Here is a 72,089-nt window from a genome sequence, read left to right as displayed (position 1 = left end):
TATAACATCAAAGCATTAATGACTAACATTAAAGTTACTCCATATAAAGGTAGTACATTCAGTATTTACAGTGCTCTTGTTGTGAAGGAGAGGAAGGGTAAGGTCAATGGTAGTGAATTGGTGAGTGGGGAACAGGATAAAGGTATAGTGACATATATACATTTGTAGTCGCAAGGAGCTGAACCTTTCCGGCCAAGTATCGGTCAGTTGTTCCCCTGTTTACACATAGCTCAAAAAATACAATTTACTACAATTATTCTGTTCTTTGAGCTTGTAGAGAGATTGTGGATGGTCTACGTTTCGACCCCTATTCTAAGATGGTGATTTTCTTCTCATAGTGGGGTCTTCGTCAGGAATATGCTATGAAGAGCACCTAGAAATAATTAGAATGGGTGGAATCAGTGTGATGACAATTCAATGGAAGGAAGGTGAATACTAGTATAGGTGGGGAAGCTTGCACCTACTGGTGTGGGGGAAGGACGGTCAACGTTCGTTCCCTCGTGGGCTGTGGATGGCTCCAATGTTTTGACAAAAACGGCTAGCGGGGTAATGATTCTCCCACTGTAACGGATTAATCGGTATCAGGGTCTAATGTAGGAAGGAGGAAAGGTCGAGGAATGAAGAATCAGGTGTGACTGGACGCATTATCTCAAAAAGAACATGGAAAAACGATGACTAACATTTACAACAGCGCAATCTGTGCGTGATCGCTAATTAGGTGTGATAGCGGGAGAGGCAGAGCGCTCGATTGAAAGGTTTCTGAAAAGAGGCATGTGCAGTGATGGCACACACGGCCGCTGTATGTGCTTGACCGCTCCAATAATGTGGCGTGGTAGTGAGAGAAGCGAATCGTTCGAATCATGGGACCCAAGCGGTTTAATAAATTCACAAAAACGCAGTGATCAGCTAATTAATTGTGGCGCGGTGACGGGAAAGCTCGAGTGAGTGGTATTAAAGAGCCTGTTGTCTTTAAAAGAGACAAAGGGATGAATGTGCCATGATGGGATCGCCAGGTGGGTGTGGCGCGGTAGTGGTAAAGGATGATCACTCGGTTCGATGGTATTAAAAACAAGCATATGACACAAGCAAGGTTGTTAAATAGTGTCATGGTTCGTGAATAAATCAGGCAATGAGCTAGTTCGTTATAGTGCTCGCTACGGACAAAGCCGTCGGTGACCAAAAAGGCTTGGAAGACGCGGTCGCTCGCATAAGATGCGGCCACGAAATTGCATGATATCCGGGTCGGTTGTGAGGGTGCGCTGCATGTGCATGCGGGATGAGCATCTAGAATGCTGATCTTGTGCGTATATACACGCTGGGGGAAAGAACATTGATCGTCGTGGCCGGATGGCGCTTACCTCTTTCTATATACATTTGATGGAATTAAATTTTCCACCTCATTTTTGACTTGTTACCAATTTTTAAGCGGTGAATGCTTTCTATCCAGCACAAACGCCATACGAATAATACTACCACGACCAACTTCATAATATACTGCATTATTGACCCCCGGTCGGGTAGGTTTTTTTGGGCTAACCCCTATAAAACTCAACACTGAGCAAGTGCACACTTGCGAGGGTTTTTCTTTTTTATGTTCACATCTCCAGTGTCCTATCATGACAGAGCGGGACACTCTTTCTTACACAGAGGAATATATCAGGAGTCTGATAGGAGATTCAGGGTCGACTTTTCTATCATCTAACACTCCAAATATAGACTTCTCACTTAATGAGAAAATAAATAAACTGGAACGTTTTGAAAAGAAACTTATATGCACTTGGCTGCATGGACACGTACTAACAAAATATCTTCAAGCGAACATTATTTGAGCGGTCAAGCGCATACAGCGGCCGTGTGTGCCATCACTGCACATGCCTCTTTTCAGAAACCTTTCAATCCGAACGTTCTGCCTCTCCCGCTATCACACCTAATTAGCGAACACACAGATTGCGCTGTTGTAAATGTTAGTCATCGTTTTTCCATGTTCTTTTTGAGATAATGCGCCCAGTCACACATGATTCTTCATTCCTCGACCTTTCCTCCTTCCTACATTAGACCCAGATACCAATTAATCCGTCACAGTGGGAGAATCATTACCCCACTAGCCGTTTTTGTCAAAACATTGGAGCCATCCACAGCCCACGAGGGAATGAACGTTGACCGTCCTTCCCCACACCAGTAGGTGCAAGCTTCCCCACCTATACTAGTATTCACCGTCCTTCCATTGAATTGTCATCACACTGATTCCACCCAGTCTAATTATTTCTAGGTGCTCTTCATAGCATATTCCTGACGAAGACCCCACTATGAGAAGAAAATCACCATCTTAGAATAGGGGTCGAAACGTAGACCATCCACAATCTCTACAAGCTCAAAGAACAGAATAATTGTAGTAAATTGTATTTTTTGAGCTATGTGTAAACAGGGGAACAACTGACCGATACTAGGCCGGAAAGGTTCAGCTCCTTGCAACTACAAATGTATATGTGTCACTATACCTTTACCCTGTCCCCCACTCACCAATTCACTACCATGGACCTTACCGTTCCTCTCCTTCACGACAAGAGCACTGTAAATACTGAATGTACTGTGTTTATATGGAGTAACTTTAATGTTAGTCATTAATGCTTTGACGTTATATTGCATTTAATGCTTATATATTTGATGGAATTACATTTTCCACCTCATTTTTGACTTGTTACCAATTTGTAAGCGGTGAATGCTTTCTATCCAGCACAAACGCCATACGAATAATACTACCACGACCAACTTCATAATATACTGTATGTATCTGGTTCGGCAAAGGTGTCTACCAGTTCATTCTAAAGATCAGTTACAGGGTGCTTATGTAACCCCCGTTGTCCATCAAAGTGAAATTGTGCCCTCTATTACTCCCCATGTTTTCACCTTTTCCTTCCATCAGCACCGGGAGGGTTGGGGGGTGCCAGATGACTGGAGATCTCCAAGGCACTGCTATGACACAACTGGCCAGGTCCATAAACCATACAGTCTTTGGAGTTGTGCAGGTATACAGGCCCAGCAAAGACATCTACTGTAAATAGGTATGTCCCTCTTCGTGTTCTCCCTAGGCTTGTAGTATTTGCCAAAATCCCGTTATCAATGGGCATGTCTGTGTCGAGTAGGAAGTCTCAACCCTGGCACACCTTGGGCACAGTTTGTCTTTTGGCAGATGTCATTCAACTTGTGGGCTGTAATGTAGGGGGTTAGTCAATCTTTAAACTGTACACCTGAATCTGGTGTTCCTAGATATGGTTCAGGGTGAACTACAATGGATTGTCATTCCTGGTTACTCCGTTCCAGCCCTGTCCCACCGTCACAGTATGCCCTCAGTAGCATCAGAATGCGGCTAGACATTGCCGGGATAGCTCTATTAGGGCCATGGGAATACTTTTTACACTCTCCCAAATGTAAGCAAGAGCTGCTATACTTTGTGCGTCATAGGTTCACTAGTACTTGGGTCGTTAATCGGAGGTTGAGTACAAGTCTGTCTTCTAGATTTAGACCTTTCTTTCGAACCAGACAGAAGAATTTACTTCTTTTTTGGTGACTAGGAACAACTTCCTATGCATACTTTTGAAGCAAAGGTGGATATTTGAACCTTAAAAGTATCCATTCTGAACTATATTACAAATATGCTTTTGTTACTTGTTGCCACTGTGGCAAAAACAGACAATATTCCCCCAGCACCAGTGGGAGAGAAGCAAACACTTTTTTGTCAGATGCTGATCTTGCAGCTGCAAATGGCTGCTTTCCACCAGATGGTCTTCTGTGTTGAGAAGTCAGTTAGGCTGAATTTGTTGATACAACAGCTGCTGTTGTGACTAGAGGGGTTAAAACTCTGATGGAAGCAGCATCTTCTATATTCCATTTTTTATGTCTCGCCCAAGCAGCGCTTGCGCTGTCTCTTCGAGACATGCTGTACTCAGAATATCGGCTTTAAGCACCACCCATGTTTTTAATTGGCTCCTTTGACTCTTTTGTAAATGCTTCTTTTTCATTGATTTGTTAATAGTCCCTCACTTTCTACTGTTATAACTTCCCGTAAAGACTGCCCCCGTTACATGTAATGTACTCAGTAGGTTTTATTTACAGCTCTCAGCACTCTGTTAAGGACTTTTTCGTAGATAGTGTTGCTGGCAGGACAACTACGCACTTCCCAGACTTCACCACTGACAAGTTGTTAAAGTAATTTTAGTAGTTCTTTAGGTCTCGCCTGACCCAGCGCATGCGCCGGTCTGGCGAGACTTTGTCAGGGCTCAAAAAAGTGCTACTATGGCCATCCTAGAGCTACAGTGCAGGTACGCGGGTGCGGGCTTAGGAGCAGAGGCACCATATGGCAAACCTGGTCATGTTGATTAAGCACCCGCGATCACTTTCACTTTCGCCCGCGATGTACTCAGTCAATAGAAGACACAAGACTCTGATTACGTAGACTTCCAGTATGTATGATGTTCCGAATTCAACCTCAAAGTCTAATTTACTTTGTATCCGCTCACTCGCACACATGCCGCTTAACCTCTACCCTATCATTCAGATGACACTCACGCTTGCAGGACCAAGCCATGCATCTTGAAGGCAGAAGTCGCTTTGCTCTTCAATTTGTCTGTTGCCATCTTCCCGTCAGACTTTCGCGCCACTTCAGAAACTAGCCCGCATCGTCTACATATGGTAGAAATAAAAAAGGCACTAGTTATTCTGCCTCACTAGCTATTAGAAAACGGGCAATACTTGAAGCAGAAGCGGAAAGCCTTTTTCAAACACCAGGTAATATACTTTTACGGCATATAACCATTGAAATTGGCAAAATATCAATGAGCATAAGCTTCCGATTTACTATAAACTTTCTTTTAACGTGAACATAATACAAATAGTAAATAAAATAATGACATTGAACTTTTTCTACGACGCAGTACATGTATTTTAATGTTTCTCTATGACTTTTCGGTCATTTGTAGTAACTTAAAGCCAAAAAAATGCATTCACCTTGAATAAAACGGTCCTTAAACGCATTATGCATATATATTGCACACTGCTACTGCCGCGACAAGATGGCGGCCTAATTTATAATAAGTGACGGACATCAAGCAGACGTGCTTGACACTGCACATAGGTGTTTTTGTGCTATTTTATATAGCGCTTCATCAGCCCAAGGGCATTGAAGCGCTTTATATGAGCACCAGTTACCACATTGCACAAGGTTAGATTTACATATTCCATTTAAGTCCTCTGCGCAATACATACACTAAGCGTTAAATGAACAGTTATATGAAATTCAAAAGTTGAGTCCGTGGACTATGCCTTCCTGAGCAGAACGATGTTCTAGAGTTTCACGCGGATCTCCTAAAACATATGATAAAATACGAATTGTATTGTATTTTTGTAAGTTGCTTACAAACCCCTTCAATTCAGAACAAAATTCTAGGTTGTATGCAGTATCTGGTGCATTGATGATTATTTCCTGCGATTAGAAGTGGCAGTAAAACGGTGTGAAGCACGCCGCCCCCCCACAACCACACCAAGCATTGGCATAGCCAATAGGTCTCACCTTTGGGACCTTATAAGTGTTTAGCCATGCAACAGTTGATGTGGTTGCACCAAGGATATTGTGCTGCATAACTAAATACTTAGAAGGTCCCAAAAGCGAGACCTATTGGCTATGCCAGTGCTTGTTTTTATTGTTTTGGTTGTATTACCATGCTTTGCTCCATAAAGGTGCATGCAAGGCACCATTGTATTTTTTTTGCAGTGCGCCGCGCTTCATCTTGAACAATGGCGGCCACGTGACTTGTTTTGTTCTGCACGTCTCGCCCAATTAGATTATTCAAATATTGTAGGTCACTTACAAACCACCATAGGCCCCTGTCTTATGCACTGTTGATGCTGTTCATACCTTGGCAGTGCCCTTTGTTGGAAGCCTGCTATGTCCAAGAGATGGGCAAGGCACGAGCAAAGTAAACGCAACCACCCATCTCCTGGCCAACTGCCAGACCATGTCTTCCCTGAACTGGCTGATTAAGGGTGTTACAGAGAACCCGGTCCTAGGATGCTCGTTTACAGTTCAGAGAAAGCCTTGCTTGGCAGTTCGGGCTGGAATGAGGGACAGGGTCAAGACTGATTTGCATACAGTTGGGTCTGAACTGAAGTGGCGAAGTGAGCTAAAGAATGATGATGGATTCAACCCAGATCTGTGACTGGGGGGGGAGTCTGAAAAGTTTCAGCACTCCATCCATTATCTCATGTTTACAGAAAAGAGAATTGCCTGGGAATGGGAAGTTTAAAATTCTGCGTGGGGCCTCCGATTTTAGACCTGCGAATCTTAGACAAACTCCATGACCGTAACCATAGTCAGCCAATAGAGTACGCAGCACCAATCATCTGGTACAACAATAGCATTCCATCTCGAATTATTTTATGAATGTCTTGCCTGTCCTCTCCAGAAAGCTTTTCTGTAAACCTCTGCAAGGAATGGCACTTGCAGTCTTCATGCCAGTTGCTGCAGTGCACACCTGCTGAATCTAGATGCCTAATCTCCTTGTCAGAAGGAACGAATAGTTTACCTGTCGGTGTAGTTTTGCAGCTTGAAGATCTTTCTGGATTCACTATGCTGTGCATTATTCCGCGATCTGGTGGTTGGGTCCGGATTCGTAGTCTTTTTTTTTTGTAGCCCAGGTGGGCGTCGGCGTCCCACCATTTGGTGCACCTCTCGTGACGTCGCCGTGCTTCCTGCGGAAGTCCCACCTTTGGGGCGCCATCTTCGGGTTCTTTTTTACTCTTTTTTTTTTTTTTAACCCTAGGCGAATGATTAAATTATATGTCCACTTTTCTGAAGTATTTCATGCCTTCTGTACTTCTCTGTTTTTCCCCCTCTTCCTCCAGCCTCATCTTCCTGGCGGAGGTGGGTGGGTTCGCTAGTGAATCCAGAAAGATCTTCAAGCTGCAAAACTACACCGACAGGTAAGAAACAATTCGTTTTTCAGCGTGAATCTTTCTGGATTCACTATGCTGTGCATAGACTTTGTAGCTGTGTGTTATCTTTGTGGCGGCTGGGTGGTAGATGAGCGTTGGTCGTTGAATATGTGTTGAAGCACCTTCTGTCCTACATGTGTTCCTTCTTGTTCATCTGTATGTCCACGCAGTAGTGCTTGGTGAACGTGTGCACCGAAGCCCATGTTGCCGCCAGGCATATGTCCTGAATGGGCGTGTTTGCCAGAAAGGCAATGGTTGCCCCTTTCTTCCTTGTGGAGTGAGCTTGAGGCCCCTCCGTTAGCTCCTGTCCTGCCTGTTTGTGGCAAAACTGTATAGTTAGTGCAATCCATCTAGCAATGGTGCCCTTTGTCACTGGTCTCCCCATGAAGCTTGATGCAAAGGACACAAAGAGCTGCTGAGTTTTTCTGTGCTCCTTGGTCCTCTCAATGTAGTGCATCACCGCTCTCCTAGCGTCTAGAGTGTGTAGAGCCTTTTCTGCGTTCGAAGTTGGGTTTTGAAAGAAACTCGGTATCTGAATACTCTGGTTCAAATGGAATGCCGACACGACTTTAGAAATGAAGTGCGGGTCCGTTCTCAGGACAACCCTGTCCTTGTGTATCTGTATGTAGGGCTCTTGTAGCGTTAGTGCTTGCAGCTCGCTCACCCTGCGTAGCGAGGTTATGGCTACCAGAAAAGCCGTTTTCATAGTCAACATTTGCATTGATGCCTTGTGTATGGGTTCAAATGGTGCTTTCATAAGCTCCGTCAGGACCACGTTGAGGTTCCATGCCGGCGGCGGCGGCAACCTTTTCGGTGGCGCGATTAGTTTCGCTCCTTCCATGAATCTCTTTACTACCTGCGACGTAAAGAAACTTCCACCCTTCTCCCCTCTTGTGTAGGCTACTATCGCCGCTAGGTGTACCCTTAGGGAGGTGGAGCATAGGTTGCTTTTCAGAAGGTGCGTGAGGTATCTCAGCACTGTTGAGTTCTTTGTCATTTTATTCTGCAGGCCTTTTTTGCCACACCATATTGTAAATCTTTTCCATTTTGCACTATAGCATTTGCGTGTAGTTTGTCTCCTTGCCTCTCGCAGCACTCGCATAGTGCTTGGAGGCAATCTAAGGTCCGCAAACTAACTCTTCAGGAGCCATGCCGCCAGGCTGAGGCTTTCTGGCTCTGGATGCAGAACCTCTCCGTTCTGCATGGAGAGCAGGTCCTTTCTTCTTGTGAATCTGTGGAGATTCCCTTGAGCCATTTCTAGAATTTGGGAGAACCAAGTCTGCCTTGCCCACTGTGGTGCCACCAGGATCAGTGTCATGTTGCTGGTTCTGCATTTCTCGAGCACCCTGTGTAACAGTGGTATCGGCGGAAAAGCGTAGGCAAAAGTCCTTGACCAGCTTATCCATAGGGCATTCCCTTGGGATTGCTGATCTGGTTGCCTGGACGCGAAGCTTTGGCATTTTGCATTCTGGCGTGTTGCAAACAGGTCTATTGTGGGAGTTCCCCATTTCTGGAAAAGCTTCTGCGTTTCGTGCCCATTGAGCTCCCACTCGTGTGAAGCCGAGGTCTGACTGCTTAGCCAGTCTGCCTCCACATTGTCCTTCCCTGGTAGGTGAATCGCTAGCAGGTCTATCTTGAGAGGTATGGCCCATCTCCAAATCTCCTGCGCCAGAGTGGAAAGGGGGAACGACTGTGTCCCACCCTGTTTGTTGATATAAAACATGGTTGTGGTGTTGTCCGTTTGAATCAACACTCTGGTTGTACAGGTGCTTCTGGAATGCCTTCAGGGCTAGCAGGACAGTCTTCAATTCCAGGTAATTGATATGTCTGACCGCATCTGCCGGAGCCCACAGACCCCTCACTCTGAGTTGGTCCATGTGTGCTTCCCATCCCCTTTGAGATGCGTCCTTGGTGATGGTCACAGTTGGGCTTGGTGGTGCCAGGCTTTTCCCTGTAGTTATGTTGTTTCTGTTCCACCAAGTTATCTCTTCCTGCACTGCGTGCGTAACAACCACTAGGTCTTCCCAACTTCCGCTTGCCTGTGACGATTGCTGTTGTAGCCATTCTTGGAATGGTCTCATGTGAAGTCGAACATTTGGGACCAGGTGGATACATGACGCCATCATCCCCATGATCTTGCTCACTGTTCTCATTGTCAGAACTCGCCCCTTCTGGTAGAGGCTCGTCTCCCTCAGTAGGGCTTCTGCTCTCCTGTCGCTGGGCACGACCGTCCTGTTTATGGTGTTGATTTTTGCTCCCAGGAAAATCTTCACCTGTTCTGGCTTCATTGAGGACTTCCCCCAGTGTATGGAGAACCCCAGGTTCGTCAGTGTCTGTCACCTGTGCTGCGTGTCTTTCGCACTTTTCGTGGGTGTTTGCTTTGATCAGCCAGTCGTCTAGGTAAGGGTACACATGAATCCCCTTCCTTCGTAAGTATGCTGCGACTGCCGACAGGCATTTCGTGAATACCCTTGGCGCTGGATTTCAGCCCGAAGGCCAGGGTCGTGAATTGGTAATGGTCCTGGTTGATGCTGAATCTTAAAAGTCTTTTGTGCCTTCTGTTTATTGGGATGTGCAGGTAGGCATTCTTGAGGTCCACGGTGGACATGAAGTCTCCGTCCCTTATTTGGGGCAGCACCTCCTGTAGTGATGTCATTTTGAACTTTTGTGTTCTGATGCATTTGTTTAGGTATCGCAGATCTAGGATGGGTCTGAGATTTCCGTCTACTTTTGGTACCATGAAGTAGTTCGAGTAGACCCCTTTGTTCCTTTCCTTGTAAGGCACTGGCTCGATGGCTCTCTTTTCGAGCAGCTTCAGTGTTTCTTCTCGGAGTTGAGCAAGCTCCTGACCAGAGCGTTGCCTTCGTTTTGGTTTTCTGTTTGGAGGCGTCCCCTCCAAGTCCACGCAGTAACCGTGTTGTATGACGTTCAGTATCCACTTGTCCGTGGTTATACGTTGCCATTCCTGTAGGAAGAGGCCCAGCCTTCCGCCTACGGGTGTTGTATGTTCGTAGGCGATTGGGTCTCTCCCCCCCCCCTCGTTGTTTTTGCATTGCGCCTCACCCCTGGGGGTATTTTGGGGGTGAGCGTCACCATGCGTGCCGAGTCACTTCGATGAGGGTTGGTCACTCCCTCGTCTCCTTTGGCCACGTCAGTTTCCCCTCCCGCGAAAGGACTGGCCCCTTGGCTGGTACTGCCAGTTTTGTTTTTGCTGACCTTGCTGGCCGTGACTTTCACCCTGCTGTCCTTGCTGGATCGTCTGGTGCGATGCTCCCCGCTGGTTACCCCCTCTACTGTAGGGTCTTCTAGTTGGAGTGCCTCTTCTCATCCCCCTGAACTGTAGGGCCCCATGGATCTTGCCGTCTCGTTCTCTTTCTTCAGCTGGGTGAGCTTTTCGTCTGTCGCCCCGAACAGTGTTTCCCCGTTGAAAGGGGTGTTTAATATGTTGCTCTGCACCTCCTGTTTGAATCCAGAGATTCTCAGCCAGGCCTGTCTTCGTTCGGTGACCCCTATGGCCATTAGTCTGCTGGAAGTTTCCGCCCCGTCCAATGCAGTTTTAATGCATGAGTTGGCTATGTTTTTACCTTCTTCCACAAGGTGGGATGCTCTTTGGCGGTACTCTTCAGGGAGGTGTTGGACTAATTCCCCCATCTCGTCCCAGTGCTGGTACTGGTGTCGATGGAGAAGCGCATTGGAGTTCGCCATGCGCCAGTGCATTGCAGCGTTCCTTTTGACCTTCCTTCCAGTGAGGTCCATTCTCCTGCTTTCCTTATCGGGGGGGTGGCCCCGAGGTCGCTGGCACGTTGGCCCTTCTCCTGGCCGTGGAAGCGATGATGGAGTCGGCAGTGACCGCTCCCTTGATGTAAGGCGGGTCCAGGGAGGAGTGCTTGTATTTCTTCTCCGTCCTGGGCGTGATGGACCGGCATGTTGCTGGCTCCTTAAAGGCCTCCTTCCCCTGGTTCATTACGCTTTGGAGCATGGGAAGGAACTGGCTCCTCGTCTGAATGGGGAGCAGGGTCTAGAAGGAAGTCAGCTTTCGGCTTCTCCTCGTCCAGTTTTACCCCAAAGGCTGCTGCAGCACTCCTGACGACCATATTGTACACCCCGATGTAGTCTGGCGGCGAAGGCCTCGAAGGATACGTGTCCACTGGCTCCTCGGGATTTTCGGCGTCGATATCTTGCCAATCCAGTTCGTGAGTGGTTGATGGCGCCGAGCCGTAGAACGACTGCTGGTCGGCCTCCTAGTCTTCGCCTTCATAGTAGGTGCCTTCTTCCTTCTCCTCAGGATCTCTCGGCAGCCCTTCGGCGTAGAATTCGTCCTGTTCCTCGATCTCGACGACGTCCATCGACGGAGTCGTTGGAATTCTGAATTGTTACAATTTGGCGTCGAACTCCTTCTTCCTCTGAAGGATGCTCTCCATCTCCGCCTCGAGCCTTTTCTTCTTCTCCATTTCAGAGATGCTTTCGACGTCGACCGCGGCTCTTTGACGGAGCTTGTGTCAACACTGGCTTCTCTTTCTGCGTCGAACGCCCCGCTTCGTGGGCTGTTTGACGAACTCAGCCTTTCGGCTTCCTTCGGCACCAGGGAGTCCTCCTCGCAGGATCCGCTCTGCCTTTTGTCCATGGATCCACCCTTGGTCGTCGAAATTTTCGGCGCCGGTGCTCCTTTTGAGGACTTCGACTCAGATTTTCGAGAGTCTGTCTCAGGTTCGAGGCCCTTTCGGGGTTTTGAACGCGACGATTCTCTTACCTCATCAGGCGTTTACGTATCGGTCTCTGCGACCGTGAAGACGTCGGGTCCTTCGGCGATGTTGTCCTCATCGTCGGTGGAGAGGCCCAGATCGCAAAGCGACGGGGCCTTACCCTTGCCTTCCATGCTGAAGTTAGCTCTTCTCTGGCGTTCTCTCACCCGGAGCATCTTCGGCGCGAAAGCTGAACAGGCGTTGCAGTCCTTGCTCGGGTGGTCGATCGGTAGGCACAGGTTGCAGACCGGATGCTGGTCCTTCTGCGCGAACTTGTGGTGGCAGTTAGGGCAGAATTTGAATGGTGTCTTGTCCATTGCGCTCAGAGCCTCTGAGTGCGCATCTTCGAAGGGCGTCGAAGAAAATTCCTGGGGATTCTTCCTTCTTCGCGTCCCAGATGGAATTTATTCCTCTCTGTTATCTCAGCTGTTCTTTCTCGACGAAAGTCGCGTTTTCTCCTTCCTTCGATTGAAATCCTGGAGCTTCTCGATGACGATCCAGACCCAACGGCAGAAAAAAGAATCTGAAGATAGGCGCCCCAAAGACCTCACGAGAGGTGCACCAAATGGTGGGACGTCGACGCCCACCTGGGCTACAAAAAAAAAAAAAGGAAAGACTACGAATCCGGACCCAACCACCAGATCGCGGAATAATGCACAGCATAGTGAATCCAGAAAGATTCACGCTGCAAAACAGTAGAACACGATAGAGCATGTGTTTTTCTGGTCACAGAGAACATGACTGAGCCTGATAGAGTGTCTTCCTACAATAGTGAGCCCTGGTCTGGAGCTTGTGTGTTTTTTTTTTTTTTTTTTTTTTACAAGTCTAGGTACAGTAGACTTTACTGATGCAGGGTTAAAAATAACATTTACGGTTCCAGTAGGCTAGGGACAAAATGTTTGTACAAAAAGTGCAGTTTCAAATATCACTGCTGTCTTGGTAGTCTTTGTTGGTTTAGGTAAATTTAAATTGGCCCCACCACAAACAAGGCAAGAAAGACTCCAGCAGGAGGAGAATCAGCAAGCATTGGTGAGTAATCTCTGATGGAGGAATGCAATGTCCAGGATGGAGAGAGGATGAAGAGAGTCTATGCCTGCAATAGCTGCTATTCTTCTGGATCCCTGTGAACATCTGGATTGCAAACAAGATCTTCTGCAAAACAGTATTCTGAAGCATGATTTACTGCTCCTATGTGGAGATCTTAGTTTGTAATGCTTGGCAGAAGCAGGTGGAAGTTGAAGCAGCACTGATGTCTCTGGGAGATGTGGAGATGCTAAAGAAATTGGTGAACTAAGATGCTGATCAAAATCGAAGTGAGACTGATGTATGAAGAGACTGAGTAGGTGAAAGTCTTACCACCGTAGTCAGAGCTCTGGCTGGAGAGTATATCGTTCAAAATACAGTCAAAGGACCTCCGCACCATTCTCATGAAATGGCGGAGGCATTCTAAAGATAGTGGCAGTGTTGCCCTCTATGCTGAAGCAGGCTCAAAGAATGACTAGTCTCTGGACCAAAACAGTGCGATACCCTCGAGTGTCAATTTCAAGGATATTGACCTACCCCACTCCCCCAGGTGTCTTCAGTGCAGAATAGCAGCTTGAAGGTGACCCAGCCTCTGACTGCTAACAAGTCGGAATTGTACCAGCCCTCAATGTAGCACTCCACATCGACTGGGAATACAATCTTTTCTGCTGAGGATGCCTCTCTCTGGATCCACCTCTAAGAGTTACTTAAGAGTCAAAACTGACGTAAAGCACCTTCTCATTGCTCTTCTGGCCTTCCAGAAGCAGTGTCTCGAAGCCTCTCCTGCAGGCAGTGCAGCCTGATACTTACACAAAACAAGGATGGACTAGAGAATGAACCTTCTCTCGCTCTCCCAGACTATAGACAGACATGTTTCAGCCACTTACAAAAACCCTACTGGGCCACTGGCCTTCCTCAGGCTACTGATCCCTCATTACAATCCTAATCCAACAGAGTTTAACTAAATTGTAAGGATAGGTATATGGCTTTACTTGCCTTGGAGTAGACACTCTCAAGAGGAGTATCTGAGTCTCATTACTTCTCCAAACTTGAGCCAGAGTGGGAACACCGCCCTATAGTCTCACTTTCCGCAAGGTGTGGAGTCTCCCAATAGCCCGCTCTGCGCCCTCCGACGAAGGATAGTAACGAGGGATCAGTATCTTGGGGAAGGCCAGTGATCAGTAGGGCGTTTAAAACTGGCTTAAACATGTTGGTACAGGCAGATGGGGTAATGCAGTAGTAGCTCCTCCTATATACCAGCTTTAAATAATTTAACCCCGTCAAGGGGGGGCCCCAACAAAAAATATATAGTCACCCACTTAGACAGTCTTAAACACTAGTCTTTCTGCAACAGGGGATCCCTCAATGAAAATATTTTCTTCAATACATTTTTTTTTTTATTTTTTAAAGTGCTCCACTCTGTGTTGGTCTGCACTAGGGTGTGTTAGCAGACCTACGCGGAAGCATGCCACTAAGGGCGAGGGCCTTCTAAAAACCTTTTGGGTTTCCCAGTAGGTTTCTTCCTTTTATCACCCCGTCAAGCATTTCATGAATAGCATTTTCCCAGCTCCTTATTTCAGGAGTCTTCTCGTGTATTGAGGTCTACAGAGCAGCCTGATAGTCTGCCTGTCCTTCCAGGTTCTCCTGAACATATAGCAACATTAGCGGGTTTCAGGACGAATGTCTTTTGGAAGGCACACTATACAGAGCCAATGAGGATCCAACTGCTGTGCCTTTTCTTGCCACAGCACTTTACAAATAGAATCCTGCCAAAACAATTATGAAAACACTCAGTCCTCAAGGACGTCAAGAAAAGATGTTGGAGTGGTTTTGGAAATGTTTAGCATGGAAAAATAAGTTAAAATGTTGACCTCAGAGCTCCAGGAACCTGTACCTAGGAGCCTGAAAAAAAATAACCAGCGTGTCAGCTGTGAGGCATGATGGGACAAAGGAGGTAGTGGGAGTCTCCTGAAGTCACAATGCCAGCATTCACTTTATATTCTATGGAAGCATATCAGCTAACACTGCCATTCATTTCCTTACTTTTGTCTTTTTAAAAAGGTCTGTGAAAGAGGTTTCTAGTTACCTATTGTTAATGCAGTGACTAAGTGGTTTAACTATTTTTTGAATGAAAAATACAGTCTGGTTATTTTGACCTATTAATCTGTTCCCAAGGCAGTTTCTCTACTTAAGCACACTTTTTTTACTAAAACGTGTGCGTATTAACATAGTACACTTTTGTTAAGTGCTCGGAGATCCTGCCTGTGGCTGAGCAATTCAGTGCCTATGACTATTGCAGAGGATCCCCTGGAAGAGAAGTGCTCCTTGTACATAAATATATTTGCTCCTGATCTGACCTCTTTTTTTGTCCTATTAAATTTCAGTGTTTAGATTTTTAGACCTTTATAAGCTTCATAAAAAAAAGATAAAATACATAACTATTACCTCAAAATATATACAATTTCTCAAAACTACCGAGTCATATCTATTTTACAGGAGTCCTAAATTTTACTTACTGACATTGCTATTTCAAGGGTAAACAAAAAGACTGGGAGCATTGGGCATGTCCGACACCCATTTAAAGTAGAGCCGGTAGCAAGTACAATTTTCTCACATTTCCGTATAGGGGTATGCAAGCAGCAAGTGAGACACATTATAAGCTACACCAAGATAAGAGCTACTTTTCCATAGTCTTGTTCCCTTGCAAATGCAAAACTGCCCTTTCCAGCACAAGGCCCAACCACTCCTTCAGAATCAAGCACTGCAAAGTAGGATCTGCAGTAAATACCAGATAGCTGAACTTCCTTCTCTGGAGCAAAACGACTGTCAGCAAATCAATACATATTAGATCAAAGTCCAACTTATTTATCATCCAATTATTAGATGCAATGCCACAGTTTGAGCTTATATTTCATAGTCAGACTTTTAAGGCTCTCTAGTGTGGAGTCATTTTGATTACCCATCCAATAATTCACTCTTGCACAAAGCAATGATTGATGTACAAGAAATCTGAACTTTGAGCAATCGAACGAATTACTCCATTTACATTGTTGGGGTATTTTCCAGCACCAGCAAATAGAGTGGCTGTATTCGCATTGGTTAGGAACTTGAAGTTTAGTTTTGAATGGAACCAAGAAGAAGTTAGTGAATGCAACCATCGCAGAACTTCAAGCTCCTGTGAAGGATGACAAGGAGCACGTATAGGTTCATGCACAGTAGGGATAAAAGTATAACTAACAATGAAAAGGACTCCTACATCCCTCTAGTAACCATGAAGTGAGTTTCATTATCAATGTCTGTTGCTTTACAATTCTCTAATTTAATTGTTCGGAATAAAAAAAGGAGTGCATGATCTATGGCAAACAAAAGTGTACTGCACTACTGTTGCTCTAGAATGCATATGAACAATGCTTTTAGGGATTATATGTGGAAGATACAGCTCTGTAATCTGTAGAGATTTTGAATTAATTTGCAGTATGGTGGAAAAATAACAGGCTTTTATAACATTGCTGATAGACAAATAATTGTACGCATGCAAGAATTAGATGGATTCAAGGATTTATTAATTCAAACATGCATGTAAAACACTAAATGCATTAGCAAAAGATCAATTTAAAAACACTGTTCACAATGTTGAAACTTTCTCAAACATTCTTAAATTTTGTTCTAGTGGTTGAAAGTTCGCGACGTAATTTCCGCCAGTGTTCAGGACAACAGAACATTGTTATCACTAGCACTAATTTACAAAACCTCACAGATCCAATATAACAGTACTTAAAAGCAATTATGGTATTCACTTGGGTGAGGTAAAATACAGTATTGGTAGCTAATTATGTAAACCTGGCAGTATGATGATATTTAATAAAGGTTTGTCGCTTAAAATAATGACGAAAGTATAAAAAAAGATTACATTTGTAAAGCTCAGTCACATGATTTTTACATCCGATATAGGACTAAAGAAAGTTCCTTGGAAAGCGCATTAGTTTACATAACCAAAGTTAGCTCAAAAAAAGGCAATGGTTTAACATTCTATTCTGAGAAAAAGCAGTATTAAATTGTGAAACACAAGAGATACATATTGCACAGTCAGAAAAGGTTCTACAAGAAAAGCAATTACCTTGAACAACATCAATGGGAATGACCAGTTAAGAACTGTAATAATCGAATGCCCTGCCTTGAAGGAAAACAAATTTATACTTACCTATAACAACTCTTCCATCCACTTTATTTAGGACACGGGAGTTTGCTGACACCACTTGTACCAGTGGCAGACAACCCATCACGTTTGCCTAATTCGTGTCACTTTTGTAGATGTTCAGAATGCTACAATACTGTCACTTTATAGAACTTGACAAATGCAAATTTGCTTTACATATGCATTCCAAAAAGTCTTCCTTAAGACCAAGGTAATACCCTATTTAAAATAAAACTATAGTTTTAAGTCACAGCAGGAAAGCTAAACTGGTGTACAACAGATCATTGCAGTATTTAGCTGTGAATCAAAATTTCAAAGATCACAATTCTAAACCATCACGTTCCGATTCACAAGCTATACAGCGAACATGGGTAATTAGAATGTTTCACAACTGCATTGAATTGCAACATCTATTACTATGGATAATTAAATGCTCCACACCTGCGAAAAAAATGTTACAAATTAAACTAGTTAAAACGAGAAAGTAACCATTCTGGAGGACAATTGTCTTTTTTAGTGCTTAGTGTACATAGCACAAACAGTTTATTGGATAGTTTGGCAACACGTGATTAGTCGGAGCAATAACAAAACTGGTTTAAAAATAAGGCCATCTAAATGTTTTTCTATCATGGTTGATTTCATTTTAGTACCAGAAAATGTGTTTTCTTTTATACTTAAAACAAATGAAACCGTGAAATTGGTGGTAAATCTCGAAAAATTATTACAAGTAGAGGAAAAATGGCATTGCGAGTCTGTGCACCAATATTTTGGGCAAAGCTTACAAGGGTTTAGAGTTGATGCGAGTTTACGGTGTCAATTTTTATAAGATCCTGCATTTTCTCTTCCTCTTCTTGACTGGTGGTGGGCAGAGAACAGCTCGAATAGCTTCATCAAACACTGTTTTAAGACCACGCTGTGTAAGTGCAGAGCATTCCAAGTATTTCACAGCACCTGGAGGAAAAATAAAAAAAGCTTATGGCTCTACAAATAGCAGAGAAAACAGCTTCACACTGGCAATTACACAACGTATCAGTCTAGAAAAATGTAATGCAGGAGTAGAAACAAGTCATTTTACAAGTATTTGAGTCCAAAACATAAAATTGACAAGTCAACGTAACGTCTATGGCGTTTGCCAAACGAAGTTACCAAAAACCCACTACATATTTCACTGTAACCGGACTATCAAATAAATCCCAATAAACAGCAAGTGCAATGGTGTGGCATTATGAAACAGTGGTTGACATCATCAAGCAGTCCACCATAGACATTCTTTGTTGCCAACTACACTAGGAAACTATGAAACACACATTGATCCTTTCTGGCTCCACCACATGATGGTTAGAAAAGCACAGCATACGATACAACATTTAGCCTAGAAACCCCCAAAAAGTATTTTACTCCATAGCAACAGTACTGAAGCAATGAAAACAGGTACGAGTCCTCCCATAAAAAAATATCTTGCAGAAATAGTGTTAAAAAATTCTACACTTTTGCTTATTAGCTTGCCAAAAAAAAAAAAAAAAAAAAACAGGGCAAATTGAATATAAATCTATACACAGTGAATGGTCCAGAAGGGATGGAAAAAAATAAATTTAAAAACAGGACAGTCTAATGGCATGCATGATGGGTAGAGTAATTAAAGTGGGATGAAAATGAATAGTAAGGAGTTAATCAAATGTCAGTAAAAAGACATTTGTGTGGGACATAAAATCTGCTCGGCTCCATGTTCTGATCAGTAGATTATTGCTGACAAGTCATACAAGGCCTCGAGCATCAGAAACCAAACCTCAATATAATGTACTTGACCAACTGCCAACTCTTACCCTCTCTCCTACCCGTTACACACTGTCTCATAGAAAGTTAATTCAAGCATGTTCAATCCTGTAACTACGCAACACTAAAATTCACGATGGGGCCTTTTGACAGGAATTTCATCCTATGGTGCTAGCTAAATGGCAGTACTGTGCCATATCAAGAGCCCCCTCAGGGGGGGTGGTCATGGCTAGCAAGCCAACATAGCGGACACGAGCGGCTAGAGCTCTGCCGATGATACCTGTTTTCCTACAAGGCTCCTGAGTCCCAGGTCATCTGCACTCGAAAAACAAGGCGCTGTGCTGGTCAATAGCTGGGGGTGCTGCAAACGACCTATAAAACCCGCGTGAGGAGGGATTGACTCTGGAACGGACATCTGGGACCTCAGGCCTGCACACGCAGCGGCCGGCAGCATCCCCAGCTGTGGCAGGCCTGATCTGCACGTCGGTGTTAATTTGGGGGTAAACGTGTAGTACACCTAGTGGAGCCAGCCTGCGCTGCAAGATGACCCCTAGCTGAGGGAACCCAGTGGGTGGCTTCCGTCTGCGCTCCCCACCGGGAGCACGCACATGTGGAAGCTCGGAGCCGAGACCCGTACATCGGGAAAGCTAGAAGGCCCTGGAGGGCAGCGTGCATCAGGAGGTAAGACACTGCAGGGGAAGCGCCCAGGACCTCTTCCCCCCCCCCCCCCAACCGTGGATGGGAAGAGCGGCCCCATAGCCCCCAAAGTGACTTGGGAAGTGTGTCGGGAGACACCTCAGACGCTCCGAGTGGGGAGGACCACTCTCAATGCGGCAGGGCCCCCCGCTTGCAGAGCACTAGCAGTGCACGCGATACGTACTCAGTGGTGTGAAAGGAGGAAGGTGGGGCATACCAGAACACTGGACTTGCTGCACACGGCCGTGGGGACACAGCAAGGCCCCAACTTGGGCAAAATTCGTGAGCTGGGGAACCGCAAGAGCATGGGCCGACAGATTGTTTCACAGTAAAGGTCACGCGAATCGCAGCAGTGGAGAGCATGGGTAGCGAGTAAAGAGGGGAAAGACTGGTGACGTCAAGTAGTAGCGACAGTTATACCCCACACTTGAGAAGTTCCGTGGGCCCGGAGGTCTGTTCGGGCTCTGGCCATGGTAACAGGGCGCAGATGCGCAACTCTGAGCCACAGCAAGCAGTAACTGAAGCCTCACATTTGCCCCTGGGGGAACTAATAGGACACACAGAGTCCATATGCAGTGACAAGGACACAGCAAGAGCGCCCCCCTGAAAGAGAAGCATTCTCTTGGATGGGGTGAATCCTGTTGGTGTTGTACTCCCTGGGTAACTGACAGCATAACACCTGGGTGAAGCCTTGAATGGGCCATTGGACAACGGAGACTTGAGGATCAACACCTGGCATGAAGAGGGGCACTTATACTGAACATAACTGCCGATCTCCCTGCAGGCCCCACTATGGCCCTGGCATGCTGCGATACAAGACACACGCACGGTGCCCATGGATAAGTTTGGTGGACGGGATCCTTGTTTACCACACATTACGACCCGGCCAGACCGTGTGATCGTACAAGGCGTGGCCTGCATAGCCGCCACCTACTTGCGGTGAATGCCTTCAGTACAGCAATTAACAATGGCCAGATTGTGCACGAATACGCAACAGACCACCATGCGCACGAGTAGGTCGGTACCAGTGCGCATGGAAGGAAAAAACACCAGTAGTATGCCATACTCAGCGCTATCTACTAAGCTTGATTCCGTATTAGTGGTAGTGGAAAAGATTGGGGCTGCTTTGGACCAGACTAGGTCCTCATTGGATTCCAAAATTGATAAAGTCACCTCTGCGTGCCGATCATCAGAAACTGGCAGAAAAAGTGCACTCGCAGGATCAATCCCTAACAGAACTAAAGCCTGTCACCCAAAGCCACACTGCGGCCCTACAAGATCTGCTAGACAGCATGCACGCACAAGAGGATAGAGTTGATGCAGAAGGGAGCTTCAGTCGCAACAATGTCCAAGTGGTGGGCCTCGCGAAAGGCGCAACCCAGAGGAATACGTTGAGCACTTACCGGCCGGGGCCCTGTCGGCACACTTTGCGGTTGAGAGCACACCTGGGACCAGCCCACAAGCCTCCCCAGGTGCCCGCCCACACCCATTCCTTTTCAGACTGCTCAACTATAGGGATGTGGTCCTGCGAGAATTACAGACCGCAAATTCCAGGGGAACCTGGTTATGATGTTCTCAGATTACACAGCACAGGTGCGGGGACGCAGGAACAGTTACACTGCAATAAAGCGCAAACTACGCGAACTGGAGCTCAGCTATTCACTGTTATTCTAGGCTAGACAGAGTGGTTGCGAAGGGCGTGGCACGCTTCTATGATTCGCCTGATGAAACATGGGATTGGCTTGAGGAGTCGGGACTGTGGGCAGGGCCCAGACCATGCACAGATGAGAACCCATAGACACCTGGCAGAAGAAACCGGTGCCGCAGAGGCCCCGAAACTGCAAACTGCCTCCGTGGTCCCTGATCCAGAGCAGAATGGAACGGCAGGGAGCAATACAAGTGGCTGCGGCAATCAGGACTGCGATGCACCGTGGAGGCAGAGACTGGAGTCCTTCTGGGTCAACAACCGCCAGTGGCTCGACATCCCCCAGGCTTGATGACCTGGACGATTCGCAGCTGCCTGGTGTCACACCGCAGACAGCGAACGCCATCGGATCGGAACCAAGCCCCACGAACTGAGAAAGAACCTGTAGACGCAAATAGTGCAACTATTGATATGCCTTGCCAAGTCAGTTGTTTGCTTGCATGAACCATGTTAACTGATAATGTTTTGGGCCCACACAGACACAATGAACATAATCAACACCAATAGCACGTGCCGTACGTACACCGGACAATACACACTGGTCGGGACGACTATTACTGTGTTACAGAGGGACAACTACACCCTAGTCCGCCACTCACCACACATACCCCTATCAGGAATCCATACTGAAGGTATGGGGAGCAGGCTCTGCTCCCCCTCGTTTGAAAGATAGAATATCTAGGTCGGACACATTCCGATCAGAATCACCAGCTGCTTCAACTCACTTCGGAGACGGATCGGCCCCAGGTTCCTACATGGAGACTCCAGCCGGCCATGCTGGAGGATCCAGCTTTTCGATCATCACTAGGGACGGCACTTCTAGAATACTTTGAAAATAATGAGGGCACGGCAAGCAATGCATTAATGGATTGGGAAGCATTCAAGGTCAAAATGAGGGGGCATTGCATGGGGGCCACCTGGAACACACGCAAGCAGTTGTTGGACTCCCTTAGGAGAATAGAATTGAAACTACTACGACATGAACAAACAGAGGAAGGGGTGGGCAGGGACCCGCGACGTCTGGTGGCGCTACACATAGAACACGCTGAAAAGCTGGAGCGCCTTCGGTTCCACAATTATGCAGCACACACGGCTCAAACGCATGCCACTGCCGACCGGGCAGGTCGGATGCTTGCCTGGCTGATAAGGCAAGAGCCCACTCGCACCGATAGGTGCGTTGAGGACAGTCGAGGGACACATACTCTACACAGCGTAAAATATATTCAGCCATGGTACAGCACTACACCCAGCTCTATTAGTCTAAGGGACATTGTAGTGAACGGAGCCTAGAGGTGTTTTTAGACCTTCTACACTTGCCTGCAGTGACTAAGGTGAAAAGGGATACGCTCAACGAATAGATCTCGTTGGAAGAGATCAGTGACGCCATCAGGTCCTTGGCCACGGGAAAACGCTGGGACCGGACAGACTGCCGGCGGAATACTACAAGGCATATCAGGTGTCAATTACGCAGCACCTCCATGCCCTCTATAGAGCCACTGCAGTGAAACGACAAATCCCTCCATCCCTGCTGGAGGCACATTTAGTGTGCTTGTTGAAACCTGAAAAGGACCCCGTGGATGTAGGCTCATATAGCCCCCTTGCTCTGCTCAACACAGATTATAAGGTATTAGCAAAGATATTGGCGGGCAGAATAGCGCAGGTGGTCCCCACATTGATTCACGCAGACCAAAATAGCTTTGTGCCACCCCGCAGTACCTACCTCAATATACGCCGCTTTTTGACGATAGCAACCAACTCTGTACATACCTGGCCGAGGGCCGGCTGTCTAATACTGGACCGCGAGAAGGCATTCAACTCCTTAGAATAGGACTATTTATTTGCAGAGCTTGAGAAATACAAACTAGGCCCAGTCTTCCAGCAGCTAACCCGCCTGCTCTAAACTTACCCGGTTGTCAGGGTCAAAATGGGACCCTACAGGCACAATACCAGTACGGAGAGGAACAAGACAGGGATGTCCTTTATCCCGCCTCCTGTTTGTGTTGGCCATAGAGCCATTTGCTGAAACAATACGCACACCGCTGGGTGGGGAGTATTCCTTTGAGGGACGGCACACACTAGGTTTCGCTCTACGTAGACTATCTTATTTTATCCGAGGAACATTGGAAATGTCCCCGGACAGCTAGCACAGATATTGCACAACTTCGCAGCGCTCTCGGGGTGGAGGGTAAACATTTTGCATATATTAATTTGGGGTGGGGAATAAAGACCCTGGTCTCACCCTTAACGGCAAGAGGGTATAGTGGAGGGCAGACACATTCCGCTGTTTAGATATATGAATATATCGTCAGCCAAAAGATCTTTGATGGAAACCTGGGCAGAGCACGAACAGCTATCAGATCTCAGATGCAGTTCTGGAGCACACTTCCACTTACGGTATTAGGCAGGGTGGCGCTCACAATAATGGTAATCCTCCCGAGACTGTGGTACTATTTCACAAACCTACCTCTGTATATCCCCACTTCTTTTTTTTACCATTCTGGAGAGGTCGGTCAGAGATTTTATATTGGGTAGTGCCAGGCATAGAGTGACATTAAAAAAAAAAAAGTTGTATTTGTCTACGAACCAGGGAGGTCTAGCGGGCCCATGCTTTGAGCACTACTACCTGGCTGCCCAGTTGCAATGGACTGCGAGATAGCTGGCCGATCGGCAGCGGGAAGACACAGCAACTGCGCAGCCACCATACTCAATGTCACAGATCACGAAGCGCTTCTATCCTGGTGCGAGGCCGCCGGAACCTCCATTACTTTGGGTGGCATATAAATGCTTTAGCAGAAGCCTCTATATAACCGGACATATCACACCCTATGTGCCTGTGATACCCTTAGAGGGGTCCATCAGAGGCCTGACAATACTCTCAGCTGCCAAACTGTGGGATTGGCAGGGGTTCATTCACTCGGAGATTTGTACCGCGATGGGGCGCTCATACCAAATAAGTCATTGGTAGAAGGTGAGGGGCTTCCGTTGGGTCAATTCCTGCTACACTGCTCGTTAGTAACCACACACAGCCAAATGGGGCGACCTTACCACAGGTGCACCTCACTATGCAATACTTACACATCATGGGAGAGGGTAGACACCTCACGCAGTGGTTCGCGGCCTCTAACAGCCAGCACGCAGGAGTTGGCCTGGACTCGCTCCGACACAGCTGGGAACAAAACCTAGGACACCAATTCTCAGATGCAGAATGGGCTCAAGTACTAGAGAGTCCAGTGCTTATCCCCAAAAACATGTGGTTCCAGAAAATGCAGTTCTACATACTCGAGAGCATACCCCACACCCGCCAAAATCAATTGGTACTTTAACTGAGCAAACGTTGCATGCCTGAGATGTGGCGATCTAAATGCCGGCCTAATACACATGTTCCGGAGCTGCACTCTTATTCACACATACTGGCGAGGTGTGGCAATTATGCTACACATCTGTACAGAGCGTGAGATACCTTTTGAATGGCCCACATACCTCCTGCACAAATTCCGTAGAACCCCCAACACTAAGGTGACCTCTAGATTCCTGGATCAAGGTATCGTTGCAGACAAGAGGCTGATTATTAAGATGTGGAAATCACCGGACCCACCATATTTGCAAGCACGGCGCCACTCAGTGCTACCATTGGCCAAGGCGCAAAGCTTTGCTATTAGGCGAGAGGAGACAATCGGCTTACAGCAAGTCCCCATTGCCACAAGCTGGGATGCAATCTTGGTGGAGCTACAACATAACGTGTGACACAGGTGAAGACTTCACTGGGGAATAATACTGTAGACAGAAAATGCATGCGTACACCACAGTTCCAGACCGACCACAACAACCCGACAGTAATTATGTAAGTGGTGCAAATGCACATATAACCACACGTTGCTATAGGGAAAGAGCACATGGCAGCGGGCATACATGAAACAAATAAGATTCAGAAGGGGAGGTGGGTTTGGTGCTCCGGGTTAGTTTGGTTTACAGTTTACCTTCTTTGTTTTCCCTTTCCATTTTTTTACTTCGCAGTTACAGACAAACTAATAAGCCACTCTCCTCAATGCGTTACTGGACATTAAATACTAGAAGCAATGTATGATTAATGTGGCATGGTCAACAATCTGACTTAACTCATAAGAGATCGCGTGGAGATATATATATATATATATATGTGTGTGTGTGTGTGTGTGTGTGTGTACATCACACTTGAATAAACGGTTCTGTGAACCTTAAGACATGCAAGTTGTAACAAATGTCTCCCCAATATATGGTGATGTAAAAACGACAAACTTGATAAAAATTAAGAAAGTTTAATAAAAATATATATTTTTAAAAATCAAGAGCCTATCAATAGAACAGCATGGATACAAGTTGTCACTATCCAAACAGCCCTGTGGAACTAAAAATAAATACAAGAAGAAAAAAACCCTTTGAAGCTACAGGACCGTATCTTACCAGCAAAATATAAGGTGGCTTGAATTTAATACATTTTAAAAATAACGGCTGAGACTAGAGTGGACTTCTTAACTGGCGGAAGATAAATGGAATCAAAAGTCACTTTGTTAGCAGAGGTGATGTCCCATAATCAACAACATGCTTTCAGAGGTGGTCACTTTGAGAAACAGTGCATCCGAAGCAAATGGTTACACATGCTCTGAAATGGCGTTAGCAAGAAATTAAAGTAAAAAGTCATACCTATTTCTTTGGCCATGGCTAGGCCCTGCGGGTAGGTAATTGGAGTTAACTTCTTTTCTTTGAGTTTTTCAATAGTGTCCTTGTCGTCTCTCAGATCAAGCTTGGTACCAACCAAAATGATGGGAGTGTTGGGACAATGATGTCTCACTTCAGGATACCACTGTAGAGAGGGGGAAATACACTATTACGTGTGTGGATTGTTTAACCGTGCTCATGAAAGCTGCACCCAGTTAGAGACACCCATAACTATCCACCCAGCACCAGAGGAAAAATGCCCACTGAATACCCTTCTGTATTAATTCTCAGACCCTAATAATCTTCAGACAAATTACAGAGCCTCAGCTCACAAACAAATACCTTCCTACCCCAAAACCACTATGTAGTTGCTGTACTCTATCTTCCCCCAGCTTCTGACTTCTAGCCACTAGTTGATGAATGGAATTCAGCAGCAGCAAACCCTACCACTTAGGTAACATTCCTGTACTACTAACAAAATCCTTGTACCTGGTCCATTTCTAATTGAAGACCTCTTAAACACAAGTGACTAAGTGGCAAGATCTGTAAACTTACTCCTAACCAGTAAGACCAGGTGCCATTAGAAGCCAGGGCATAAGTGCAATTAAGCTGAAACTGTTCACTGAAAACATGCAGCAAATTCTTTCCATGAAATATCTGCTGTAATACATGACCCATCCAATCACCAACCTCAACCAGCCAGTAGCTGATGTCATCCTCTTTGATTTCGAAGCAGCACTTGACATGCAAGACCACAATCTGTTATGAGGTCTCACAGAAACTGAACTAGACCCATAACCCTTTGCTTGTGCTAATCAGATGCACTCCCCTGAATTGTTAAGTAATATACCACCCCCTCGGTTGTGATCCAACACACTGCCTCCAAATCAAGGGTGCCCCCCCCCGAAAATCAAGCCACTAATCACCGCAATCCAAAACATGGACATAATACCTACAACCAAAGTCATTTTACCACCGCATCAGCCATATTCTGTCACCCATAAAATAAACATAAGAATTAAAATTAGATTATAAAACGAATCACTCCGAAGTCCAGTTGACTTACCAGGAAAAAATAGCTTGACAATTGACAGTCAGATATTTGTTCAAAATGCCCACCCAACCATTGTACACTGACTCAAACAGACATGTAAGCCCTGAAACTAGTCCAATATGCAACAGCTCGACTAGTTCCTTGCCTTCCACCGGGTAAATCAACCCTATCCTACTAGCGATTAAACTGCTTTATCCAATTCAAACTTGTACACAGCGCAACACACACTTGAAAGCTTACACACTCCTCCAGGTCGATTCGTCATGGGATCAAAAACTCAATTATGGACAATTCTAAAAGGAGATGACTGCTTTTTACGGAGGACAACCATGCAGGAGTAGCCGCTCCATAGGCTCATTCAGTAGCAAAAGCAGCATCTCCCTGCCGACAGGTTTACACTTCTGCACAACTACCAGAGTTGTCAGCTTGCTCAGCAAGCACTGAACTAGCCCAACTCATCCTCACCCAAAAACAAAAAAACATCTTAACCTAGGAGAAAACAGAGTATGCCTCCCAACATTTGTATGGCCTTAAGTCTCCATAATAGACAAGAATCACTCTACACACCATATGGCGGGACCTTAGAATAGTCAATGTGAAGCACATGAACAATGTTCATTCATGAACCTGAAGGAGAGACTATTACGTTGAAACCCCCCCCCCCCCCCCCCCCCCCTTCCTGACAATCTGATCCACAGCAATACATTTGAAAATATGGTGCTACAATGTCAGAAATAATCAATCAGGGAATTGTAAAAGCGTGCTACTCACCTGTGAGGGTCTCAAGGCACGGGGGAGGGGAGGTAAGCAGCTCCGTTCAGTCGAAGAGCCGGGTCTTGAGGGTCTTCCTGAAGATGTTTAGAGGAGGGTGGGGTGCAGTTGATCGGGAGCTCGTTCTAGGTCTTAGCCGCGATGTAGGAGACTGCTCTTTCACCAGTTCTGGCTCTGCAGATGCATGGGATTTCGGTGAGGGAGAGGTCTGCAGATCAGAGATGAGGTTTCCCTTGGGGACTTGGAGGGTGGTTCTCTCGTCGAGGTATTGGGGCCCGGTGTTATGGAGGCATTTTGTAGGACGTGGGTGAGTATCTTGAAGGTTACTCTCTTTTCGACGGGGTGCCAGTGGAGGTCTTGCAGGTGTTGGGTGATGTGCTCATGTTGAGGGATGCAGAGGACGAGTCTGGCTGCGGTGTTCTGTATGGTTTGAAGTCTGCAGAACAGAGACTTGTTGATTCCGGTGTAGAGGGCGTTTCTGTAGTCTAGTCTGCTGATTATGAGTGCGTGAGTGACGGTCCTTCTTGACTTAGGGTGGGGGAGGGGATTCATTTGAAGGTCTTATGAAGGATGCAAAGGGTGTTGAAGCAGGTGGAGGCGACGACATTGACCTATCAGGTCACGGAGAGGGAGTCGAGTACGGTGCCGAGGTTCAGGACGTGGTCTTTTGGGGCGGGGTGGGAGGGTTCAGAGGGTGGTGAGCCATCAGATGTTGTCCTATGCGGTGGGAGAGGGTCTGAGGAGGAGGACCGCTGTCTTCTCCGAGTTGAGCTTCAGGCAGCTGCTGCTCATCCAGGATGCAACATCCTTCATTCATTCCTGGTAGTTCAGTCTGGTGGTGACGGGGTCTTTGGTGAGGAAGAGAATGAGCTGGATGTCGTCAGCGTAGGACACTATGTTGAGTCTGTGCTGTCTGAGGATGGTGGCCAGGGGGGCCGTGTTGATGTTGGAGCATTGGGCTGAGTGATGATCCTTGAGGTACTCCGCAGTTGATCTCTATGGGTTCGGAAAGGAAGGGTGGCAGTCAGATTCTTTGGGTCCTGTTGGTGAGGAAGGAGTGGAGCCATTCGAGGGCGGTTCCCAGTATGCCGGCGTTGGAATCTGGTGGCGAGTGTGCGGTGGAAGACTGGCTCGAAGGCCGTAGAGGGCTGCGGTGTGGCCTTCGTCGAGGAGGGTGCGGATGTCATCGGTGGCGGTGAGTAGGGCAGTCACGGTGCTGTGGAATCACAGATTGGGACGGGTAGAGTTCTCTTCAATAAATGTCATTAGTTCGGCATCGACAGTCCTCAGTGAACTTGACCGCAAAGGGGAGGAGGGAGATGAGCTGCCAACTCTTGAGGTTCGAACGGTCTGCCGAGGGCTTCTTGAGCACGGGCTGGACTTCAGCACGTTTCCAGTCGTACGAGAAGGTGCCGGATTCGAAGGTGAGGTTGATAGTGCGTCCTAGTTCTGGTGCGATGGCGGTAGCGGCCCTGTGGAAGATGTGGAGGACAAGGGTCTGTGGGTGCTCCCTAGTGGATGCTTTTCAAGGTTGATTCGGTGACTTTGGTCGTGGCTGGGGTCCAGGCAGAGATGGTAGGTTGGCTGGTGTTGCTGGAGGAGGGAGTTGTGTCGGAGTCTGTTCGTTGAAGTTGTCGTAGAGGGACTTTATTTTCAGGTGGAAGTAGGAGCTGAGCTTGTTGCAGAGGTCCCGAGAAGGGCTGATGTTGTAGCCTTGCTGGGGGGTTTTGTGAACTCTTGGATGATGCTGAAGAGTTAGAGTTGCTGGCGTTGATCTTGTTCTTGTATATGGTGCTGTCTTTGACGTTTTGCTGTTTCGACAATTTCTCATGCATCTGCGGGTGGGTCTGGATTCTTGGAGAACGCCGTGAACCAGGTGGCCTTTCCGGGGAATTGTCTGTCGGGGTTGTGAGTTAGTCTGCGCAGTTGAAGATCCATCTGTGAAGTTCTTTGGCAGCGAGATTGTTAGTCGACCGGGAAAGAGGGGGGGGGGGGGGGGGGGGGAATGGGGGTTTTCAGATTTCGTTATTAAATTTGTTTTTGGAACAAGTCTCCTGTTTTTTTCTTCTTCCCACCAGCCGATGTACCATTGACCAAAACTACTTTCACTAACTGGGTCAGCAACAGAAGCAGTGATGTGATATGGCTGGAGCCTATTTCGGCATAAGAGGAAGGATACTAAGCAGGGAAATTTGGAGTCATTAAATTAATCTAGCTTTTGGGTGGGGTTATATATATATATATATATATATATATATATATATATATATATATATATATTACACACACACACACATTTATTTCTTATGCTGAACATGGTTTAGACACAACAAGTTTTCCACTTGCAGTCAATAACCAACATCTGTTATTAATACACAAAACGGATGGAGACTTCACCTTTTTCTGTAGCAGTGTTTCTATAAAAAAAATTGAAGGTTACTTCACATATTCGAGTCAATTGTCACTAAAAAGAGAACTGAGCGTATGCTCCATTTTGCAAGTTAATAATAAAAAGGTGCAGGGCGCTAGCTAAGCTAGAATCAGTTGACAATAAGAATAGGGTGAACTCGTTACATGCAGATCAACCATGAAGGGAAAAAGGAGTCATTTTGGTGCAGGTAAATAAGAGCAAGTCATGGTTAAGCTCATGAGTGATATAAACGTTCCCAACCATTACAGTGAACAACGTCGCACCTGCCCTGTTTAAACCCCATCCCCCCCCCCCCCCATCCTGACAGAGCTAGTGCAATCTGCGGTGGATTACCACAGGTATGTTACGTTTCCACGCAGTGTTACCAGGTAAAGCAGAATGTAATGCACATCAATTTGAGTAGTAGCACAATAAATACTTGAGCAAGTATAAAGTTAAAAAAAAACTTTAACTACCAAAAAGTAAGCTCAAAATGTGAGCAACACAAACTTGAGATTTCCTCTTGGTAAACATGTACATTTTTTTTTTTTTTTTACACACTCGTTTACGAATGTCTTAAGAACCTGTCTTGAGTAGAAGCAGTCCATCAGCACCTCCGGGTTCCCCATTCAGCCCTGCCAGTAAAGCCAACTTCCCAGAATCAGATAAAGAGCAACGAAACACGCCCAGTGATCCTCCGCACTGCGTGACGTTTGTGTTTGTGTAACTGTGTACCCAAGGAGCGGCCTGAATGATAAGATATTAATAAGTATACTTCACTTGGCCTGGGAAGTCCCCACGTACATTATAATAAATCTACTAGCAAAACTGACCATATTACCCGCAGAAGTTCAGACCTCTGCAAGTGATCAGTGGTCAGATTACCTTTGTAAATGCCTTGACCAACTGACCTATTGTATGGTCTGCCAGCACACAACCGGACTCTTATGCTTTATTTAAAATTATTGCAAATACACTTTTCGTACTGAAACGTTTCACTTTGAAAGTCCTGTTTCTTCCCGGAAGAGGTCCAACTAAAGCTCTTTCCCCATCTTCTTTCTCGCCTGCTTCCATCGCTAATCCTCCATTATGTACAAGTACTTATGCAAACAATTTATTTTGCAACTTATTTATGCTGATTGCTGCAAGGTGTTTTTCAAATGTTTATTAAACCGATTTTCCCTGTTCTAATACAATCCTAATAAATATATGGGATATATGCTTTAGCTATGCAATTTCGAAAATAAAAATCCGTGAACTCAGGGAAACGGTATAAAAGCACATGACCAAATATACAGTGGGGCAAAAAAAAAAAGGTTCCCCCAAAAATATTTTTAAGCAAGTAACGTATCAAAGTAAAAAAATTAAGCCATCTACAGATTCCCGAATTATGTTGTAAATCTTTGCATCCTTTTACTACATTGAAACATTGATTCCAAGAACCACCACATGGGTGGGGAAGTTTGCGAAATGAAATACTTACCTTCGCTCGAACGTTTTCAAACGACGCAGGACTCACAAGCGAGAAGCAAATTAAGAACACATCCTATTAAAAAAAATAAAAATAAAAATAGACTTAATATGGATGCCATAGCAATATTTCCATGCCCTAAGCCACAATTTAAAAGAATCAGAATCACCAGGTCAATTAAAGAAATCGAGCAACGAGGCAAGAAAAGAATGATTTAACAGAATTAGGTGCAAATTTTGCAGCGCTCATTTTACCCCGCGTGTCTCCACTTAAATAAAATGGAGGTTTTAAACAGCCAGCTGTTGAGAGCATTTATTTTGCATGCAAGGCAATAAAGCACCTCCATTTCCAATTACTTTCCGCACCCTAGACACACAAAGCAACCACAAGAAATGGAGGATCCAAATTCGAGCAGTTTACACCTCGCAAGCAACAGGGTATGAACTTGGATCAACTCACTCACCGAGATGGATGCACCTGAGGAGCTCTGATTTATGTCCTAACAAAAAATATTTTTTTAATCAAATGGAATCTGAAGATTTAAGTTGCTCATTTCCACCCATATCGTGGTAGATTTTATGATTAATCACTTCACACTGAATTGCCCAGTATGTATCTTTAATAAGGGCATATTCTTTTAAGCGCACAACATTTAATCCCTTGAAAAATCAGGGCAAAGCCCACATTTCAACTTGGTCTGAAACAAATTTACAGTGAAGCCAATTTTAAAACGTTCAGAACCAGATTTAGAAGACATTGTGCTTAGAGGAAACACCAGGATCAAGAGGACCATGAGTGGTTTCTGCTAGTGCACCAGTCTTGTGACCACCCAGAAGCATCTCCAGTGAAGCAGGTTAAGTGGCAACAACTTCAGGTGTTATACTGAGAAGGGCAAAATCTGTTTCAGAGTTTGAGTGTAATGCACTTTATGCAAATAAAGTCACCATTAGAACTACTCGTGAGGAACACTGTTCGACTTGTATTCATGAAAATGAATGTCACCCCATCAGCATTTTGTTTTCACTTCGTGCTTTAAGTGAGGCAAAGCATGATCGCAAAAGAAGATGCTTGCATTTCCACCATTCTAATTGTCACTATGCAAACCCAAATTATAAAATCAATATGTGACTACATTCAGCAGTTCTGCTCTTCTGTTATTGCCATTCGAAGGATAGAAGAAACCCCAAATGTAGCCATATGAAAGAAATTCATCCCCGGAAAAACTAGGTGCATTTTTAAAGGTCCCATCACAACTAAAGCAGCAAGCGGACAACGTGACATCACAACAGATCGCGCCACCCTGCGCTGCATCAGTTTTTAGGGATGCAGCTAGTGACCTATGTACCTCGTGCATGCTCACGTCATAATAAACTGAAAATAACGGCTCTAGACATTCAAATTGTGAGGATTTTTTAAAGCGCTTTTCAAAGAAATATAGTTTTTAAAGCCAAACTTCTACGTGTCGTGGTGAGCCTATAAAAATGCAAATAGTTCCCAGGCGGATGCTCGAAGGGAAGGACAAATGTGCAGTGGTGACCAAAGGCGGAAAGCCAAAATATCCAAGCCCCAGCACAACGCAACCATCATTATCTAGCTGCACAAGGCTAGTAGGGTCACAGTAATATTTACCGTTTGCGGATATGATAAAGGACGCAGCCTGTCATAGTCTTCCTGTCCGGCTGTATCCCACAACCCCAAGTTGACAGGTTTTCCATCAACCATTACATTGGCAGAATAGTTGTCGAACCTGTAGAATAGGAAAAAGGGTGAGGTTTAAACAAAAGAGAACTGTGACATGAGGCGCATGTAAACTGTTCACAAGTGTTTGTGTAAAGCCTACAGTTAGCTAATTACCACAAACACCTTGGGGTAAACCAAGCTAATCACCACAACAAACAAATTGGGGTAACTAAACAATCAAGTAAAGTTAAGAAACAGGATGTACACTAAAAGAAAATGAGCATTGGTAAAACTAATAGATGTAGCATTGAGCAACCTGGTGCGATGGTTATGTTTTCATTTTCCATTTCATAAGGCACAAAAAAAGTAAAAAACAAGCCACTACCTAAATGTGGCGGTCATACGCTAGCAATAAAAATGTTTTAAGTACAAAAAAAACCCCTATATATTATTTTAATCGAAAAGAACAGATTCTTCCTGCAGGGTGGTGTACTTTCAGAAGGTATAAAAACTGTCTCCAACTTTAATGAATATAATAGGAAAGAATTCCTACTGAGCAAAGAAAACGCACAACTGGCCTTGAATTACTGTAACTTGAAGCCACAGAGGTAAATACAAATAAAGAATTAGAATGAAAAAAGGCACTGGCAAATTTAAGTATTGGCCTGTCACACTAAGAGCACTTCTTTGATGGTGGGCTTGCAAACATGTGAGCGGGGAAAATGGCATCGCTGAAGGTGCAAGAGAGTCACTGTGGTAGGTGGAGGCAAAATGTGAATGACAGGTGAACAGACTAATGGATGAAGAGGGCTGACCCAAAGTACCTCTATGTATATTATGTACATATTTTTTCATTGTGGTTTTTTTTTGGGTTACATGAGCCTAGCAACAAGCTAAAGCAGTCTCTATGCCAGACCGCTGTTAGGCAGGCAGAGACACACACACACAATGCACAGTGCGTCGGCAGGAGACATTCTTAGAATGTTAGTCATTATTTCACAATTACAGGATGTGGAGGCGCAAAAGCAAATCCAGGTCTTTGGACACTCTGGCTACTTCTTAACCCTTACAACACTGATGCGTCAGAGAGCATGACTAAAGCCGATAAGTAAATGCTAAGTTTTAAAGATTAGTCACGCATGACAATCCTTCAGTCTAGCTGGATCCCACAGAGGTACACTAGATTAATATTTCTGGGGTTTCATTTTAAGAGTTACACAAATAAAACACCAGGGCAACGAAAAGAATCTGTACACATAACACGGTTATAAAACTCACTTTCCTCCCTCTTCGAAGCAATGTGTGAGAACAGTTGTGTGTGTGTGTGTCTAGATTAATTTACCTCAGACTACAAGTAAAGCGCATAATGCAACATTTAGGAATCCATTCGGGCTGCACGTTTCCTTTAGTCCTATAAGACACCTTTAAAAGTGAAGCCCTTCCTCGCCAAGCTCCTCCAAAGGGACCCCATTAGAGAACAACAACTTGGGCTACCATTCTCGTCGTTTTTTCATAACTGGACGGCTCTAGAAGTTGGCTGCAGGTAACCAGCTCTACACAGTAGTGCTGGATCCGGCCTGCTCAGCCGAGGCGAGGCTTACAGTGAAGTGCTCTGGCCAGGTGGCGTCAGCATGTAGCCGCTGTGCTGAGGGCACCCGATATGAATACAACTCTGTGCGAGTGCCTCACCTTAATACTGCCAACATCTGCACAAGGAGCCCTTCCATTACCTGCTTAATAAGAAGAGCTACTTCGGTCAGCAGGATAGATAAAAACGCCCGTTAGTAAAAGCATTGTTTAGCACCACAGGTTCACTTTCAACTCGGGCAGCATCTAATATATATTTTTTTAACTTTCAAACCATGAGGCATAACGTGCCAAAAAACATTGACAAAGCCAATAGAGGTCACATAGGTAATACCTATCAGCTTTGGCAATGGTTACGTGCCCCACCGGACCTTGGGTGGGAGGCGGTATGAGGGCTGAGGGGGTGCAGAGGCACCAGGCGGCCATCTGTGTAAGTTGAGCATTGTTTTCCTTTTCACTAATCACTATTTAACCACTATACCCATGCTCTCATGTTGTAAGTTGCCTGGCGTATTTCCTATAACCTACAAGCTAGTCGGAAATGCCAGCTAAGAAAGTTAACACAAATATATCAGAAATACCGTAGTCTCGAAAATCATACCTCCAAGACCTACTTTCTAGAACACTCTGCTGGAGCAGAAGTGAGGTTGAGGGAAGTGCCTTTCCTTTATGCTGCCATGGGGCAGTCACAGCATATACGCATCCAAGCAGGCACACTTAAATATACCTTAGCTTAAAGGGTCCCGCTTGTGATACTCACATCACTCATGTGGTCTACAACCATGTTAGAGTGAGTAAACAAGCATTGACAAAGTCAATATGCCTCGGCTTAAAGACCTATTGCCTTTAAGGCCAACAACTCATGCGTACCTGCCAAACGGCTACGTCATCACGCATTTAAAAAAAAAAAAATAACGAGCCAAGATGGATTGGTAGATTGAATGTATTTCTGATTTAAAGGTGTGAAACCTAAATACTCCCAAATCCACCTGGAGCGACTGGCAAAATGAAAACAGCTGGTGCGGATGAATGAAAAAAAGTTAGTGATGAGGAAGCCAGCCAATGCAAAGTTATGGTTAGGGTTCCAAGCCCAATTTATTTAAAACAGAATCGCAAATAAAAGGGCTTGGGCTGCCTCAGGCGAGACCTAAAAATAGCACCAATCAAAACCATCCTAAAAAACAGAAAGATCTCCTGGCATTTATGAGTACACAACATATCACACAAATTGCACACCCAAATCGCACAAGTTTTCACTCATTATGAACCATGAAGGCATAAATAAGAAAAGCAGAAAGAGCATAAACAGTTAATTTGGATTGCAAGAGTTTAATATTTGAACAAATTGGTGCTTTCGCTGTTTTCACTGCTTCCATCATGTAGGGGCCAACCTGCTCCTAAGAGAAACAATTATCGAACTAATCGGTTTGGAAAGCGTGTGAAAATACCGGGAAGTAATATAGTCCAGACAGGTAGACATTCAATACCCCAGTAACATTTTCTTTTTGAGGTATTCATTCAAACGTACTCCAGAAGGGCCACATGAAATTGCCTTATTTATATCAAACAGCTTTGATATTTGCTAGTATGTGGCAAAAATACAAATACTTACACAGTGGGGATGTATTCTCCAGGAAATGCATTGGTCGTGTAACTGATGAGCAAGCATGTTTTACCCACAGCCCTGCAAACACAAAAAAAAAAAAAGTCAATGCAACATCAATGTAATGACCTGGCTGTAAAACATCTAAAATTCATCTCCAGTGTCAAGCAAGACTTGGGTGCGATTCCATTTCAGCTAGACCGCGTCCAACTACACGTTGCAGCTTTGAATATATATGTTATGTTAAAAGTGATTTGTAAAGCGCACGTTCACCAGACGGTTTCTTGGCGCTAAGCGGGTTCTGTTGCAGGTACAGTAACAGTAGAATTGTAGGCCTGGACGAATAACCATGTTTTAAGGGATTTCCTGAATTGAGTGTAGGAGGTATGCCTGGAGATAAACTATTTTTCATTTAACTTGGATCTAGCTTTTTGCATTCTTTTATCTAGAACAAAGATGGTTGCAAAAAATGTCATTTTATAATCAGAGCTCCTGTTTTTAGAGTAAGTAGATTGCAGTCAGGACCACAAATCAGATGGCGGTGGCGCCGTGCTCATGACGGAACCACTCCGTCATGAGTCACGGTTGAGCTGTGCTCATGACGGAGTGGTTCCGTCAAGACTCCGCCCGCGGCGCTAATCGCCCGCACAGGCGGGGAATTAGCGCTGCGTGGGCGGAGCAGCCGCCAACGGCCGCAGCATGACGGAACCACTCCGTCATGAGCACACGGCACCCGTGGCTCATGACGGAGTGGTTCCGTCATGAGCAGGGTAGGGGTTAAACAGTAACAGTAGCACAAACAACCTTTGATGACTCACGGAGGAAACCGGATTGGAATACACAAATAACATTGGTGATCAAGACCTCCCACCGAAACTCAGTGGGATTTGTGAAAACTGTGGCAATGCAGATTATACCATGGTGGAATGGGGTGGAACACTTCGCCAAAGTAACATGTGTCCTGTTATCCAAGGCAGCAGTAGTAAAAGAAAGACTATTCATTTAAATGGTATATGCTTAGGAATTTCAGGAAGTCTTGTAGCACATTCACTGGCCTGCTACGTGTCAGTTATTGTAACTAGGATCCTCTCAAGGTTTTGTGTCCTTAAAATGGGGATACAGTTGCAAATGGGCGCCCGCGTAGTAGTGTCAGATTCATGCAGTCATGGTTCTGGTCAGACATCTTACTTTGTTCAGCAGATGGAACACTCGAAGTTCTTCAGAGGGTACCAATGTGCAGGCACCGTCTGCGTCAGCAGTAGTCTCTTGTGGTTTCCCTGCATTTCACATGGAAATTGGCAGGTGCTGTTCTAAAAAGTACAGCAACTCTTATGCCGGTTTAGGACCATCCCCATGGCAGCCTAACAAGCTATACTGAAGCAACATTAGGATTTGATAATCAACCTCTTTCGGCAGAGAAAAGCCCAGTAAGTGGCCAGCAAAACACTACACTGGCCACCTCAGCGGGGGGGGGGGGGGGGGCCCTGGCAGTCCTGTATATTCTCTCATTATCAGAGAGAATTAGAGGAGATATTTGATGGGGTGGGGGAAATTTAAGAGCTTGAAGCATTGGTGCTACATCGATCTAATGGCTGCCATGCAGCAGTTGTAAGGGTACCATGGCTATTAAGCCATAAGAGAAGTTGGGGTTGTAGTCTTCCCCCAGTTACTAGGTTTACTCTCTCGATATGGAATAGGACGTGCACACATAAGGGGTGGACACTATCTCCCTTCCCTTTCACTCCCATCTGTTTTAACACAGACTTTATACTTGGAATGGGGAAGCACCTATTCCAAAAATGGAGGCCTCATAGGTATATCATGGTCGGTCCAGCAAACCCGTAGGGGTAGTTAAGCTGTTAGAGGACAGCAAAAGGCAATACCCTTTACCAGACGGAATCCATGCGCTCCACCGGGTACTGCACCCATCAATGACCAACAGGAGCATCTTACCCTCTTCTGGAAAATGGGTGACACGATTGCCACCTCATATCTCCAATACACTAACCTTTTAGGTCTCGACTCCGCAGACAAAACACCATCGCAGAAATGATGTGAGACGGGCAAAGAAACCATACTCAAAACAGTGAGTGGCTTTACGACAAAGCACGAAGAGCTTCGAAGTTTGTGATGGATTGGAAAATGTATTAAGATCCCTTTATCCAGGTACCACACTCCAGAGAAGATTGTCCAATAGGACTAGACAAAATTATACAAGTGTTGGAAGAGGTGCACGGTCAGGGGAATTTTTTTGCAACTCCTCTGGCATTGCCATAAACTGCATAGATAGTGGGAGGGTGTGCTTTATGATTTGGACTGAGCTAGGATAACTAGAGACCCTGCTGTGATTTTGATTCCACTGGGCATCTACGGTGGGTGGTCTGCCCTATAAGACCCTATCAGACAAACAACTTTTCACCACTCTCATAACGGTCATCCAGGTCGTCATACACTATGGAGGAAGACAAAAGCACAGGCAATGGAGGACTGGCTCTTTAGGATGTGGAATACACTAGCAATGGAGAAAATCTCCCTCTCTGTAGGACAGAAACATAAACCTTATGTTGTAGATAAACCCTGAGGCTACCAAGCACTGGGTGCAGTATATAAAGGATCTCCAAACAGTAGTGCTAAGAGCCTTCTAGTAAGGGAAGATTTGTACCAAGTGATAAGGCAGGTCGTTACGAAGTGCTTTTTTTGTGTTGAGAATGTGTACCTCTTACTAGAGAGGTTTTATATGGGCCCACAAGCTGTTCACTGCAGCAGAACGCGATTTGAAACTGGTTGGGGAATTCCTCACAACACCAAATCGATGACTAACAATTGTGTATAGTTTAACTTTTCCCCCTCATTGTTCATACCCTTGTCATTTACCTTGAAGAATCAATAGAAATCGTTGGCCTAATTCACAAAGGTATTTTTGACAATAAGTCTATATGTACAAATGCATTGATTCACTATCCATAAAACGATTGCTGGAATGTCCAAATGATTTTACGAAATACCAAAAAACTTGCATTGGTAAATCCCACGCAAGGGGTGGGAAGCAGTTATTTCAAGTTTTCGTTAGCCCCGTAGAATTGCCTGGGAATATGTGACAATGTACAACAAGCATTGGCATAGCCAATAGGTCTCGCCTTTGGGTCCTTATAAGTGTTTAGCCATGCAACAGTTGATGTTGTTGCACCAAGAATATTGTGCTGGATAACTAAAACACTTATAAGATCCCAAAGGCGAGACCTATTGGCTATGCCAATGCTGGTTTTTGTCAGGCATGGGGAGATTAAGTGATTTGCCTACAATCACAGGATGTTGAGCGGTGTTGCTGCAGAAACCCCATTTCTAACATTGCTTTTTTTGTCTTTTTTTTAACAAATCCCTAGGTGACCTGCAAGAATAACATTCTTGTATCTTTTCACCAAGAGGACTACTTGCAGAGAAACTCATTATTAAAGGAAGGTTGCTGCAGTGGTTTACGAGACAGCGTACTTTCAGAGGAGTTATTAAACAGTCCATTGCGGACTGTCTCGAAATGCCACCGCGCGCAGAATCCAGAGGCCATGGGAGAAACATGGCAGCCAGGTGAGTTAGTGTGGGGGGCTGGGAAATTTACATGTGTGTGCTCTGCGCTCAGTGAACTGGAAAACCATTTCCATTGCGAAGCCGAGAATTGAACAAGAGCGGAGCCAGCTGCATAGTAGCGTGCCAGCGAGGGCACATTTGTCTTTTAAAAGCCTCTCGGAGTGCTCGGACGCCTCTTCTGTAGCATGCCTGGATGGTTTTTAAATAAAAATGTGAAATGCAACAGGTTTTTATTTTTTAGCAGATTAACTGGGATACCTTTGTCCCTCTAAGTACCTTGGAAGTGTTATATCAGTGTCTTCCCAAACCTCAGATAAATGTTGCTGCTTCAGTCCAGGGGCAAAGCCTGTGAGATTCAGGGGGTGTGAATCTCCAATTTACCAACTAAAACAAGCATTCGCCGAGGGAAGCTTGTGGTAATGCAAAAAAACAAAACAAAAAAAACACGCTAATGATGCGCGCGCGCAGCAGCACGAAAAAGTGAAAGTGACCGCTGGAAGGGAGGCAGATGGCGGCTGCGCGCATGCACGCTCGTCTGAACGCAAGCGCTAGGCCACCAAAAGCCTTTGGCAGCACTTTGAAAACCCAGATACTAAATGTCTCGCAAAGCAGCGCATGCGCTGGCTCAGCGAGACCTAAAAATCACAAATAAGGATGATCAGAGGGAAATATCAAATGGACACCATGCAAGTGGTTTTCAGCGCTATAGGTATAAAGCAGACAAAGGAACTCATTAAGAAGAGCGTTTAGAGCAGAGGTCTTTCACCTTAAGGGGGAGGGGGGGGGGGGCATCGCTGTGTTTCCATTTGGGGGGGGGCGCAAATTATTGTGCAATTACATGTAAATAATGAAGATAGCCTTGAAGAGTGAAAGGTGCTTTCTAGGCTGTCTTCATTTACATACAGCAGTTATTGCAAAGACTGGGTCAAAGGCATGGCTAAAATGAAGAAAAAAATTCAGTTGGGTAATGCGATCACTGCAGGTGTCTGTGTGTGACTAAAGAGTCACAGAATTGAATCCGGAATGGTGCACGGAAGAATAGTGACTTGATTATAGTGCTACGAGGTCCTAGTCTGCGATAAAGTACTGTAAATATACTTATTTTAAAATTGCATTACACTGTATAAAATGGGCTGCTGCAAAGTACTGTTTATGATAAAAACAAGTGCTTCAAAAATACACATTTTAATAATAAGCATTCATACTATATCGAATATAAATATTTTTACGAGTCTATTGAACGGGTACACACCTTTCAATCGACACCTATATTACTTCTCGAAAAGCATAAATATTTGTTACTTTGAACCTGAGTGGCGCAATTAATTAAAACCTACACTGGTTCCAAAGCCGCCTTTAATTTGGCGAGTAACCATTGCACACATTTATTTTTCAGGTCGCTGGTGCCTTGGTGAGAAGGCGTGTTTCTTTTTTACTGCTCAACTATCTGTTTCACTGCACAGCCTCTGCGTGGGCACTGGACCCCAGTTATGTCGGTCTTACTATGAAAGAGCATGGAGTGCATTTTCCTTGCTAGCATTAGGGCCCAGGTCACCATTGTAACGCACAGAATAGAGCCCAAGAAAAAGGGGAGGAGGGGGGTTAAATGTGCTTTGTTTTTTTATTCATTTTACACAAAGCAACAGAAAGCCTGCTTTGGACATCTGGCCTTGGAGTGATGGCCCTGTTGAGTGGGCAGAGCAGACAGCCTGCATCGCAGAGCTGTAGCTATCATTGGTGCTGCATTTGAGGCCCAGGGCATACTTGCTGTGCCAGTACTTCCTTGAGCCTTGGAGCAATGGCCCATGGGAGAGGGAGAAAGAAAACAAGCATTGGCATAGCCAATAGGTCTCGCCTTTGGGACCTTATTGTAAGGTCCCAAAAGCGAGACCTATTGGCTATGCCAATGCTCGTTTTAACTGCTGCAATCTATTGAAGCCTCACGGAGAACATCAAAGCGGCCGCGAAAGTGATCGTGATCAAACATCAAAGCGGCCGCGAAAGTAATCGCGGTAAAGCGCAACGTGCGCGCACAGTAGCTCTAGGCTGGCCTGGTAGCACTTTTTGGAGCCCTCACAAAATGTCTCGCCAGACCAGCGCATGCGCTGGGTCAGGCGAGACCTAAAAATCAAGTAGAGGAGACACCCAGATTTGAGCATCAGGGAGATAAGAGGGATGGTGAGAAATGATAGGAGTGGTGTGAGATGTTGTTAACGGTCTGATGCGACAGCAAGGCAGTAGCTGTCATTAGTGAAACAGGAACAGTGACACTTTTGCCCAGGGGCCCACTGCATCACAATTATGAATGTTTTACACACAAAAAAAAGTGCATGGGGCCTTGGCACAAAATTAAGATATATAAAAAAAAGGGGGGGGGGGCTGGGGGGAGCATGGAGTAGCTCATTTTCTTTCAGAAAAACGACCTGCCTTGTTTCGAGATTGAAGTGACGGTCGGACATGGTGAGGAAGCAGAGAGGAAGAAGATGATCGCCTACCTCAAGGCTGCAGCCATCATTGGTGCAGCAAGCGGAGTGAATTGGGGCCCACAGCACCCCAATCATGGGGAGTAGCATTTATGATGCTGTTGCTTTTTTTTTATTTTTATAAATCCCACGTTTAGTGAGGATTACGAGCTACAGAAAAGTACCCCTGAAATGATCTCAGGATCTCGGCCTACTGCAATCATCCCTCACCCTCTCCAAATCCTTGCCATATAGTGTTGGAAGGGTGCTCAACTTCAAAAACAAAATTTTGGGTGGGGAGCCCAGAGCAAAAACGTTTGAAGACTTCTGGTTTAGAGATACATAAACCGCTTCCAAGCGCCTCCATTTCATGTGCGACACCTCTAGACATCCAATCTTTGAAAGCAACAGTACTCTGCCGGAGATAATGTATAAGCATATATTTATACAGACAAAAGCAAAATAAAGTTCTAGTAGGCAAATGTGGTTATCTAAAATTAATGGGTCTAAATGAGTCATACAGTGATATAGTCTATAAAATGAAGTACTTTTTATTTGCATTGGTTTACACAGCATAAAGTAATCTTGACAGAAACGTTATTTTCTCCAAGATCTTAGACCGTCTCCTGAACCATTAGAATTAGAATAACAATAACACGTACAAGATGGACTCAACTTCTGACACCTACGCTGCTCTAATTCTGAACCACTTAGGCAGGTTGCCCCTTCTCTCACACATCAGAATATCACTTCACGCTCTGGCAGTGTCTAAGGGCATCTGGTCCATGCAGAAAAAGATAAATCAGTTTATGTAAGATAATTAAATGATCATAAATTAGACATTTGTTTTTAAATATATTTTTCATTGGGTTTCATGAACTCAAACGGCAACTTCATAACCCACCAAGTCTTCAGTATTTTATTTTTAAAAAAATAAAGAAGCTATTTTGACAGCACTCAGCCGTTCCAAAATAGGTTTGTGGACGGAGTTTACGAAGGTTTCTAGCACAACAAAGAAATCTGAAGCCTTTATTCTCATACCCAAATAATGTTACTATCCACAGGGTTGAATTACCAGATTTTAGATCCAATACCTGCCTTACACCCTTCACATCCAGGGTTTTACTGAAATGGCGCGCTAAACTCCAATTCCCAATACTCGAGAATGTGGCAACCTATATTTAACTGCACACTGTCAACAGATTCGGAAAACAAAGATTCTTTACCCAAAGCTGCTCACAACAAGCCTTCAGGCGTGGATTTTGACACAAGAAGAGTTAACACTGCAGAATTCTCAGAACATTTTTGTATCGAAATTTTAAGGAATGTTACTCCCACTCGCTAGGTTTCTGTTTGAATGTTTCATCACGTTGAGGAATTTCGAGCTGGTCTGGAAAACAAGGTTTTAAAAACAAGTTCCGTAGGACAGCGTGTTTAGACACTGCTGCAGCCCAGGCAACGCTGAACGGTATTCACTAGTGGTATCTGTGCAATGATTGAATATCACAGACAGCTATATTTAGATTAGGACCTAAAGAGATATAGAAAATGCCAACCCCCACATTAAACTTCCCTTCTGTTTGCACACCACAGCATTTTATTTAACTGACATGTACGCCCGTACAAAGCTAGTAGTGAACCTGGTTGCTTATTTGTAACCATGTGTATTGCAAGGAACACCTAAACTATATCTTAACTCTGGAGACGAAAATGAGTGCTGGATATGCACATTTACTGGCATTAAGGAAGACAAAATATATTCGGAAAGCTTGCGACTAAGGTATTTTGCCAAAACGTGAGGGGTGGTAATGTCTTGTGTTTCGCGCAACGGTAAAACATTGGATGAGCTAAGGAAAGAGCTGCAAAGCAAGAGAAGCCCACAGGGAGACGGACCATCGTAACCCTACTGGCAAAATGAACTAATGCATCCACTGCAGATACCTGTGCTGGACCTCGTTCGTGGTCACCGGTTCCAATCCTGGAGGGTCTACATAGTTTTTCGTTCTTCCAAGCTCGATAAAATGTGTCACATTAACTTAGGAAAGGACATCTGTTAGCATCAAGATGCCTTAAAGGCGGAGAATGCGATTTAGGAAAGCCCATAATGTTAGCCCATCTTTCAGGACGAGGGGAGGAAAGGATCTCCCTTGGGAGGCATGCCTAGGTTTGCATTTAGTTTGGAATTATCAGAACAGGAGCTGGTACACTACTATCTCTTATACATATGCTAGTGAAGTAAGAACCGGTGTATAGCGGAGAGCCTTTGCTTTGTTGGCAGGCCTAGATAACCGTCCATAGTGCATGTCACCAACGAGTTACAATCAAAAACTAGCCAGATGGCGCACAGCCAATTTTATTTGCAGCTCTCTCTGAACAAGCATTGGCATAGCCAATAGGTCTCGCTTTTGGGACCTTATAAGTATTTAGTTATGCAGCACAATATCCTTGGTGCAACAACAAACTGTTGCATGGCTAAATACTTATAAATTCCCAAAAGCGAGACCTATTGGATATGCCAATGCTGGTTCTTCTTGCCTACAGCTTTCTGCCACAACTCTTGAAAGGTCTACCTTTTTACCTTTTAGGGCATTAGTCATGAGACTCAGCGGTCCCAAGAGCCCCACGGATGCTCATTCACCATTAGAGCATGTATTTCCTCCCAGTGTTTTTATGATCTCAAATTGTGGCTTAGACACTTCAGGTATGCAGGTACAGCAGAAGTTCTGGAGGGAGGTTAGCATTCATATAACAACTTCATTCGGTCTAGTATATTAAATCACAATTTTGCCTTGTCTGAACAGTATCTGCATATATGCAATGAGTCCAGTTTGAGGGTCAGATGGTCGATATATGCAATCAATATGACTGAAAGTAGTTGGTGTTTTTTTTTTTTTTTGGTTTTTTTTTTAGGTATTTCACCCCAATAGGATTTTGGAGTAGAAACGCACTAAAATGTTTGACTAAAATATTCTGTTGCGCTGTTAACCGGGATCAGTCAGAGTCCCGGTTATTGATGCATTTATCTAGGAGTGTTTTAATTTGCTGTAGGTAACCTTTCAGTTACCTCAAAGTGCAGAGCGATAGAAACTCCGCCCAGTTTGAAGGTGGGGCGCTGTAGGGTAAAAACACGTCCAATCAGACAGGGTGGAGTAGGTATCTGGTGTTCTATGGTGGTGGCCTCCTAGAGTCCAGAGAGGTGCATTAAAAGGCGAGACTGTATAGTTCTTTTTCCAGGAACTTACTGAAGCGCAGGTACACCAAACTCTGTAAAAGCAGGGGATGCGGAGATGCATCAGTGGTGGTATGTGAGCTCCTCGTTAGAGCAGGTGGGTGCAGGTTCACGATGCTTGTGTGTATGATCCCACCACAGCAGCTGCTGTTGCATGCAGGTATGACCACTTTGCAGGGTGCATCTTGTCTCCAATGAACAGGCACAATTTTGAGGATGTTGTGAAAATCAAGTTACTAGAGAGTCAAAGGAAAGGACTGGAAGCAACAGGATTCAGAACATGAACCTGGTGGGTGGGATGCAAAAATCATGACCTCCACGGCAAGAAGCCTGTCGCAGGAAGCTCTTCCGGGCTGTGCTGCAGGACAAGGCCAGCACTGCGAGGGGGTCACATGAACAGGAGCCCGGCCTCCTTATCACGACCAGTAGACGTGGGGAGGGAAAACACCGCCAGCCCTCGCTGGGCTCACAGACTCAGATGGGGCCGCTCAAACCCTCCGCACTGTATAAAAGCGAGCACTTGTATCCTCAGAAATATAATGTATGTTAGACTGCACAATTAAGAATAGCCAGGGCATGAAAAGGCGTCATGCACACAATGATAAAGCGGTTGGCATATGTTCCCAGCCCTGGGGCAATGCAATTGTTTTTTAAAGTATCAAGAAAATAATAACACATCTCAGCCCCACAGACAGGGCCTCACACGGTCCTGTTCCAGGGACCTAACCTGGGCTTAATTTGTGACAAAAAAAACAATCGACGAAAAAAGAGGAAAAGGGAGGCGGGAGATGCAAGCAGAGCATCAAAGAGCTGGACGAAAAGGGAGGTGGAATGGGAGGAGCAGAGGAGCCAGAATGAAAGTGACGAAAAGGGAGGGGGCAATGCGAGGAGCCAGAATGAAGGTGACGAAAGTGAAAGTGATCACGGCGAGGGATGCGCTTAATGAGTATGAGGAATGCCATATGGTGCCTCTGCTCAAGCGCGCGCCCGTGCAAATGCACTGCCAGCTGCAGCATTTTTTGAAGCCCTCCCTACTTAAGGTCTCCGCCAGACCAGCACAAGCGCTGGGTCAGGCGAGACCTAAAAATGGAACATCCTCCGACACGAGATACACTACTCCACCTAAGGCACAGACTATTCCCTTCTCCTTGAATGTCGGTCTGTCCCAGAAATGCCCTGCACCAACGCTGGTTAGTGAACAGAAACAGATACACAACTTGTCATGCAAGTAGGTGATGGAGTAGTTTCCCATGCAAGTAGGTGATGGAGTAGTTTCCCAAATTCATTTATTTGGGTTTTTGTAACTTGGTTCCAACTGCTTCTTAGTGGCCACAGAGCGATTTAGGTGCCTGCAAAAATATGAAGGGGTGGAGAGTAGCTTTACAAAATAAGTGACAGAAAAGGTGGCCAAGGAACCAGTTTTGAAACATCCATTTGGGTCTATAAACATTGGCACTCTAAAACCGTGGATTATAAAAAAGGCATTTCCCTCACCTGCTTCACAATTTAAGGTAGCACAAAAACAATGTTTGGCTGGCTGAAATAAATCAAAATAATACTCCAAATAATGTGCTGGATAATCCTTGTGCCCCTCTCTATGGTAATGCTTTGCAAAGGGGTTTGGGTGCCTTCAACATAAGGAAACTCCTAATCCACAAGGACACATGAAATCTGTATTTCCATATTTTACCAGCCTGTGTTAAATGCATGTTTTAGACCACTAAATTGTGTGCTATAGAAGAACCCAAACATGTACTATACAGGGCAAGTCACATTCAGGTGGGCACAGTGCAAGAAGAGGCTTCTGGACCACAGGCAACGGGCTGGGGGTTGTTTGCCTCTTGACCTAGGGTCTGTCCTACTAAGCCTCTGGAAACTGGGCTATGGGCAACCCAGTCAACCCAAGACTGTCAGCGGTAGTGATGTGCAGCAGTCACAGGTTTCCAAGCAAAGTTATTGTGAAGATACACCAGGCTAAATTCTCAGACACCCAAAACCGCAGTAATGGAATCGCCTAGCCCAGTGCTTAACTTTATATAAAAAATAAAATAAAAAAAGAAGTTTATCGCACAATAAAACTCAATTCCTCACACACGATTATAAAAGAATCAAATATCCTGGTTAGGGGTATGAGGCTCATACTTTCAGGTAAGGCTCACCCAAACTTTTCACTCTTCCCCTGACCAGAGTTGCAACTAGAGCCCAATTTCGGGGGGGGCTAATTCTTCCAGCAATAAGTAGAGTGGAGAGGCAGGAGCTCTACGAACGTGCGAAAAAACAACGCCTCGTTAACACGTAAATGGTCTTTTAAAGTAAGTACTTGGGTGCAGTTTTAATTAGATAGACACCGGACCAGCCAGCCCACAGCAGCTTGTAAACTGTGTGTGCACACCCCGGAAGCTCTCAGGCGAGGCTTACACACAGGGGGGATGGGGGACTTGGGTGCTGAAGCCCTTTGAGCCCTATGGGCGTTGCGCGCCTGCCCACGCCCCTCTTTATTTTAAGGTTTCTCTGGTGTGGGTAGTAGCCCAGCTGCAGCACGTTTCCACTGGTTACCAGTCGTCCAGTAACAGTCAGCTGCTCATCCTTGCCCTGGGCCAGCAAGAGGCCTAGCCTTGAATCTGCCTGCGCTCTTCAGTTTGTTCTCCGCCCCCGCAAGGAGTCAGGCCAGGCAGTTGCTCCGCTCCTTGTGGGCAGGCCTGTGCAGTACCCAGAGCGCAGCGGAGTCGTGCAGCTTTCTTCAGATGGTAGCCCACTTCTGGGCAGACAATCCACATCATGTGGGCATTTCGGTTGCAGACTACCGTCCCCTTTCATACAGATGAGTCTTGGGAGTCATGCAGAGGAGCCAGATGCATCACCCGCCTAGATTCTGGAACTTTCAGTTGCACGCTCTAAAGCGAAGGCAAAATCACAGTGCCTGCAAGTAAAAAACGATCCAACGGACCACCAGACAAGGCCAATCTTCCGCAAGACACAGTCTAAAGACCTGAACTTCAGTAACAAACGAGCTTCTGCAATTTACCCTAAAAGGCACATTAAAAAAAAAACCTGAGGGAAGCAGGGAATAAAACAAGCAAGAGTATGGAATTGGGTAGCACAGGTGCCTTCTGCCCAATTTTCTATAAAAGTCTCAAAAGGACTGGCTTTAACCAACTAGCCAGTCACTCTTCAGCACTGAAAAAGTAGAGATGAACATTTTGCATTGAAAAACGAACTATAATCTATCCAACCAACGTATGGTCAACAATCCCACAGCCATCACCCAGCATAAACCTAGACACCCGAGCAAGACACCCCCCCAACATCATTGTAAAGACTGTTAAAACCAATACTACATGTCCACAAGAACTTCAACAACTGACACAAAAAAGCCTAACGCCAGGGTACAATGGGAAAAAACACAACCAGACGAGACGTACAGACCAAGTCTTTTGACAAACATGACAGCAATTGTGGGGTCCAAAACATTACAGCCAAACAACAGCCATCAGATTTGACAAATGTCTTTTTTTGCTACTCAACTGCCCAGCACTACTCAGTATTATGGATAACCGTGAAACACAGGATCAGAGAATAATAAACGCCACAGTAGAAAAGTGAACCCTCCTGTGCCCGGAATAGGACTCCAAAGGGCCACGCAATTTATTGAAGAGAGGGAACATTCTAAAGTTGCGTGGGGCACTGCCAACACTTGCTCAATTAACAAGCATTTGCAATGCAATTGGTCTCGTATTCGCGAGAGTTAGAGCTATTGGTGTTGTAAATGACAATGTCTTTCACCTAGGTGTTTTGGTTTGGAGTGTAATGAGACGTGCTTTGCTAAGGATTTCAGAAGATGCTGTCCAGAATAGTGTTAAAAACACACCCGGATTTCGACGACAAACAGTGATTTTGTATGTGCAATCACAAGAAGCCAATAATATACACACCGACGCTGCATAGGCGAGAGGCCAGGCGAAAGTGACCGCGATGACACGCTAAAGCAGCGGGGGGGGGGGGGGCGGGGGGGGGGGGGGGGGGGGGGAGAGAGAGAGATGGGGGATGGTGCGAAAGGCTGGCGCAGGAAAGAGATGGCTGGGCGAGAAGGGAGGGGTGAATGCGGGGAGCAGCTGTGCGCGTGTACGCCATCGTGCACAGACGCTTGTAGCCAGCACAAAAATGTGGGTAGCACTTTCGAAACCCACCTACTAAATGTCTCGCCAGATCAGCGCATGCGCTGGGTCAGGCGAGACCTAAAAAGCGCAATCAAAAATAAACACGCGTGTCTGGAAGAGACGCTGTGCGCGAGCTAAATCTCCTGTCCGGGTGGGCGGGGCCTAAGGGTGACAGGTCGGACATAAACCCTGCTTCCAAAGCAGCAGGACACAAAACCAACTACTATAGATCTCACCAAGGCGAGCAACGCATGCGCTGCAACGCAGGCAAGACCTAAAAATGGGAGATATCTTCAGTGAGTTTATACCATCAACTAAGGGTAGACCAAGAGAAAACCAGACTGGTCAAATTGGCTACAGTGAACACCGTGGCAATGGTACTAAAAGAAATGTCCCATTTTGACCTATGGGGATAAATATCTCCCCTTCACTTACCAGCGATATCCTCACCTTTTGGAGGTCAACCAAACTGTAGCCAGCTCACAACCTAAACCCCAGGCCTAGTCAATTCTTAGAGGTGCACTCAGCAAAACCCTAAACAAAATCCACAGGCAAAGGGAAAACTCCAAAACGATGTCTTAGTGATCCAAAGGATTTCCACAATTACTGGGGATGATCCCCCTCACACTGAACTTACATGTCAAACAAACAATGAACTCAACCCTCTAATCAAATACTTGGCCAATGAGAGCGATAAAAATGTCTGTTGGACATTGCAGGGCTCAAACCAAAAATCACAGCAGGCAACTCCCAGACCAGTGGAAAAATTATGAAATAATCACCCTTCAGGAAACTTGGGCAACCACATCCATCCTTATTTCTGTGCATTAAGGCACTCCACCAATCAAGCGGTAACATTTTGGAAGATCAATGGAAAGCCTGGTGGTTCTGCCCGCCCCCCCCCCCTTCTCTCCGAGCAGGCGCCCCCTCCCCCCTGGCAGAAAGACCGATGATAGGGCAGGGTGCCATACATACGGTCCATATTCCAAATCCACCGTCTAGGACACATTCATTTCGTGTAGTTTTTCTTGCAAAGGCGTGCAAAATAGGACTGGAAACAGAGCGATCACTTCCCTCAACTTAGAGAACCACACCTAGGAGGTTTAAAATCATCAATTTGGCTCTATGAACATTGGCACTGTATACGGTGAATTATAAAATGGTCAAATACCTGGACAGAACGATAACTTAGAAAGCAAAAAGAGCTGAGGAAATTTACATGAATCTGAACCCACCCAGTTCATCACTGAGAGGAATACCGACGAAAACTGGTTTTTACAACACAGCAAAGAGAAAGCAAGCCATAGAAACAAGCATCATAATGGCAAAAACCAAAGCAGAAAGCACCTAACTCCGGCCTGCAGGTAGGCTAAACGAAAACTGGACCAAGCACAACAGGTCTTAAGGAAACACCCCCTCTCAGCCCAACATCTGGATTAGTATAGGGCAGCAGAAAACAGAGTACAAGCAGCAGAGATGGGACTCAAGCAAGCTCCAATTAGACTCCTAGAGGGCCATGTTATTGTATGATAGTAAACAAAAATGCAACAACATTTCTGGAAAACCATAAATAAGACTGGAAGACTAATCTGCGCCACAAATAGTTCTAATATCCCAAAACATACTTGGGTCTCCTATTTAAGGCATGTATTTGCCAATAGGGAACCAACCATTACAGATACTCAACAAAATTGGCCCAGCACTTTGACCGTTTCACATCAGAAACTTAATCAAACGACTTCTACAGCAGGGCCACACAAATAGCCCACCCCAGTAGGCACGGAGGAGACGCACATCAAGTTCACAATTCCAAAACAGAACTCTCAACAATCATCAAATCAGGTGGGGATGATGGGACACCCAACCCCAAAAGGTATACCGCAGGCAATTTACAAACCAAATCAGCATTTTTGGGGCGATAAACTCACCAACCTAGTCAATCATGCCCTTATTTCAGGCACAGCCCCTCACGCTTTGCATGGTTCCATCAAAAATCCAATTTTTAAAGGTCTAAAATTGAAAACTATCCCTAGATAACATTACTGATTTCTGAGGCAAAATATTTCACATCAGCTCTCTTAACCAAACTAAGCACTTAGGCCCACACAACAAACATTATCCCTATAAATTAAACCGGGTTCATGAAAAGAACTGGTACAACAGCGAATATCTTGGCACCGACTTATCAATAAGCTGGAGGGGGAAAAAACACTTCCATCTATGCTTTGTAGATTACAAGTTGGCTTTTGATGGTGTCGATCATGAGAAACTTTGATCGAAACAGGTCAAGTGGGGTGTTCCCCAAACTCTCCTGAGTGGGATACTATTGTACTCCAATACCTGGTTCAGAATAAAAATAGGGTATTGGCACCCAGGTCTCCAGAACAATAAGGACATATCATGGTCTCAAAAGGGTTGTATTCTTGTACTTGCTCTATTTTAACCTATTCATATCAGACCTAACAAAGTCACTTGATCAGACAAATGGTGAACGAACTCTACTTGGTACACTGTCGACTAAGCCATCACCTGTATGAAGACAATGTGTTCCTCTGCAGTTAAATCAAGGTTGGTCTGCAGCGTCTAATAAATGCACTTTCTGAAACACGCCCTGGAGAATATGCTGGAAATTAACAGGAATACCAAAGTCATGACAATCTCAGACATTAACCTCTTCAATGCCCATGACGAGCTGGTCTCGTCATGGGCCGCGGTTGCACTGTGCCCATGACGAGACCAGCTCGTCATAAACCCCGCCCGCTAATACAACGGCCGGCACAGGGCGGGGAAAGGGGCGGGCACTGAAGGGGTTAACAATCACTTGAAAAGTTGGTTCCTTCACGGACAGTCACTTGAGCACAAAGAAGTCTACAAATACTTGGGGGTGCCGACTGACAAAGGATAATTTCTTTCATAAAAGCACAAACCTGCTCACAAAGAGTAATGCCCTCACAGCAGCAATATGCACTTTTTACAACAACCTAAATGGTACCATCTTAATAGCAAAGCAGACGGTCATGGCAGCAAAACTTGTGCCAAACCTCCCCCACGGAAGCGAGGAGCTGCATGGTCATGATATAGCCCTGCTCTAAGGTTTGACAATTAAAACATACAAGAAAGTTTTTAAGCTCCCAAGGACGGCAACACTGGAATTTGGTCTTATTAAGCAATCCATCGCTAGACAGTGTGCCTTCATTGGGTGCGGTTACACGCTAGAGCACTCACAAGAAAAATCCATCAATAAAATGTTGTCATACATGCAAATTACACAGACACGCTTTAAATCCTATTTGGAAAGCTACATCAACATGGAAATTCAATCTTTATTGGATCGGTCTCTACCATACAAGGCTTTCAAAAAATGATACAAAATACATCAATGAGGACAAACAGGCTTTGTCTAAACGATCACATGCCCGAATGCTGCTGAACACCTATAAAACCATAAACCTCGAATTCCACCTTGGAGCCCCCTATTCAGTCATTATGAAACAGAATTTCATGGCCTTAAGGCTCAGGTTGTTCCAGTTGTTGGTGTGGCAGCCACACCTTGGATTGCAAATCAGGGAACAGCCTGGAGGTTGTGTGGTGCTCCAAAGAGGACCCAATTCATGCATCTGCCAAAGACTAAAGCAAGTACGATGCAAACTACTGAAAACACCCTTTTAAAGGTATATGCACCTACAGGCAAGCAATCATCGCACGTCTAACTCCAAAGGACACGGTCAAAATGTCAACTCATAAAAAAAAGAAAAATCACGTTCCAGTCACTCATTTACACAGGACACGGAGGTAGTCAGTACCCAATTAAAATTTTCACCACGTCTTTTTCAAACGCCTTATGCCTGCATTTATTTTTAGAAAATCGTTATATAGGTTTTTATATTGTGTATGAAATAAATGCAATGGTTTTAATTAATCGGATGCATGGAACTAAACTTGAAGCTTTAACTTGGGTTAAATTTGATAGATCCTGTCTTCTTAAGTGGAGGAGTCTTCGGTCACCCAGCAGTCAAAGGCAAACGCCTAATTTTTTACTCTTGAGTATTGGTGACACTGTTCGTGCTTCAACTGTAGGGTCAGAGTAAGGTAGAAGTCTAGTCCATGAAGGAATTTGTTTTACAAAATTGTTCACCAGCGAAGGGAGTTCATATCAATGAGGAAGGCTTCGAATGTTGGGCATTGCATTTGGTGGTTAGTAATGCATAGGTAGATGAGGCTGCTGCTGAAATAGAGGAGCTAATGCTGATTTTAGACAATCGTGATTTTCAGAAAGGCGCGGAGGGGGTACATATATTTTGGAATCACTGCTGACAAATTAGGCCCCAACAATGGAAATAGTAACAGCCTGAGAAAATACGAAAGCCTTGGAGGGTTGTGTGGTACTCATTCCTTACAATAGTAAGATACAGTGGCCTCATGTTGGCTGTGCTCAGATTCTGGAGTACTAACAGCTGCACCTTGCCTTCGCCTGCCCGTTTCTATTTTCAGAGTAATGTTACTGCTCCGTGCCTTGGACAGAACACAGGCTGTGGGAGTCCGAATTGGAGGATGCATGAGTAGACTGACATTCTGTCATCTGCCTCCCTGTTTATTTTACTGCAGGATGTTGACCAAGTACTGTGCCACTTGCATACATGTATCGGTCATAAAGCAGGAATGTTCCCTAAGGGCAAAAAAAAACATTTAATATGCAGAGACAGTGAACCAAAGAAAGTGAACATTATAGCCCCAAGCTGACCTGAAGGCCATACACACATACATATACGCACAGTAAACATGAAGACGAGTAGGAGATAATAAACTGGCTGTTACAATTGTTGAGCATGGGTGGCGTGATTCACAAAGAAAAGCCTTCAATAAGCCTTGATGCCCTTCCCATCTCATGAAAGGCAAAAAGTGCTTGTTGTTATCAGCAGATACGTACATATATATGGTTTATGCCACGCATTTTCTTCATGGGTAGTAGTTACAAAAACGTGTTTAACCATAGACGGAGCATAACGGGTAAAACCCAAGCAGAGAAATTCACAACAAGCATTGGCATAGCCAATAGGTCTCGCCGTTGGGACCTTATAAGTGTTTAGCTAGAGCTATTGGATTTGCCAAGGTTTGTAATGGCACCGGGGCATATTAGTTGGCAATTAGTATAATATAATAAATATAGAAGCATAGATATCAGCGATAGCGAATTAAAGTTAAGATGTGAGTATAGGGGGTTAGAAATAAACATGAGAAAGGGAGATGGAGTTAGTATGAGGGGAGAGTAATTGAATATAAAGAATTATACCCAGAGGAAGGATAAAGAGTTATAGAGAAATAGTAAGAGAGAATGAGATTGAAATTGTGTATATGTATGTGCTTGAGCGAGAGATAGAGGAAGTGAGAGAATGACAGAATCAGAGGGGGGAATAGATACTGTGTGTTATGATAATAGCAACTGAGATAATAAAATAATGATAGTATTCGTGCTTGTAACAGAGAGAGGAGGCACAAAGAGGCAGACAGCAAACAGATTTAAGAGCACAAAAGACAGTATGCAGAAAGACACACACAGAGGTACAAGGGCATGAAGACATAAGGCCGTAGAGAAAGGGACAGCAGTTATAGAGAATTAGATAAGGAATACAGAAAAAGATGCTTGGAGCATAGACAAGTGAACAGAAACATAAAGGGAACAGATGAATTTACAGCAGAGAGGATATATTGAGTGAGATGGGATACAGAGAGCGTTGCACGAGTGCAAAGAGCTGACCAATTTCTAAAGGTAATCTCCTAGCGCAGCGCATGCGCGCTAAACAGATTTAAGAGCATAAAAGACAGTATGCAGAAAGACACACAGAGGTACAAGGGCATAAAGACATAAGGCCGTAGAGAAAGGGACAGCAGTTATAGAGAATTAGATAAGGAATACAGAAAAAGATGCTTGGATAGACAAGTGAACAGAAACAAAGGGAACAGATGAATTTGCAGCATAGAGAGGATATATCACACGAGTGCAAAGAGCTGACCAATTTCTAAAGGTAATCTCTTAGCGCAGCGCATGCGCGCTGCCTAGGCGAGACCTAAAATCTAAGCCCAGTCAAAGCTTGCTTCAGCAGAAAGATTGCAGAATAGAATCCGTGAGGTGGTAATCAGGATTTTCTCAAAAAACTTTGGCGATAACACATCTGCACTGTAGTGGTAACAGACTAAATCTGTTTATTAGTGCACATCTATCCATATAATATCTTTTGTTATAGCGCTATGCAAAGAGGTCGGAGGAAGTGGAGAAGCTGTGGGCCATTGGTAAAGACTGCCAGCTAGCTAAGAGTCCACCAACAAAACAAAGGGTGCAGTTCGAAGGAGTCCCTAATGGGTTGAGAAAGGCAGGGTACCTGACAATCACCAGTGTACCGTCAGATTAACAAAGGTAAGGAGGCTCAACAGTGCTGCATCGCGCCGTGGCCAAGATGGCCGCCAAGACGGACGCGTCCTGCTAGGGCTCCGGGATCGGGCTTTACCGTCGCCCGTTATCGGCCCGCCTGGGGGAGCCCCGGGACCCTTTGGGGCTGTCCTAAGAAGCGGGGAGCCCAGCGCTGCTGACCCGGTGGCGGAGCGACTCTCCGGAGCCGGACCCCGGGCACGGGAGCTGCTTAGCGGAGAAGGCGCCGGTTCCAACATGGCGCCCGCCTGACGCTTCCGCGGCCACTGCCGACCTGCGGGCGCGGGAACGAGGCACTGGTGGCGGCGATTCCGCTCCCCGGATGCATGCCGAGGGCAGCGGAGTACCTGCTGTGAGAGCGAGACTGCGGGGGACTCCGGGTTCAGGGGCTGCGATGGTGCTGATGGGCTCCCCGTGAGTCCCCCCCTCCCCCCTGTATGGTGGAAGCTGGAGACGAGTCGGAGTGTCGGCGGAGCTGGGAGGTGGAGAGAGCTGGCGAGAGGCGTGCAGACTGAAGGCGCCGATCGGCGTGGGCTGCCGCTGCTGCCAGCCACTGCAGCGGTGAGGCGACCCGTGCCGTGAGACCCCGGCGGCTGGACTACAGGTGGGCCCTCGCGGCGGTGATCCGGAGTGGTGGCGGTACTCCCCGGGGGGGGTGGGTGACTCCCACAGGGGGGGGGGGGGGCCCGGTGCAGATCGCGAGGGTGCCCGCCTGACTAAGATGGCGGCCTGTGGCGTCCCGGCCTATTGAACTGAGCGGAGGATCGGCGAGCTCAGGGGGAGTTGCGCGCCTACTGCTGAGATCCGGAGGGCTGCCCGGCTCCCGCTCGGACGAAGGCGGGGGCTCCGAGAGGTACGGAGCTTGTCTGGGGCTTCCAGGCAGACACTGACCCGGCAGTGGAGCCCGGTCCGGGGACACGCGGCGAAGAGAGCGCTGGCCGTGGCGGACAGGGGACTGGCGGCTACGCTGTGGGAGGCCTCTGCCACTCGAGCGGTTGCTCTGCCCTCTACGGCCCTACCTGCCCCGTGGGTGACACGACCCGAAGACACCGCCGGTTGGGGGCGAGAGGCGGCGGAGAGCCGGGGGATCCGGGACCGGCCACAGCCACATCTAGTCCGGATACTGCGCTTGTTCAGCGCATACGACGGCCCTCTGGGTGGACGTGATGGGCAAGTCCAGGACGGGGCAGTCGGCCCCGGGGACGGCGGCGGGGGTCCAGGCCGGCACGCGTGGAGGGACCCAGGTGACCGCGGGATCGGATGGGGAGCCTTCCTTGACGACCAAGCTGGATCAGGTCCTGGTGGCTATTGAGCAGTCCCGACTCTCATTGGAGCAACAGTTGGGCACCCTAACCACGGACGTCAGTCTCCTCCGAGATGACCACCGCAAGCTCGCCGATAGGGTCTCGGCCAAAGCAGTCGCTGACATCCAACCAATGGTGGACACACACCGGGACTCGATGCAAGCTTTGATGAGTCGCATGGCTACCATGGAGGAACGCGTTGATGACTTGGAGGGGCGGTCTCGACGCTGCAACATCAGGGTCCTCGGGCTGCCGGAGGGGATCGAACGGGCAGACGCGGTGGAGTACGTGGAAACCTGGACAAAGTCGTTCACCCCTGAGGCAGACCGCACAGCCTACTTCTCGGTTGAGCGGGCGCACCGCGTACCGGCTCGTCGGCCGCCACCGGGGGCCCCACCTCACCCGCTGCTGGCCAAGTTCCTCCACTTCAGGGACCGGGATGCGGTACTGCGAGCGGCCAGGCAGGCAGGCCCGCTACGCATCGAGAATAAAACTCATGATCTTACCCGACTATTCACGAACGGGCCAACGCGCGTCCTTCCTGGAGGTGAAACGGCGCCTTAGAGCAGAAAACATCCAATACTCTCTCCTATTCCCGGCCCGTCTGAAGATTATCCACGGCGGCGTCACACACTTCTTCACGGCACCGGAGGAGGCGCACGACTGGGCGGACCAGAACTGTACCGGGGACCGGGCGTCCTCTAGATCAAAGAGCGGCTGCGGGAGGACGCAGGAGGCAGCGCTCGCGGAAGAGACACCGCCCACGTACTCCCGGGGAGCCGCCACGCGCTCTGGGGTCACCGGACTTGGAGCAGATCGTCCAGGAACGGCGCCAGGCCCTCAAAGCGGCAGCGGGCCTCTGCCCGACTTCCCCGGCAACGGACTTGGAGCGGGCACCCCATATCTTCACATCAGAGGAGGAAGAGGACAGTGAGGCGACACAGTCCGGGGTAGACTCGGGGGCCCTGCCCTCTGTCACCCCGCGGACAGGGGACGACCTGATATGATTGGTTCTGTGTAGAGGGCCACACATTCGCAACCCGGGGTGCAGCCCCCCCCACCACATACAAATGCAGGCCCGGCGCTCCTGGCGTTTCCCCTGCGGCCCAGGACAATTTCCTCCCCGGGGGTGCCCACTTTCCCCCAGTGGCTAGCCATAGATACCGCGCACAGCCCGCTTGAAGAGCCTGCAGCAGACGTTAACCGACCCCCCTTTCTTAATAGGTTCATGCTCCCCTGCAACTTGGGAGTCAGTTTGGACGTATCGCGCTTGGCGATGGGTCCCTTGTGTTGGGGCAAGTTACGTTCGCCTCATCCTAGCTTCCCCTTCCCCGTACACTTTCAGCACTGTGTGCCTGCCCACACGTTGCTACGATGCCACACCGCTGCGCCGGACCCGTGGGGGTGGGACGAGGGGATCGATACCAGGGGGGGGGGGGGGGGGTCCCGACCGCCCAGTCCTGAGATGTGCACTAGACACAGATCCTGATGGCGCAAGCAGGTAGACTTACACTCCTTACACTAAATGTGCGAGGCATGCATACAGCGCGCAAGCGGTACTCTGTTTACGCATACATTAAGCGCCACCAAGCACAGGTTGCACTCCTGCAAGAGACACCTAGCGGCGGGGGAGGTGGCAAAGCTGCGCAGACGCTGGCGGGGGGCCCTTTATGCTACAACTTACTCCGCATTCGCCCGCGGTGCTCTCATATGGGTGCGCCCGGGAGTCCCCTTTCAGGAAGTGTCACACGTAATTGACCCGGAGGGTCGCTTTGTACTGTTACTGGGCCGTTTAGACGGCCAGACGGTCTTACTGGGCAGTATCTATGGGCCGAACGTCGACCAATCCAAATTCTGGGACACGCTCTCCAATCCCTTAGGCACATACGCGCAGGTACCATGGATCCTGGGGGGCGACTACAATTGCGTGCAAGATGTAACCCTAGACAGATCTCACCCGCCCCTCCCATCTTCCCCCATTGTAACGCAGGCGAAACGGTTTACAACCTGGGTGAGTCACTGCTCCCTGGCGGATGCTTGGCGGCTCCGGAACCCCACCGCTAAACTCTATTCGTTCCATTCCAGACCACATAACCTCAGAGTGCGCCTGGATTGTTTCCTTTGTTCTCCCACCATCCTCCCTGCCGTTCTAGACACTGACTACCTGGGTAGAACTATCTCCGACCATGATGCCCACACGATCACCCTACAATGGCGCCCGCCGCACCCCCACGTTCCAGCCTGGCGCCTCCCCAGGGACAGTCTCGAAGACCCGGTCTTCCGGCAAACCCTAGCAGACCAAATCGGTCATTATTTCAGGGAGAATGCTGGCACCGCCAGCACCCGAGCCTCAGAATGGAATGCTTTTAAGGTGGTAATGCGTGGCAATTGCATTCGTCATATTACGGGGGTCCGGCGGGTTCTGGAGGGGGACATTCAGCGGACGGAAGGGGCACTGGCCGCACTTACTAAGGAGACGGACCCTGCGAAAGCCACGCCGGTTGCGTTGGCTAGTGCTGAGACTGCGTACGCCGCGGCGTTGGCAGGCATGCGGTTTAATTTCGCGGCTAGGGCCCATACGGAGGGTGATCGGGCGGGCGCCCTGCTGGCCTGGCTCATAAAACGGGATTCGAGCCTCCCGACCATCACTGCCATACGAGACTTCCGGGGCACCGTGGTGTACTCGCAGGGGCATATACTCAAGGCCTTCCAAGAGCATTACATGCGCTTGTACGCTAGCCCCCGACCCTCGGGGTTGACTGCCGCCCCGGCTGACTTCCTAGACCGTGTCCAGCTCCCCCGTATTGACCGGGATACGCGCCTGGACCTCGATCGCCCTCTCAAGGCGACAGAGATTCAGCACGCCATGAAGGCGCTGGTTGCCCGCAAGGCCCCGGGGCTGGATGGTTTCCCCCTTGACTTTTACCAGACTTTTGCGTCCCAGCTGGTCCCCCAACTAGAGTTGCAGTTCCAAGCGGCTCTAGATGTGGGAGTCCTACCGCACTCCATGCGCGAAGCCGTTATAGTATCCCTCCTTAAACCGGATAGGGACCCGCTTCAGCTGGGCTCCTACCGACCCATAACTCTATTGTCGGCGGACTATAAAATCTACGGGAAAGCCCTGGCGGACAGATACACCACGGTCCTCCTGCGGCTTGTCCACCCGGATCAGAGTGGATTCGTGCCTGGTAGGCACACCTCTTCGAGTATCCGGCGGCTGTTTCACGTATAGGAGCAGGTGCAGGATCGGTTCCCTCGGGCAGCGTGTCTGGTGCTGGACCTCGAAAAGGCGTTTGACACGCTCTCTTGGGCCTACCTGTTTCAGGTCTTGTTACGCATGGGTGTCGGGCCCAAACTGCTGGCCTACACTCGGCTCAGCTACTCCTCACCCAGTTCCAGAGTGCGCATAGGCCCTCTCATCTCGGACACCTTTTCAATCCGGCGCGGCACTAGACAGGGGGGCCCCCTCTCCCCCCTGCTATTCGCATTGGCGATGGAGCCGCTGGCGGTCCTGTTGCGAGGGGCGAGCGAGGAGTGGGGCATCCCGATAGGTGATCATACCCATGCAGTATCACTGTACGCCGATGACGTCCTCATATATGACCGGGACATCACGATCGACCTGACCCCGATTTCATGCATTCTGCACGATTTCGCAGAAGTGACGGGCCTTAGGGTGAACTGGGCCAAGTCCACTGTTTACCCCTTAACACAGGTCGTGCCCCAGGGTCCGATACGACTCGGAGACAATGCAGTCTCGTGGAGTCCCCAAGTGGTCCGATACCTCGGCATTAAGCTATATCATACGCCGCAAGACATATATGAGGGGAATTACCGCAAGTTGATGGGTGACATCCGATCCTTGGTCCATTTCTGGAAGGGTCTCCACCTGGCTGTCCCGGGAAAGATAGCCGTTGCGAAAATGATCCTGGTGCCGCGCCTGCTCTACCTCTTCTCCAATCTCCTGGTGGTTCCCCCGAGATCCCCGTTTCGGGAATTGGATACCCTGCTCGGGACTCTCATCTGGGGCAACGGCCGCCGGCGGATAGCCCTGGCGAAACTGCAATTGCCCCTTGATCAGGGTGGGTTGGCGGCTCCCTCATTTGAGGCGTATTTCCTTGCTGCCCAGTTGCAATGGGTGTCGCGTTGGACGGCGGGCAGGGCGCAAGATGAGCTGCACACGGCGACGGGGCGGATTTCGATCCCCGCTGTCCATCGCATGCTGCAGCCGGGGGCGGCACCGCCGACATCCCGGCCCCTCCAGGTCATGACGGCGCGGGCCTGCTTGGCGCGTGTTCATCGACTTAGCCGGGGCTACCCAGGGGTCGGGCATACTATACGGAGCACATGATGCGGGTGTGGACGGATCACGCGGTAACAGAGGTGGGGATGCTGTTCTCTGGTGAGAGCCTACAGCCCTTTGAGGCGCTGGTCGGAGACTTCGAGCTCCCCAGGGGCCAATTCCTGCGGCATAGACAGCTTCTCGTGGACTGCCGTAGGCAGTGGGGGGGGGGGGAATTGATGCGGAGCCCCCTTCACACCCGGTCATCCATGCGGTACTCCAGATGGGGCCCGGCCGCCATCTAGTCACATGGATATACAAAGCAGTGAGAGCCCTGCGGAGTCCTATGCTGGCGACCCTTAGGGAACACTGGGAAGATGATTTCCAACGGCCCCTGCATGATAGGGAGTGGACGAGGGCTCTAGAATACACTAAGAAAGTGTCACGCAACTATCGGTTTAAGAACATACAGTTGCATATCCTGCATAGGGCGTATCTAACCCCTAAAAAGTTGCAGAAATATTTTCCCGAGGGGGTGTTTGGCTGCCCTAGATGTTTGGAGCCTGCTGCCTCATTTAGGCACATGTTTTGGGACTGTCCGACGCTCTACAGTTACTGGCAAACGATTCACGCTGCCCTAGAGACGGTTACAGGGTTCCAGGACCTGGGCACATGGGAGGCGTGGTGTGCGCTGGGAATTCATGGTCGGCATAAGCGGCAGAAGGTGGAGAGGAGGTTTGCTTTCTTAATGTTGATCCTCGCTAAACGGTGCATTGCCATGCATTGGAAGGCGCCGGGGAGGGGGGGGGGGCCATAGCGGCATGGGTGGGGGCCGTCAAGAAGTGGGGCAAGGCGGAGGAAACCACACTCAGAACAGAGGAGGCCCGTGGGATGCGCAAACACCCGATCTCCATGCCCTGGGCCATGCTAATGCACACATTCACGCAGGAAACGGAGGCAGCGGCGAGTTCGGGAATGATAGACCCTTCGGGGGCGCCCGCCACTCCGGAATCCACCCTGGGTAATGCACAGGCAGGTCCAGCACCCGGTGTCTCGCAAGGGTTGCCACCAAGGGCCTCACAGCCAGAGTCCTCATAGGCCAGGCGCGATGCTCCTGCCCCCCCGCCCCCTCCCCATCTCCGCGTCCACACCGGCCCTCTCCCACATGATGGTCCGACCTCAAGAGCGCGTAGCTACTAGTACTCCCGATGAGCGACACAGTGCACCCCCCCTTTTCCCTGGTTTTCAACCGCCAGTTAGTTAGTGGTTAATCAATGGCCGCACTTCCATAGCCTCTGCGACGCCCCTTACAGGGGGCTCAGTCGCATTGCACGGCATCCCTGCCGCGAGGCGATCTTGGCGCACTCCAGCAGGGCACACTCAGAGGCTGGACTCGGGCACATATCTGCAGCCCCACTCAGGACAGCGATGAACGGCCTGAAGAGCCGAGAGGTTGCTAGATTGTAAGAACTGTGACTGGGCGCACTTGAAATGTACATCTATGTGACAATGACGATATCGTATGTGCCTGCGTGCTTCACTATCTATAAATGCCAATAAAGAAAGTTTAAAAAAAAAAAAAAAAAAAACAGTGCTGCATCGCAGGTGGGTGAGGGGGCACAGGAGTTGCTACACTGGTTCCAAGAATAGCAAAAAAAATCCGTAGGAATATCAGATAATGTTTTATGAAGCGTGGCATTTGACATTTCCCTCCATTGTAGCCACTTTATGTTTTGAGTGTGAATCCATAAAACGCTTGTTTTCTTCATTTCCATTAGTTAGAATAATTAAATATGTACTACTACAGTAACGAGTGCTGTAGATCCCATGAGCAGATTGGGTTTCTTAATTACAGCACTGAAAGGCAACATAAATGTGTATCGAAACATACAAAAATATACTACGATAAAGACCACTGAACCCAAATGTGACATCTTATGGAGTACTAAAAAGGTCTGTTGCTATATTACACAAGATATCAATTTTCAGGATGTGTAAAACCGAGCAAAGGCTGTGTTCTATTATCAAAAAACTAATAAAGCAGCTCTCTGCAGGGCAAAGTTCTTCAGTTGCCAGTAATATAGCACAAGTTACTTCCTGGAAGGTGCAAGAACCTCAAACTCCTGAAAACACTTCTTATGGAGAACCTGCTGCAGAATCGAGCGTTTTGGAAGATATCGCAGTATCACGGTCAGCAATACAGTATTTTTTAAGCACCCTTACCTGTTCTACAAACAGTTTGTGTGGTCGCATACGTAGCACTTTCCCTATGCATCGTTTATATAGTGCTTCATACCCCGGATAGACACAAAGCTGTCTGATTTACACCGAGATCCGGGCGCACGCCTGACTGCATGGCTAAAAAGATAATGGTTGCAGTTTTTCTATATCGGAGGTCAAGTGATGTGTATGAGGTTTGAATTTCCGGTATAAAGTGGTGAGCTAATTTCACAGGACCTAAACATGGGGGGGGGGGGGGGGGGGGGGGGGACAGTTGCTGTTGCACCTGCAGATGCGTACCATCTTTAAGATCGAACGTTATAGTAAGTAGAGGCGACCAATGGTAATCATCAGCTGCATTCAAAAGGTCGGCAGTATGAGGAGTACACCAAGGAGCGGCCAATGACACCCACCTGAGGCACTATTAACCAGCCAAAAGTAGTTAAGTATTGCACCTAAGAGCAACAGAGCGCAAACTCGACTAGAGCGCTGTTAAGCAAAGTAATGGGCTCGATTATAGAGTCACCAAGGAGCAGTAGGACCAACTCCACTGGAGGAATTGGTGAGGCACCCACGCAGTACTATAAAGGAGTCTGACCTAGGAGAGAGAGCTTAAGTTCACTGGTGGGACAGTTGAGCAATTATTATATGGCGATCCATAGAAAACATACTGCACATGGGCAGTTAGGCGATTAGGAATTACTATATGAAGTCTATCCAGGATCGTTAAAGGATCAACTCCACAGGAGAGAACGCGTAGGGTATCTGACTGCAGTAAATAGGTTAGGAACTCACATGGGAAGGTTAAAGGCAAAGCTCAAGGTAACAGCAAACACCAGACTCTGCAGTCCAGTATTAGTGGACAACATGCAGTACACTAGAGTGGATTTTACCAGAAGACTGTCTCAGTTGAATGCTCCTTAGATGTCTGGAAGAAGAAACAGCGAGGAAATTTCAAGGAAGGATAGAAGCGAGGGGGCTGGTTCTTCACACCAACCAGCCTTAACAGAGAAGACACCAAAGGGAGAACACCCTTAACCTTGGCACCCTCTACCTGGAAACTCTAAGGGAAGGATTTATAAGGGGACAAAGGGCAGTGCAACAGCCCCAAACTGGAATGCCAGGGGCCAAGGCCAAAACAAAAGGGGGGCCAAATGACACCAAAGTCCATTAATTTGGAGGTAGTAACAACCCAGCTAGTCTCATTTGTAAATACAAACAAGAAGTTAATCAGGTGCAGTAAAATCTCAGCATAAGTTTTTTTAAAAAGCTACACAATAAGTCAAATAAATATACATTTATGGGCTGATCAAGCAAGAGACAACCATTGAAGCCCAAACTCGAGAGAAAAGAAGACCTTTGGTGAAACATTTGCAAGCAACACCAATACAGGGATCGTTACAACACTTTTCTGCCTGCAACGCTGGTATTCTACTTGGAAAGTAGTGTTTTCTCCTTTGGGGGCAAGTTATATTTACCCTTATTTTTTTTTAAAATGGGGTTTTATATAGCGCAAACTTGGCCCGAAGGTATCAGAGCGCTTTACACAAGCAGCAGTTGCGTTACATGAGGATACATTCATTTTTGTTAGGCACAGGGAGATGAAGTGATTTGCCCAGAATCACAGGATGTTGTGCCTCCTTGCAGAGACTAGATCCTGGTTCCCCAGATTTGAGGTCAACCGCCCTAGCCGGTAGGCCAACTCCTCTCCCCAACCTTACAGAGGTACAGCCATGGGGCAATTCGTCCCCACCGATGCCAACTTGTTTGTTGGCTGGTGGGAACAAACAATAGAATACAACTAATAAATGGAACCTGTGATAACGTATGTCAGATTTACAGATGACCCAGTTAGCCAACAGGCTGTGAATGCACTTATAAACAAGACTACTGACAAACTAGATTCAATAAAACCGCAGCACAGCTTTTTAATGAGCCACTCAATGCCTCCAATTGATCTGTGAACCAATCGAATAGGAAATAAGCTTTGAATAAACCAGACCTTGCAAGCATTAAACATTTCGGTGAAGCAGGCCCTCTATCACTATAAGTCCAAAATGTCCCACTTAAAGTTACATATGAATTCTTGCTCTAACAGAGAGTAAAATACACTGAACAGATTTACAACAAACGTATCAAAAAAAGCTTGAACTTAGTTTTCTGAATTGGCATGGTCAATTGAACACTATTTTGTAAAGTTTAATAGTACAATATATACGGATATCTGCTCTGTACAACTGTTAAATGTTTTGACTCGAACGCAATGACTTTTTTTTTTTTTAAACCAACCTGACTGACGTTTTCCCATTTGTCCAGTTCCAAGTTAACGAACCAGCTTTGAAGTAACTCAGCCATGTTCATGTCCTTACACATGTCACATTGCAAATAAGATCACAATCATCTACCCCATTAATTTCTTGCCCACTTCAGATATAATGGGATGGATGAAGCATACCTGTCAGAAGCAGGATGTTACTGTAACGAATATGCAGAGAAGGAGGGCTTGATTTAGAGCCCTTTTGGAAATAGCCTATACCTGTGTTCTGTGGCTGTGACCATTGGTCATATAAAACAACCAGTTGCCATGAAATAGATGTGGAAAAGTGCAATCATCTGCAGCATCAAACAAATGAGCCACGTCAGTGGTGCTGCGATATTTAATGTCACAAGTATGTTTAAAGTCTGCGAAACTCCACCAATACGCATCGTCTGACATTAAAATTAGATGGAAGGTTGCACTACCACAACAGAGATGTCCCAGCAATGGTTACTCAATTAAACAGCTCTATTTCCACTGTCAGAAAACATGAAGAAAAGAGGAATCATTTGTGATATCATCAAATAAATGTATAGAGATTTAATGTCATCACTAAAATGATCTGTGACCATGTGCGAGGCCTTGAGCAGTGCTCTGGTCTTACGGTGCCACTTGAGCTGGCAAATTTTCGCCTGTTTTAGGTTGAGTGAAAACAATAGTATCCTAGCAACTAACATTTGTTTTATCAATACCACCCATACAAAACATCTGGAAAAGGTTGTCAACGAGCATTTTCTTCCTCTAATAAAGATTGTTATACATCAATGCTGCATAGCGAGCGGGCGCACCTTAGACACTAAACATGTCAAATAGATAGGGAGGGGCTGGACAAAACTGACAGGCCTGTCAGCCAGAAAAATCTTTGCAGAGCGTTACAACTCAAAAAATAAATCACAGCAACCCCTGCTTTTGAAGACTGATCGATACAAAGGACCAAGGGGAAGGGCATCAATGATGTGTCCTAAAAGTTAAGTTTCAGATAAAGAGAATTGTATAGTGGTGTCAACTAATACACGTTGTCCTCCTTATGAGACTTACATTGATAAAGAATGGCATCTTTCTGGCGGCAAATCACCACAAATTTGCAACATTTGCACCATTTCTCATTTAGATAGACTGTACATGCATACACTAACTAAATGGATATGTGTTAACTCAGAAAAGACACCACTGTCCAAAATAGACAAACACCACACCTAGAAGGGAAGTATTTCACACACAAAAACACCTTCATTCTCAATGCATTACCATCTAAATAGTAAAAACAGTTTAACATGTCCTTCACGTGGCAGGTGCAATATATGCAACTGTAGAGGTCTCAAAGAATGGACGAATACCACACTTTAAAAAGAATTCCCATTCCTAACAATTACATCTATCCCTGGAAAGATTTGCACATTCAGTGATTTACGTCAGATCAAAAAGGATAAGAAGACCAAAACAGAAGACATATCAAATGTGGAGTTTATCGCCAATGCCATGCACAAATTCCACATGTGGCGTATTGGCATTTTTTTTACCCTAGAAGTCCTAATGTTTATCAAAACGGGCTAAGGGAATCCGAGAAAGGTCTATGTTTTAATAAATCAAGTTTCTATTACTTGGAATACCTTAAGGCGAACAGCAGATTAAATTGTTTACAATGTTACGGTCTGGGTACTATGGACGTGTACTGTCACATTTAAATACCCAAGGTACCTTTAAAAACGGTATTACACAAACGGGGTCAATCAAGAGATAGAAAGGCAGAGAGTCCAACGCTGGTCATGTTAAGCAACAAATGATATGCTTCCTAACAAAGGTAGTGGTAATGCTTCAAGGAGCACTGCAAATTTATTTTAAAAAAAAATACATTAAGAAAAAAAGGCACGGTGGTGCGAAGGCGCACCTAAGCGAGCAAATGTGTCTGAATGCAACGGATAACTGTATGTTCACAGTACCGTCAACCATTAGGCTCATGAAGGTTTTCAGTTGTGGTTCACAGATTTAGGTGTGTAGAGTAAATATAGACAGGCCCCAAATGCCTTTTCTGGAGTAAGGCCCCAAATGTTATTTTTTATTATTACTGATCCCGACGCTGTACGGCAACGATGCCTTATGTTTCACTGGACAACATTTGAAGAATTTGAATATTGCTGAAAAACATTTTTACTCAAATGCCAAAGTAATCATTGAGAATTGTCATGGGCCGTTAGCTTAGAGCAACTGTTTCTCAAGCACGACCATTTACATACAGTACTTATGGCATCCGTAGCGCAATGATTCATCGATGGGCGTGACTAAGGGTGACGTTAGCAGCGTTCCCCGAAGGAATAAACATTCTCCACTATCCTACAGGAGCGTACAACAATTGTATATCGTACAGCTTTTCCAGCAACAAAAAAAAAAATATACAGAAAAAGAATGCATACATAAAACTTCGAAGCTGTCGGTAAGCAATAAAAAAAATCCTGCCGAAAGAGCTACAAAACCACTTTTCTGCGCGCAGCCTCTCAGCAGCATTACATCTGGATGAATGAAAAATAATAGTCCTTTAGTTAGTTATGATGCATTTTTGCCGGCACACGATCACACAATGTTTCACGTGGGTTCCTAAGCCTGCTACCATATATACTACACGTGATTTTGTAGAGTGCTATAAATATTGGTATGTCGCGAAACCCGCTGGTAGAGTAACAACATTAGTAACAAAAAAACCTGGCGACAAAACATGGATCTCGACATCCAGCTCCGCGCAAAGGACTTTTCCTGGACACAAGGAGCGGAAAGGTGGGAGGGATTCCTCAACTGAAAATAATGTCCAGATGGTAATTTTCCAGAGGTCCGAGTGACCCGGTGGTAGACTTTTCAGGAAAGGCTTGATGCACCCAGTAGGACCCGAGGCGTGGGAGGGACAGGATGCACCATCGAGCGGCACCTATTTCAGCGACGGCGAGCACTTCCCTTAACCTCAAACATGCGGTTTAGTGTAAAGGTGTTATTGATGCTAGATGGGTTTACCCGCTTCGATCTGCTCTACATTGATCGATGCAGAAATGAAGTGAACAGCAAACCTATATATATATATACCGACGAGTATTTCTAATAGTAGAATTTTACTTCAACCCCATCGCGAGGATACTGCCCGAGGTGATGGGCCACGCTTACCAAGTACTAATTGATAGAAGAAAAAAACCAATATGAGAATAGTGTGTCCGATCGAACACCAAAACCTCCCATGAATGAGTTACTGCAAAAACCAGTGACAAACCCACAAAAATATGGTCGCGATGCTGTTAAGGAAACCCACAGGCACATCGTCCAGACCGAACAAGACCTCAAAGGCCACCACACTAAAACCTTGGGGGATATATGATTAGTATTTGCGTAAGTGGATCCCCTTTTTAAAAAAACAAGCTTGTTATGAAGTGTGAAAAGGGGTTAGGAGGAGAGAAAAACACAAGAAACGAAGCACAGGAAAACATACTAGCCGAGGGATACAGTGTGATAGACAAGAATATGTGAATATGTGGCTCTGAAGAAGGAGGGGTGAAATAACGGTTGGGTCAGGGGCACAGGCCGAGGGTGCTGTGCGCACAAGAAAGGTGTGGGTGGGGTGGGGGGTCTCAGACCTAATAGGACTCCTAGTGGTTAGGAGGGGCGCGTCCATGCACGCAGGGCGCGGAGTCAGCCGTCACTCACCCGTCCCCGACCACCACACACTTGATGGCCTGCATGGTGGCTGCGGCGGCCCTGCTCTAGAGGACGGCGCTAACACTGGCGCTCGAGCGGGTTAGCAACCCTCCTGATCCGACCTCGGCCGCAGGCGTTCCCAGACACAGATCGCAGACTGAAGCAGCCACCACCCTAAACCAAGACTAAGCTGCAGGGAAACAGGAAGTGCCGCGCAGGCGTACATCCGGCCTCACCTCCCGGCGCGCGCTGGGTTGGGTAGTACTCACTACCGCATCATGGAAAGAAAAAAGGGACAAATCACTACGCCCAACTTCTGCTATTCAGGCCATCATCCGCCTAGCATGAACATGACGGCCATAGTTGGGTGATACCTATTGTGATGTTTATGAACAAACCAACAAAAATTCATGAATCTAACCAACAAACAAATAAAACATAAGCTTCTTCTTGAACTAAATTGAATAGAAGGGCAGACATTTCACATAATGATAATCCTACTAATAAATAATATATAGCATCTCTTATAAATTTGTCAGAACTCGCACTTTGTACTATAGAGTTCCTTTATGTGTTATACAGATGTAGCTGTTTTCAAAATAACTAGCCGATGGGTTTCTTGTTTTAAATGTCCTGGCACTTTTCTAATTCCAAGATGGCCGCAAGTTAAGGTACACTCAGAGTCTATTCTGTTTGTAGTACAAAACGCGAACCGTATCTGTATGCCTAAAAGGTAACAGCCATATTGAAACAAATGTAATTTCTAAGATACTTTTAGAAGTAGGCAATGTAACCGAGCAACAATTTGTATCGTCTCACTTAAAAAGTTTCACCAATTACCGCTTTTCAAACTGTACTGCATTTCAGCAGAATTTAGTACATGGAGAGCAAATTGATATTCTAAGCGGATATTCTAAGCGTGCATTCGCCGTTACACATTTCCTTGATATTTTTGTTCACATTTTGTTGTTCTTGTAACGTAAATAGAATAGCTTAAATATTACTTCATTTTTATACACATTTCTCACTCTAGATGTCCCAATTTATGTTCTCTTTTCAAGATGGTCGCCGCATATACGTAAATGGAGGCTGCATCTTGTACCCAGAGACTCCTCGTTTTCACGAGAACCCGCTGCTTTAGCGTGCACACCCCCTGCAATTTACTCACCACTGTGGCGCGCGCCCCGAACTAGTGACATCATGCGCTCTCCCGCGGGACTAGGGAGGGGATTTTCTGATATGCCCCGAGCTCAATCGCTTAAATGGGCCATTTTAGAGCACAGTACACAGTGGTCGAAGATCACCTACATTCATGCTAGGTAGATCGTATATTATGTTTTTTAGATGTTTATCCGAATGTATATTTTACGACTCTCCATTAGCGCAACACTGTCGTGTGTTAACTGTACACGTTAATTAAGAAGATTTACTTTAATAAGCAGGAACATATATTTGAGTTAATCACCTTTTGCTACGTTTGCTGACCCACACAAATCGTATTCTTTGCTGACCTACAAAATACATATTCTTAGAACTAGGTGTGTGTTTCGAAAAATGTATGAATTCACGAAAGATTGCCCCAACGCCCATACATCATAATTCCTTAAACCTCGAAGATGTGTAGCATATATGCCACAGCTGAGCGACTCCGATTTTTGATGCCAAAAATGCCTTTATTTTAGCTGTGTCTGTCTCTTCTTGAATAAAGTCACTGAGAAAATATATTCTCACGATTATTTTTTTAAATCTCCCACTTTCCTATTCTAAAATGTTGGTATGTAATGTGTAGCTAGATTCCGCACATCAGCGATATTTATAATGCTTTCGGATTAATTAATAGGAAAATCGTTCTGTATTTGCAATCAGCAACTGTTTACCCAAGAAAGAAAAAATAAAATACTAACACAAAAACAGATACTTGTGTGTCTGAGTGACATTTGTGAACATAATAGCCCTGCCAAAATCAGAGAAGACTTTAAGCAAATTATGATGAATTTCACTCATTCATAAACTTTATTCGGTTTTACTATGTAAAAAACATAAAAGTT

General features: G+C 46.3%; 1 protein-coding gene across 2 annotated transcripts; it reads right to left on the bottom strand.

The window, feature by feature from the left end:
- Positions 1-16,293: 16,293 nt before the first annotated feature.
- On the bottom strand, positions 16,294-70,297 carry RAC1 (Rac family small GTPase 1). 2 transcript variants are annotated; one of them, XM_085629025.1, is made up of 7 exons: positions 70,051-70,282; positions 36,402-36,473; positions 33,152-33,269; positions 31,986-32,021; positions 31,535-31,597; positions 25,802-25,961; positions 16,294-17,898 (listed from the first exon to the last, which is right to left on the bottom strand). In XM_085629025.1, the coding sequence occupies exons 1-7, from the start codon at positions 70,083-70,085 to the stop codon at positions 17,768-17,770; spliced, it is 615 nt and encodes a 204-aa protein (XP_085485151.1). In that variant the 5' UTR covers positions 70,086-70,282; the 3' UTR covers positions 16,294-17,767. The 2 variants fall into 2 exon arrangements, with proteins under 2 accessions (XP_085485151.1, XP_085485152.1); XM_085629026.1 differs by lacking the exon at positions 31,986-32,021 and having other exon boundaries at positions 70,051-70,297.
- Positions 70,298-72,089: the final 1,792 nt, after the last annotated feature.

Source organism: Triturus cristatus, chromosome 10, assembly GCF_964204655.1.
Source record: "Triturus cristatus chromosome 10, aTriCri1.1, whole genome shotgun sequence".
NCBI lineage: Eukaryota > Metazoa > Chordata > Amphibia > Caudata > Salamandridae > Triturus > Triturus cristatus.
Note: the sequence above shows the minus strand (reverse complement) of the source record. Positions and strands in the feature narration are given on the sequence as shown.

What these genes read in the sequence shown, in the direction of transcription:
- RAC1 (XM_085629025.1), bottom strand. Translation starts at nt 70,085, where the DNA reads ATGCAGGCCATCAAGTGTGTGGTGGTCGGGGACGG. An exon ending in GGAGAATACATCCCCACTGT is followed by an intron (nt 33,270 to 36,401) that starts GTAAGTATTTGT and finishes CCTATTCTACAG; the next exon opens with GTTCGACAACTATTCTGCCA. An exon ending in TTGAAAACGTTCGAGCGAAG is followed by an intron (nt 25,962 to 31,534) that starts GTAAGTATTTCA and finishes CCCTCTCTACAG; the next exon opens with TGGTATCCTGAAGTGAGACA.